Consider the following 68133-nt stretch of genomic DNA (forward strand, 5'->3'; position numbering starts at 1 on the left):
CCATAAAATGCTTCAAATTTCTACATAGACCTAGAATTTTCCTTTTTGAAGAAACTCATATCTGTACCATCCAGTGGAACGTTCTACAATGATGGCAATAGGCTAGGACCATGCTGTCCCATGCAGACAGTCCCCAGCCACATGTGACCACCGAGCAATCGACATGCAGCCAGTGCATCTGAGGAACTGAATTTTTAATTTTATTTCATTTTAATTCTTTTTAAGCAGCGAGAGGTACCCAGCAGAAAGCAGATGAGACAAGCCAGGTTCGAATGAGCTGGTATCCCAGCTGAAAGTCTACATCCACGGGAGGAGGAGAGCCAGGCGCACAGAGGGAGTCAATTAGCAGGCTGGACCATAAATAAAATACACTTCAATTAAGGGCCAGTTGAGGGATCACAGGCAAAAACCTATTTTGCGGTTCATATATGGCAGCCCTCACTTTCTCCTTCATAGACTAGCCACAAAAACCCAAGGTATGTATTTACATCAGAACCTCTGGGGGTTACGCATCCCAGGATCTGAACCCTCGATTTCCCTCTAGTAAAAAAGCACAGACCAGGGGCAATGGGAGAGATCTCTGGTCGTATGGATCCCTCCCAGGAGCCTGTGGCCAGTTATACTAATGTATTAGAGTCAGCATTCTATGAATTTTGAACACAGCAGGGCTTAGAGCCATTGAGATTAAAACAAGATTAGCTCCAATTCAAACCACATTTGGAGTAGAATAAAACAAGAAAGAGAGAATAGGTGTCCCACTGAGGTGGTGACCTCTGAGCCAGAGCTGAAGATGAGGGAAAGAGTCAGTGGCTGTCAGGGGGGAGGCTATCCCTGGCAGAGGAAATAGGTAGTGCTAAGGTCCTGGGGTAAGCAGAAACTTGGCCTCTCACTCCAAAACTCTACACTGACCACTTTACAACTTGAGTAGGCATTTCAAACCAAGCTAAAACAGAACTCTCGAATCCCTCAACAGCCCACTACAACCCCCCACCCACTTATCCCTGACATCACCTCAGGCTTAGAATACCCACCTCTCCTACCCACCTTGAACCCCGGGGAAAGTGTACCAGCCTCAAGGCCTTTGCAGTAGCTGCTTTCAGTTCTCAGATCTGCAGTCCCTGGGCTAGGAGGGCGGTTGGGAAAATTCCTGATAAAAATGTGTAGCCCGAGGCTTGGCTTATGGGTTGTGCAGGATAAAAGGGAGCTGTTAAGTTTTCCTCGGAAAGGAGGCTTGAAGCTTGATTTGCATTGCACATTAATATCATGAAAACGTTATTAGCTCATATCTGAGGATTAAAGTGAGAGTGCTAAAGATCCCCCACCCCCCACCCCCAAGTGCCGGCCTCACTCCGCCTCACCGCCCCTTCCCCCTCTCTTGCCAATAGCCACTCCTGGGCATCGCGAAAATTATCAGGCTTCTCACCAAACAGTGCAACTACACGCTGCCCAGTCCCTCTCCAAGTTGTACCCTCTGAACCCAAGCCCCACGTCCTTCTAATCCCTGCCCCAGCCAGCATCCTAACTGCCTGCGGCTGTGCACACTGCTCCTCCCTGCAGTTGGACTGCAAGGGTTAAATCCTGTCCCCGGGTGCGCTGATTGACAGCCAGGACCGCGGCTGGGGCGAAATGACCAATCAACGACAGCAGCCTAGGCCCACGTGGGCAATAGGCCTCGCAATTGGTCAGAGTCTCCGGCGGCCGCCCCCGGAGCCCGAGCCCACGTGCAGCAGCTGCTTGTTCATTGATCCGCTTCGCGGTACAGGTGGAGGAGGGGCGGGGCCGGGGCGGGCAGGGGCAGGACGGGGGCGGACAGGGGCGGGGCCCGACGGGTCAAATGGCCCCCCCGGGTGAGGGTAGGGGCCAGGCGTTTCCTCTTGGCCTGAACTTGGCTGACCCCCGCAGTTTCCTTCTTGTTTATTGTGAGCTTCCATCCTAAGGGAGGTGAGTAGGCCCTGGGATTTTAGGAGGACTCCAAGGTCACTGGGCTGGGGAGCACGCTTAGGGGGGCGTTGAGGGGCAGAAGCGACGTATAGAAGGGACTTGGTGTAACAGAAGTGACTGGGGTAGAGAGGTCTCTCCTCCTACCTAAGAAATTCCTAATTCACCTGGCCAACTCTTACTCAGCCTTCAAAATCTCTTTCCATTGGTGTTCTCCCGAGCTTTAGGAAATTGTCTCAAAACCGAGGTTGAGCTTTGGTGTCCCCTGGGGTCCCCAAGCCCTGACTGCTCTCCCCCCACACCTCATAGGGTGAGGTCCTTGGAGTCCCCGCTGTTAGCACAGCTGCAGGCACCAGCATGTTGGACGAGTGATGAACACAGGCTGTAGGGAATGCAGTGGGGTACTGGAGGTCAGGGATGGGGTTGGGGGGCCATGGCGAGGGGTAGAGGAGGCCTAGGCATGGGGTGGGGCTGGTCTCTCCCCGTCACTGCCCAGCTTTCTGCCCTCAGAACCTGCAATCTTCTCTCGTTACTTTTAGAATCCTCGGGAGTACTGCCCGAAGATGACCTCTGGTGGCTATCTTAACCCCCAGGGGCACACTCCAATGCTGGTGACACCCTCAGGAAGTTTGGTTAGGAGGCTGTGTTGTGGCATTAACTCCTGGGGGTGGGGGGAGAGCCTGGGGTTCATATCCAATTCTCCTGCTTCTGTGGAGGGACTCAGGGTGGCTGGCCAGGCCTTTAAGGTGGGGTCACTAGCCCGTCATACCTGACAGGTGCCAAGGCACTTGCTTTTTTAAATTAAACTTTTTATAATCCAGGTGTGAAACACATGACCGTATCGTGTGTTCTGTTAATATTTTACAAGCGAAATCCTCCCTCCTCCAGATGTTACTTCCCAGAGATGACCACTGCTAAAAGTTTAGGCCAGGGGTGGGCAAATTTCTCCCATAAAGGGCCAGAGAGGGAATACTTCACATTTTTAAGGCAAGATGCAAAATGGAAGGTACTTGGTAGCACTTAAGGAGCAAGAGAGAAGGAAGATTACCTTTCAGGTTTTAGGAGATCCCATCTTACCCGCCCTCAACCTTTCCAGGCTCATCATGAGGCCAGCCCTCCAGCCCCTAACTATCAGGGCGTCCTGGATCAGCTGAAGCAGCAGTTCCCTAGGTGAGGATAATTCGTGGGGCGTCCCAGATCCCACTGAGGGAAAGAGTCCTATCTGGTGTCTTGGTGGCACAGAAGTCCCTTGACCAAAACGACAGGACCAGTAATGGAGCAGCCTGAAGCAAAAAGAAAACCGGGAATACTAACCCTGGCTTTTACTTAAATCTTTGATTTGTTGTTGTTATTCAGCGTGAATTTGCTTGCAGTTAGGTATACGATTTTTTCAGTGCTGCATTAAAATTGTATTCACCTTGACACTGTCTTAAATGTGGCTCCTTGAAGGGCACCCTCATGCCCTCCCAGCCAGGGGGCTCGGGGCTGAGCTTGTTCTGGGGAGAGACCTGCCCCTCCCCCCAGCCCTTTCAGCTGGTCTTTCTTCTCCACAGGTTCCCCCCTCACTTGCCGGCGCAGGTGGAGAGCATTAACTCCTCGGTGAGCCACAAAGCAGGCAGCCCCTCGGGGCCGCCTCTGGAAGGGCTGTCCTGTTTGGCGTCAGGAGCAAGGTTTTGAGACACCCTCTTCTCTATTTATTTTGCTAACTTCGGGCAAGTGAGTTAATCCATTGAGCCCCGGCTTCATGTGAGTTTTTCTTCATAGTAATTTTGCTGTGAAAATGAAAAGTTCCAGGTTTAAAGGAAGTATTTCTTCAGCCCACAGCACGTGACCGGAGTTGCTGCCCTTGAGGGTTGCATGATCTGTATCACAGTGTCCATGATGTCCTTTATCAGCAGTGTCCAACAGGACATGGCAATTGAGTACTTTTAAGGGCCTGAGTTTTTTAACTTGTTTCAATTTAAATAGCCCCACTTGACGAGTGGCCATCTCATGGGACAGGGCACCTCTAAGGGAGGGAGAGGGACAAATACGTGGAGAAACAAGATTCAGAAAATGTAGGCATTAAAAGGAAAATAAGTGAGATAAAAATGAGTGGATTTTGGGCTGAGGTAGTCAGGAAGGGCTTCTCAGAGGAAGCGATGTCCACAAAGGATGAGGGGCCCTTGCCACCCCTCAAGAGAACAAGGAGAGGCGTCCCAGTCAGAGGGCACACTGCGTGTGAAGGCCCCCAGGCAGGACTGTGTATGGGCATGGTGGAACAGTAAGGAGGCCAGTGGGCAAGGGGCTGAGGATGGGGCAGGGAAGGGGGTGGGAAAAGGTCTCTAGGAAACCCCTTGACTTTTCCATCTAGAATGAAATCCAGGGGTCTCCCTAATTAGCTCCCATTCTAAGTGTACGATCCTATTTGATGAGAGTAGGGGCCAGAGAGGAAGAGTGACTTGCCCAGGGTCACACAGCTGGGGGGAAGCATGCACAGCATTGGGATTCCAGACCCTTGCCCACTTCCATTGACTGCCACCCAGTGTGATTTCTGTTGTTCCTTTGTAGCTCCAGAAGGTTCAGCAGGGTCTACAGGATCATCAGAGGCAGGTAAGTGAGTCACCAGGAACTTGGGATACAGCTGCCCCTCCATGAAAGGCAGGGGAGAGGGAGAGAAGACGAGGTCAGGGTGGGAATGGGGGTAGGTTGTTCAGGGCCTCTGGGGCCTTGGGGAGGTCTTGGGCTTTTACCCCAGGGGAGCGGAGGTCCTGAAGTGCTGTGGGCAGAAGAAGGGCAGGACCTGGAACCCACAGGATGTCAGCAGACCCCCAAATCTTGGCAGTGTATCTCTCATCCTCTCTCTGAGCCTCTTCCTGGCCTGCCCCCTGGGTCCCCACGTGGCTCAGATGAGGCCAGGGGCATTTTCAGCACTTGGTAGTCTGTTGCTTCAAGTTTGACAGGCCTGCTGTGTGTGCGCCAGGCACGCCCGGATTACCATCTTCCGTGTGTCTGAGGGTTCTCAAAGGCCCAGCTCCCAGGTGAGCCAGGGACAGGTCTGCACCAGGGGTGCGGGCTCCCTTCATAGGGCGCCTTGCCTGGGCTGAAGCATGACTTCCACCCCGGCCTGTCCTCCTGCCACCTGGCCCCTTTCTCTTGGGTTCTGGCAGGACTTCCTGCCCATGCCAGATGTGACTGGCAGAGGGCCAGGGCCATGTCTGCAATTTAGCAGGGGCTGTGGTGGGAAGCTTAAGGAACAGGAGAGAGGCAGATTGGGGTGGGGGTGGGGCAGGAAGCACCCAGAACAGTTATTCATTCAACAGATATTTATCCATCACCTTGCCAAGTGCTGTTGTAGGCGCCAGGGAAATAGCAAAGACGAACACAGACAAACCCCTGCCCTTGGGGTGAGAGGAGCTGGGTAAACAGAAGTGTCAGATGGTGAGGGTAGGGCAAGGTAGGCGTGGAATTGAGCAGCCCCAAGGGGATGTGGGGCACCAGGATGGGAGAGGGTTGCAATTCAGGGTGGTCAGGAAGGGCTCACTGAGGTGACATTTGACCAGAGAACTGAAGGAGAGGGGAGGGAACCATGAGGGTATCTGAAAAACACGTGCAAAGGACCTGGGGCAGGACCACGCCTGACATGTTGGAGAAGCAGCAGTGAGGCTCCTGCGGCCGAAGCAGAGTGAGAGGGAAGAGGTGAGGGCAGCCTGGGCAGGGGCTGTTAGAGCCGTGGTGAGGACTTGAGTTTTTACTCCAGGGAGGTGGGAACCCTGAAGGGCTGTGAGCAGAGGGACAGCACCTCAGGACCTCACTCAAGTGTTTATGGGCATCCTCTGGCCACCACAGGGAAGGCAGGCTGTAGGGGCCAGGGCAGGAGCTGGGGGACCCGTTAGGACCATCCAGGTGTGGGATGCTTGGCACTTTAGAGCAGTTAGGTGGTGAAAAGTAATCAGACTGTGGACTGTGTTTGGGAGAGGAACCAGACAGAACTTGTTGAGGGTCAAGACCTGGAGGAGGGAGCAAGGCCTCAGGATAGGCTACTTCTGTTGCTGCTCAACCCAGGAGGGCCCCCCACCTCCAGGCGGTGATCCATGATCCGTAGCAGCCTTGACAGCCTTTAGTCCCGAAACAAACCACTTCCTCCTCCCTCTGTCTCCCCCCTCCTTGTTTTCCCAGCTTCCTTGATGTGCATTTAAAATCCCAAGCAGCAGCAGCAGCTGCCCCCCTGCTCCCCACCTTCTGCCTGTGCACAGCTCTCCCCAGGGAAGGCCAGCTAGCAGGCAGGAGGGAGCAGCACTTTTCATGCTGAGTGCATTAAAGTGCCAGTAAATTGCACATTAACGAGCCAGGGCGAATTGGGGAAGGCTCCCCTGGGCCTCATGCTGCTGGGAGGCCCAGCTGGGGAATCCATCACTGATGGCCCCAGGAGGCCACAGCCCTGAGCGTCCCTGAGGGCTCAGAGCAGGGCTGCCACATCCCAGCCCCTCCCACCACCTTGCCATTCGCCCCACTGGCAGGGGCAGGGGAGCCAGCTGTTTGAGGAGGCAGGTAAACACTGCCTAGGCCCCCTGTTTCCTCTGACTCTGGGAAATCGGCTTTGCTTTTCTGGGCCTTAGTTTTCTCATCCATGAAATGGGAATGCCAGCCATGCCTGTTAAACAGCACTGACTACCATCGGTGCTTATGCTGCATTTCTTTTCTTTTTTTTAAAGGTTTATTTATTTGTAGAGAGAAGGGAAGGGAGGGAGAAAGAGAAGGAAGGAAACATCAATGTGTGGTTGCCTCTCCTACTGGGGACCCGGCCTACAACCCAGGCATGTGCCCTGACTGTGAATCGAACCAGCGACCCTTTGGTTCATAGGCCCATGCTCAATCCACTGAGCTACACCAGCCAGGGCATGTATTTCTTTATTAACTATCTTTCTTTGTGAATCAGAGCATTTTCCCAATATTTTGGAGTTTTCCCTGGGCCAGATAGTTCTGGGGAGCTTCTCGGCATCTACCGGGAAGGGAGTGGGCATCTGCTTCCAGAGCCACAGGCCAGCCAAGACAAGAGTGCATGCTATCCTAAACAGTAGCCATGGGACACATGTGGCTGTTTAAGTTGACTTAAACAAGTGGCACCAGTCACATGTCAAATGCTCAGTAGCCACATAAAGCTAGCAGCTACCCCATTAGACAGGCAGCTCTGGAGCAATTCTCTGTCACTATGTTCGGTCCGGTACCAACCTAATATAGCTGCACACACACACAGTTCCACACTTCGAATTCTCGGCAGTGTTGGCTGGGAGGTTCCAGCTGTGTTTGCTCTGGGATCTCAGCTGGGCATCGGGCACACTGGGAATCGCTGCCCTTGGTTCTAGGTGCCTGTGCCACCTGACTGTGAGCAGTCACTGGCCCCATGTGGCTGTTGAACACTTGAAATGTGGCCACTGGAACTGCAGAAATGTCATTTTTAATTGTACTTAACTTCATCTAAATAGCCATCGTGGCTGGTAGCTTCCGTGCAGGGCTGCACCATCCTGGGGAAGGAGAGGTTAGAAACGGCCCCAGTATCTGCTTGAGGGCCATGGAGAAAACAGTAGGATATTGGGAAGGAGGGAGCATATCCTCAGAGCAGAAAGGTGGGTGGCACAGAGGCAGAAAAGGAAACAGACATCGCTTAGTCCCTCTCATGACCGTAGAAGCTTCTAACTGAAGTTGGAATCGGTATGGTCATGCGCCTCAACTTGAAATATAAAATAACACAAGGGACCCTCCCCCCGGGTCTCCCAGTTGTCCTGCTGCCTGTCAGGCCCTCTCCCCAAGAGGCAACAATCAGTTTTAGTATCTTTCCAACGCTGAAGCGAATTCCAATGTCATGCCCACATGGGGACACACGTACACAGTTTTTGCTTCCTGAAGCCATTTTAAAGCCAAAGTATTCAGGGTTTAGTTTTCAGACATTCCCAGAAAACAGCTGGACATAAATCCAGACCTGACTCTGCTTTCTACCATGCTATCACAGCGACCATCCTCTAAGATTAGATTTTATCACCCATGGTCAAGGCTGCCCTTTGGGTATCACGACCTCGATTTATACTAGGTATAGTGCAGAGGGCTCTGTTGTTATCAGGAATCACTCCTAAATGTTCAAGGTCGGTCATGTAGCCCTGTGTCACACACCGGGAACCCGGCTTACAGGAGGAGGCTTGAGCCTGGGGCTGTCTGGTTACAAAGCTTGAACTGGAATGATGTTCCCCACTCCCACCCAGGTAGAAAATTTCCTACAGATCGTGGAGACCTGCAGCCAGCCCCTGGGCCTCCAGGCTGGGGAGGTAGGTTTCTGGATCCTCCAGGAGGGAGGATGCTCAGGGCAATGGGCACATCCTCTTGTCCCTCCAGCGCAGTGCCAGCAGTACCAGGTAAGCCAGGTCTCCTTTGCTGAGCAGGTTGAGCAGGACTCCCAGAGACCAGCCAGCCCCATGATGTCCCAGCACTCAGAGGTCAGTCCCCCACAGCCCTCCAGTCTTCAGGGACAGAACTTTAAAGACATCATGGCCACAAGGTCATCTGATTGTCTCCAGCAGTCCTCTGAAGTGGACAAGCCCCCAGCTCAGCAGACAGACACACAGCTGCCCTGCGACTCTGAGCCCCAGCTTTGGCAGGACGTCCTGACCCAGCAACTTTGGCAGATTTTTGCTGGGACCCACGATAAGGCGGGCCAAGTGAAACGCAGGCGTGAGTCTGCCTGAGGGGGGGAAGGGGGTGGCCTCGAACTGTGTGGAGGACAGCATGAATTGAACCTTGTTCTCCTGCTGTCTCTCTCCATCATTTTCCTCCCCTCTCATTGTCATAGGTACAGAACAGGTGCCAGACCTGGTGAGTAACTGGGCTGGGTGGGTATCCGGGCTGGTCTCCCAGGTGGTGGCATTCAAATCTCTGTGGGGTCAGTCCACCTCCTCCACCCTCAGCCTTTTCACGCCCTCCACAGAGCCAGGACTGCGTTCTGGACTGTCTCCAACTCTTTATGGACAGGAGGACTCGGGCACTTGTGTAGCCCCGTCCTCACTGCCTGGGCCTCCTTAAGGTTTTCTGGTTCTAAGATGACCTTTTGCAGGTCCTCTGGTCTGACCAGGTCTCCGTGTTTCTTATGGGCAGGAAAGCCAGGACCCAGAATCGGGCTACTTTGGAGCAGAACCCTACACCGAAGATGCTTTGGGTAATCCCAGTGGGAGGGGGGCAGTCAGCCTGTTCCGGGGGGGCTGTGCCTGCTGCCGATCCGCTCTTGTCTCTGCCCAGTTCTCAGCCCATCTGCGCTCTTCCGCATCCCCCCTGCAGGTTCCCAAGAAGGGAGCACAGAACCAGACATGGCACCAGGGATGACACTCTCCTGCATGGCCCAGGTGAGACCCAGGCCTCAGTTGGTACCCTCCTTCCTACTCAGAGTCTGGGGGTCTGGGCAGAGAGAGCCAGCCTGGCTTAGCTGTGACCTTGATCCTCCTGCAGGAGCCTTCTGGGAGAGGCTGCTCCTTTCTGAAGCCCATGTAAGTGTTGGAACCACACCTCCTGTCTGTAGCTCTGTCACCAGGAGGTGGAGGGGACCCAAAGCGAAGGCATGTCCTCACCCTTCCCACATTGCTGTCCTCAGAAACTAGAGATGAGGGGTCTGGGTAGGGATGTGCGACTTCATGCCAGCATCACTGCCCCGCCCCCCATAACCAGACTGGGTCCAGGGGATGTGGGGAAGGGACTCACACAGAATGTCAGAGTGGGCGACGTAGGGCTATGTCGGCCTTGTGGTCTGAATCTGGGGGAGCCCAGATGTGGGACGGACAGCCTTCCTAGAGGAAGGGGCACAGTGGCCAGGACTTTGAAGGATGAGCCATCATCATCCGGGGGGGGGCAAAGCATTCAGGCAGAAAGGAGTGGTGTTTGGTTATGGAAGAGGGAGAATACTTGGAGGAGTGTGGGTAGGAAATTGGGGGAGTAGAGTAGAGTTAGGAAAGAAGGCCTGAGGAAAAAAACCCTACATGTGAAAAAGAATGAAGCCCCTCTAGGGCTTGATGGGCGCCTCCCTCTAGGCAGACTGGTAACCCTGCGGTCTCCCCTCCTAAGATGCTGGGACCCCGAGGACTTTGAAGACACGTGGAAGGGGCCAGATGCCTTGCCCTGGCAGTTCAAGAAGGTGGCTGTCCCGTACCGAATGGAGAAGAGGCGGACGCTAAAACATGGGGAGCCCGTGCTGGCCACAGCAGTCAGCAGCTTCACTCGGCACGTGTTCACCTGCGGCAGAGGTGGCGTCAAGGTGTGGAGCCTGGTCCACCAGATGGAGGAGGAGAGGTTCCCTGAAAGCCACCTGTGCGTGCCGGTGAGCGTGGGGCTGGCTGTAGAGGGTGGGGCTTGCGGGAGCAGGAAGAGCTGCCCGCAGGGGAGAGAGCTCACTAGTGCCTCTGCCCATCCCAGGCCCGCAGGGCCTACCTGCGCACCTGCCTGCTGTTCCCCAACAGCACCGCCCTGCTGACGGGTGGCCACAACTTGCCCGGTGTGAGCGTGTGGGACCTGATGGCACCCTCCCTGCACGTGAGAGATGAGCTGCCCTCTGCGAGTCTCACCTGCCAGGCCTTGGCTGCCACCCTGGAGGACAGCCTGGCCTTTGCCAGTTTCACTGATGGCACCGTCAGGATCTGGGACCTGCGGGACCAGAGTGTGGTTAGGTGTGGCCCCAGGGTGGGTGGGGTTGCCCTGAGAACTTCTTCCAACCTTGTCTGCTGAGCAGGGATTCAGCAGTCTCAAGGTTAAAGCCCCTTGCCTGCTTGAACTCAGATTTGAGATGAATACCCGGGTTCAAATCTTGGCTGGGCTGTTTTCTCAAAGTTCAGTCTTGGTACTTTTCTCTCTACGTCAGTTTCCCCGCCTGTCAACTGAAGGTGGTTGGGCAGGTGATGTTCCTTAGGCCCAAAGCTCAGAGTCTCACTTTTCAATCTCCTCCTGATGCCTCTCCTGGCCAGGGACCTGCCAGGCCCCCCGAATGGAGCCAAGAGCATCGCTATCAAAGACCAGAACATCTGGGTTGGGGGGCTGGATGCCTGTCTGCGGTGCTGGGACCTGAGGACTGCCAAGGAGCCCCTGGAGTACCAATTTGAGTCTCAGGTGTGCAGGCTGGGATGTAGACTTCATAGTCAGGTAGCAGCTGGGCCTCAGGCTAGAGAAGGAGATAGATGCTGGGGAGTAGTGGTACCCCAAGTCTCAGTGATGCTGGGGGGAATGGGAATCATTAGAAATATTCTTTCCAGTTGCCCATATAGCATTGGATGCTTTCATAGTCTTTGTGATAATCCCATAAAGTAGAGGGGACCAACCCATTCTATAGATGGGCAAACTGGAGATGTGAAGTTGCTTGTTGGGGCCTTGCAGCCAGGAAATGGGCAGGTGGTCGGCACCTGGGGTTGGTCCCTGTGCCCCTGTCCATCTTCTGGGCCAGGCAGGTCCCTGACCCAGGTTCCTTCCTGCCACCTATCCCCAGATAATAAGTCTGTCCCCCAGTCCCCAGGAGGACTGGGTTCTGGTGGGCACAGCCAATGGCCAGCAGTGGCTACAGCCCACCCTCAGGGGCCAGAAACACATGGTAGGCTGTAAGGACAGCACTATCCTCGGTCTCAAGTTCTCCCCTCTCGGTGAGTGGCCAGGGGTAGTGGAGTACCCTGCGGCCCCCAGCCTCCCACAGAACCCCCCACCTTCTGACCCTTCCGGAGCCCCTTCCTCCCCTCTACCCTTCATCGGTGGAACCTCTCAGTGATGTTCTCCTTGGGGACCTGTGGGAGGTGGGGGCGCCCTCCTTTCTCAGGTACCCAGGCTGTGGCCCTCAGCTGCCAGCTTTGACCTGGTGCCCCTCTGCCTCCTTCCAGGCCAGTGGTGGGTGAGCGTCGGGTTGGACAACCTGGTCAGCATCTACAGCATGCCCACGGGAGCCATGGTGTTCCAGGTACCAGGGTGGGCCGGGCGGGGGCAGGCGGGGCTCAGGGATCCTGGGCACTCAGGGGCTGAGCCCAGGAGGCCTGGTGCAGAGGCCCCGTAGGGACCATATTTGAACTGACAGGCACAGTTAGGGGCAAGGGTGAGTGAGCCCCCCTTGCTTTGCTCCCTGACCCTCCCAGGTACCGGAGACCACCTCTGTCATGTGCTGTGACGTGTCCCTTAACAACCGTCTGCTTGTCACAGGGTCCAGGGACCACGCCTCTGTGTACCAGATCACATACTAAGGGGCTCACTACTGTCATCTCAACTCAGGGTCCTTTTCCTCACCCGTGAGGGGCTGTGCAGGGGCGTGACAGGTGGGTTGGTGGTCTCTGTCATGTGTAATAAAGCAATGGAAAAAGCAGAGCTGGTCTGGTTCTGTGTCCTGCACCCTGGCTGTCTTGTGGAGATTTGGGAGGACTCCCTGCAGCCTGGGTCTCTGAGCCATTGAAGCCACAAACCCCCACTGTGGGGAGTGAACATGGAGCACTTCCTCCTGCTCCCCTGCGCTGACCTCTCATCTCACAGAAACATGTTTTTCTGCCACTTCCCGGACAATCGGAAATGGGGTTCTGTCCTTCCCAAGACATCTGGCTGGCTAGACCCGAGCTTTTCTCCCTCTCCGTAGGGCCCCGAGATCAGCATTGGCTCACCTGACCCAGACTAAGAACCATCCCCAAGTGGTGTCAAACAGGTCTCCTTAACTTAACCACAGAATTCTTTTCCTCTATGGAGTGCCTTCAGAAGTTCTTCCTGAGTGTGGCTTTTGTTTCAAGTGGGCACCCTGCCACCCTGCCATCTCTCTCCAGAAGGTCCCAGCAGCACCCCTGCTTGGACCTCCAGCCCCTTCTAACCCATGTCCTTGTGGCCGCCCAGGTCTGTGTCACCACCCCTGCCAGCCCCGCCCCTCTGGCTCCCACTGCCCTGCTGCCTCTGCCCAAGGCTGATCTGGAACTGTCTCCCCTGTAGTAAAGGAAGACCCACCTGACTCTCGCCCTCCTGGTTTTCACCAGGCTAGGTTCCTTATCTCTTTAAGTCTTTGCACATTTTTAAAAATTTTTTACTTTTAGAGATGGGGAGGGAGAAACACCGTGTGGTTGCCTTTCACATGCCCCCTACTGGGGACCTAGCCTATGCTCTGGGAATCAAACCAGTGACACTTTGGTTCGAACCCCGTGCTCAATCCACTGAGCCACCCCAGCCAGGGCTGCACATTCTATTTCCTCTCTTTGTGACCCTTCCAAGTGGCTGTTTGTCCTCCTTTGGCTCTTGGCCTAGCTGCCACCTCCTCTGGGACTGGGACTTTTGCTGTGATGATGACGGCAGGCCAGGCACCATTTGCCAGGCCCTTAGGAGTTCTCTCTGACTCTCAAAGGAAACATAACTACAATCCCGACAGCCACGTGCTCCACTGTAACCCCCAACCCTCTGTATGCAGGAAGCGTCTTGGGGTGAGTGTCCGAAGTGCTGGCACTAAAAGCCATACCTGAAACTTGAGCTAGGGATTTAAAAGCCACGTACCTTCTGTCTCCATGCTCTGTTGGACCCTGAAGTTATGTATCAAAGCAGTGAGACCCCTACTAGCCTGGAACCCTGAGTGTGTACATGGAGTCGAGCCCCACATGCCACCTTGGCTTGCCTGAGAAATGTGTACAGTGTTCAGCCACTGAGACTGTGGGGGCTGTTTGTTACACAGCAAGCCACACTGCCCAATACAACACCCATTTCTCACAGTAGATCCCCATAGTATTTCAGGCACAAGTGGTCTTGTCCAGATCAGGAAAAAGACTGACCCATGGTCACACAGCTAGAAAGTGACCTTCCTTCAATAGCAGCTGCCCAAGAACAGCAGTGGTGCCCAGTCCCCAGCCCAAGACAGGAGGCAACTGTGATAAATACATTTATTTTCCCAAAGTCCCTCTGCCCACCCAGCCCCATATCCAGCAGGGGAGGACATGAGATTAGGGGGTATTGGGCTCTCTGGTTTGCACACCCTTCCCCCAGGGGTGCAGGAAGGGGGTTCTCAGTAGACCACCTCATACACAGTGGCCTTCTTGTCCCCTGAGCCCGTCACGATGTACTTGTTGTTCCCCGAGATATCGCAGCTCAGCACGGAGGATGACTCCTTGGACTGCAGCAGGGAGGGGAGTGAGAGAGAGAGAAGGCGGAGATGAGGCGTGGCTGACACTGCTGGAGCTGGTGCAGGCTCCTGACCACCTGCATGACTTCAGAGGGAAAGGCAAGGCCTCTGGGGCCCCTACCAGCCTCTGAGGATGAGCCTAGAGTCAAGGTGGGGCCAGGACGGGACTTGGGGCAGAGGAGCCCAGAGTGGGAGCCAGGAGCAAATGGGCAACATGAGCTCCCCAGAGGGTCCTTTCTGCTCCTGGAAAGGGCAGGACCTCTGTTATCTGGGCTCCATGAGAGGCTACGGCAGCACTGCCCTCTCCCAGGACACTGAGAGGATGTGCACCCGGCAGACCATGCGGCCTGCACCACAGGGGGCTAAGCTCAGGGCGAGGGGCCTGCAGCAGCACTCGCTCTGCAAACTTTTCCTGTTAGGGGCACAACAAGCTTTGCGCCTGAAGTCCAAATAGACTATTTTGCTGTGTATGATGCACACTTTTTTGCCCAAATTTTTTAGGGAAAAATAAGAATGTGCATTATATGTGGGTAGTACTAATTCCATATCTATATCAATGTTTTTAACTTTTATTTATGCTTATGTATTAAAAGTATAACTCTAGAAAGCAATAAGGATATCCATATGCAAAATAATACCCTGGAAATATGATCCCCAAAATAATACCCTGGAAATAGGAGGCCCCTGGAGGAGGGGGATAGAGGGTGGGTGCCGGCAGGGTGTGGGAGGGAGCAGAAGGGGCGTTAGTGTTTCATGGGGATGAACTGTCACTGGGAAGGTGAGAAAGTTCTGGAGATGGATGGTGGGGATTGTGGCACAACAGTGTGAATATTTAATGCCACCAAACTGCTTAACGATGGTGAAGCTCGCAGACTGTCATCGTTCACCACAGTAAGGGAAACAGGCTGTGTGCCAGTGTGGCCTGTGCGCTGGCCTTTACCACCCAACTTCAGCAGCCACTGGCAGGTGAGAGGCTTGGAGGACCCCGGGCTTCACTACCAGTGCAGCCACCTTGGGGCCCGAGGCACACAGCACCCTGCCAGGGGCGGGGCTCCAGACAGCCACATACCTGGAAAATGCTGGCTCCGTAGGGCGTCCTCCAGGCATTGAGCAGGTTGTCCTTCCCCGTGCTCACGAACCACCGCCCTGGGGGAAGGAGAGTGGAGGTTGGAGGAGGGAGGGCTGAAGAAAGCCTGGGGCCGTGGGCTGCAGGCCTGGCCCCTCCCTTTAAGGCACCTCTACCCTCATTTGGACATGAGGTCCCTCAGGAAACTGAGGCCTGGTCCTTTAATTTTCCAGAGGCGAAGTCAAGGCCCCAGGGCTTCATCTGGTCTTCAGGAACGGGTGCCCCCAGGAGGGGGCTGGCCAGGTAAAATACACAGTGCCCAGTCACATTTCAATCTCAGTGAACCACAAATGGTCTCTAGTGCCGACGTGTCCCAAGTATTTCATCGTTGTTACTTTCTTAGTAATATGTATGTCCCCTGCAATATTTAAGACATGCTAAAAAAATACAACTTTTTTTTTAGTGTAAGTATATCCCACACAATATTTGGGATGTATCTGTACTAACAAATTGGGGGCTTTTTATTGTAAGTATGCCCTGTACATTTGGGACATGCTATGCTAACAAATTATTTGTTTATCTAAGATTCAGATTTGACTGTTTTTGTGGTTGCTGTGTAGCGCTGTTCCATTTCGGCAGCCCTCCCCCCAGACAGACACACCGCAGGAGGCGAATTTCAGGGACAGCACGCAGCTCTCATGGAGGTGCAGCTGGTACTTCTCCGGCTTGCGGACGTGCAAGATCTCAACGTTACTGCTCTCCATGCCGACGGCCAGCCAGTCCTGGTTGGGGCAGTGGCCCAGGGAAAAAATCTGGGGGTGAAGAGGGAAGAGGTGGGGTTAAAAACCCCTTGGGATGGTGGGAGGTACCCAGAAGGAGGGGGCTAGGAGAGGGGAGGGGAAGGGTCCAACTCTCCCACTGTGGCCCCTACACAGAGAGGCAGCTGGCCCAGGGCCCGGAAGCAGCAGGCAACTGCATGTCAAATCATTAATATTAATCAGCATTACACGGAACCCCGGGGCCTCACATCCATTATCTGCTCTGAACGCACAACAGCTCTGGGAGGGAGGGGAGGAGGGGGTGATGGGTGAAGCCGGGCGAGGACAGTCGCTGCCCTTGAGCAGATGGCGGAAAGGAAAGAGGCCAAGTCTGGCTCAAAGTCAGGCAGCAAGTCCAGCAAGTCTGTGAAGGACCAGGCCTTCTGACTCCCAGCTGGAAACTTTCCCTACGTGCCAACACCTCCTTTTGCTTTGATTGGAAATGACCTGGTAGCCTCCTCATTCTGTGCCTCACCCCACAAGAGGCACACAGGGGAGTAAGGCTCTGTTCCATCTTAAACCTCACGAAATCTTACTGACAAATGAAATGTGTATGGAGAGAACTGTAAATATACAGCAGAGAGAAGACTGGAAGGTTTCACATGTCCCCTCCTGACCATGTAGAAGTGTTCCTACATAGAGACAGGTGCCCAGGCAGGAGGGGGGACACTCACCCCAGGATCCCATACAACCCATCTGAGTTTCGGGGATGGAGGACAGACAACTATGTCCTCCTGCACCCCTGACTTTCCTGCCAAGAAAACATTCAAGCTAAAAAGAAGGTAGAACAGAAAGAGTTGGGGAACAGAAGCATCAGGGGCTTCAAGGAGGGGGGCAAACTGGATGGGTTTTGAAGGATGAGTAGGAGTTTACCAATTTGTGGAAGGAAAGGAAAGTCATGTCAGCCAGAGGAAACAAGTAGAGAGAACTAGAGGTGTCACAGCATGGTGTGTTTGAGACTTGAGAATTTAAGGAGAACTTAAATGACAATCCAGGGCGCTTTTGCCCTGCCCCCAGACCGTGGTACACAGGATCTAGGTCCAGAGAACCTCAAGCCCTGTCTCTGACTTTGCTCACTCCTGAGAAGCCCCCTGTTGCTGTCCAGCTCCCTCACAACATCCTTCAGCTTGATTTCCAGTGGGCCTTCAACAACCCTGGTGCCTAGTTCCTAAGTCAGTCCCTATCTTCCCCTTCAGATCTGCAGCTCTCCCCGCTCATGGTGAGTCCTGGAGCTCACAGCAGGGTCAAAAGAAGGCTGGGTGGAGAAACCAGCTACACAAGAAGAGACAAAGGAATGGGGGAACGGCTTGGTAAGAGCACCTGAGAAGGTGACCTGAGGGTCTTAGCAGCCCCACAGTGTGATACGAATCAGCTCCTTTGTGGTTCCCTGTGTCTTTGGAGAATAAAGGGGAAGGCCTGTGTCTGAAGGACAAGAAAGATGAACACAGATAACAGGTATCTGCCCAGCATCTGGAAGTGGGTGGCTTAGGGGGAGAAGGGAGGCCACGATGCTGGAGCTTCTACCCCCTCCCACTGGACACCGGCAGGCACCTGGGAGCTGAAGTCATGCTGCTGCAGCTGGCGGCCTTCCCGCAGATCCCAGCAGCGCACGGTGTTGTCCAGGCCCCCTGTCCAGAGCCGAGTACCATAGTCAGAAATGTCAATACAGCTGGCACCATCCGTGTGGCCCTGGAACTGCCTGGAGGGAGAAGGGCCCAGGCGTCCATCCTGGAGTCTGTGCTGCTCCAGCATCCTCCAAGGCCACTCTGCCCCCACAGCACAAAAAAGGAGGCAGGGGCTTGCCCAAGGTCCCAGGGCGCATGCCACCTACCTAACCATGGTCTGGTTCTGCAGGTCCCAGACCACGATGTTGCCATCGCTGCAGCAGGAGAAGCAGACCTTGGCATCAGGGCTGACAGCCAGGGCGTAGCAGGCGGGGGCTGAGGAGGTCAGCTCGGCCTTGATGCGGGGGGTGGGCGCTGCCAGGTCCCAAATGGACAAGGTGCTGGCCTCACCGCCCACGATAAGACTCCGACCATCTGGCAGTAGCTTGCAAGAACGAATATAATTGTCCCGGTTCTGGGAGGAGAGAGAAAAAAGGGCATGTGGTTAAACCCCTAACCTTCCCTCTAGGGAAGCTTCAGATTGGCTTGTAAGCTCCACCCATTGGGCTGTAAACTCCACCCCACTGGCCTCTAAGCTCAGCCTCATGGACTTCAAGTCCCACTGGATTCCTCTGTAAGTTCTAGCATTGGCTAATAAGCCCCACCTGGTTAACCTATATAAGTCTTGCCCCACTGACTGACAAGCCCCACTGACCTACAAGCCCCACTGACCTACAAGCCCCACTGACCTACAAGCCGGACCCTGGTTTGCCTATAAGCTCAACCCCACTGACTGATAATCCCTGCCCCTGCCTGACCTATAAATGCCAAATGTTGGTTTTTGACTTGCAAGCCCCGCCCCCATGAGCGTGCCTGCTGTGCCCCACCTCACCAGGCAGTCCAACTGGGCCACTGGTGTCTTGGCGCCAGGCTGGCCAACATCCCACACCTTCACACAGCCCTTGCCTCCCGTGTACACGTGCTGCGTGGAGCCACTGATGGTGACTGCGCAGACCACCTCGCCGTGAGCCAGTGTGTGCAGCTGCCGTGCATGCCGTGGGATGCCTGCACCCACCAGCGCATCCGATGGGAAGGGCACAGGCTGCATCTGCCCGTCCGCAGACACGTGGAAGGAGTAGGCCCTGGACAAGAGGTGGACATGACGTGGGGGGAGGGGCACCCCAGAGGGCATGCGGGGTGTTCCGCACCCTCTTCCTAGAAGGCAGCAATGTGCCTCTGCCTGTCTGGTGCCACCCCCCCTTTTGCCACACATTTAGGGAAGGGAACCACATGATTAAAGGGGATGTGAGGCAGTCAGAGTGGTACAAAAGAGGAAAAGGAATCTATGCAGTGGCCTGGTGCATGGGGAATAAGCACTTAGTACAAGTCTGTCCACAGAGATGCTTTGAGTTCCAGAAAATGCTGTCCAGCAGTGGCCATCAGCCACGTGTGGCAAGTTAAAAATTTCAGTTCCTTGGATGCACTGGCCACATTTCGAACATTCAAAAGCCACATGTAGCTGATGGCAATGAGATTGCAGAGCAGCCAGTGAAGAATGTTCCCATCACGGGTGCTTGGGGCAGGTCATTCCCTGTGGGGGGCCGTCCCAGGCATTGTGGGCTTGGAGCAGCATCCCCGTTCCTCGCCTGCTAGAGGCTGGAGGCACTCAGTCGTGATGACCAAATATATCACCAGATATCATCAACTGTCCCGAAATGGGGGGGACAAAATGTACCCCTATTGAGAACCACGAGTCTAAACTTTGCTGGTTGCCTACCTTTCTCTCCAGAGAGAAGGAAGAAAAAAGGGAGCAAGTAGGCCTAAGGTAGGCAGGAGCCCCTGGTAGCTTACAGAAGAGACTTTCTGGAAAGGCAGCAGGGGACCCCAAGCCCCACTCCACTGTGGAAGTGCCGTAGAGGAAGTGGGGAGCCCAGCCTGGTACTCACGGCTTTCCCCCGGGGATGGTGGGCAGGGAGGAAGAGATGGATGATCCTCGGAGATGTGGATGAGACTCAAATGCCATCTGCGAAAATGCCAAAGGGGGGGTCACAGGGCAGGTGACTCCAACCTGCCCGTGCCCTTTCCCGTGCTCCCCCCCACCCCCCTGCCATCTGCCTCTCTGTTTATCAGAGGACCCCCAGTGTGTTTATCTGCCCCTTCCCCACAGTGCCGCTGAGAGAGCGGAGACTTTCACACGAGGGAAGGCCAAGATCTCTGTCCAGGGAACCTAGAGTCCCCAAGTTGGAAAGATCCTGATGGGTCTTCCAGCCAATGCTTGGAACAGGAGTCTGAAACTGCAGCCCCTGCTTGTTTTTGTGAATGAAGTTGTACGGGCACACGGCCACACTTGTTCATTTATGTGTTGTCTGTGGCGGCTTCTGAGCCATATGAAGGCAGACTGGAGTAGTTGTGGCAGAGACCAAAATATTTACTCTCTGGGCCCTTACAGAAAACATTTGCTGACTCCTCTTCTATGACATCTCTTGCAAGTATGCACCCAGCATTGGGCCTGCCTCTGAAGGCATCTCGATCCACTTGGGGATTGAGATGTGTCAGCCGTCTGTCCCCGTAGTGCCTTCTGGGGCCCGTGCAGGCCCTCCACGTTAGCGCGGGGTCTCATGCCTCATTCCCTCGACTCCTCCTCCTGCAGCATCACCTCCAATTCTCTCCCCAGGCTAGTCCCTTGCAATCTACCAGGGTTGTCACTGTCCCTTAAAAATTAGGGCTAACAACAGACAGCATCTGCCAGGAGGCTGAATGGGAGCCCCATAGCCGGGGCTGTCTGTTCTTAATGCAGCATAACCAGCTGCTCTTTCTACAGGCACAGGCGCTGATTTGTATCACACTGTGGAACTACTGAGACCCTCAGACTGTCTTCCCACATGCACTCGCCAAGCCAGGACGCCCCCAGTTTTCCCAACCCCTTGTTTTTCTTTGTGTGACTGGCTTTTCCTCCCAGCCTCCAGTTCTTGGTCCCTGCTGACACCTCCTGGCGTCTACACTGAGGACTCACCATGGGGGAGCGTCCATATACCACAGAGCCGCTGACCTGGGGGGACAGGTGGAGGCTGACGTAGGAGCTGGGCACAGAGAGGTCCCCATTAAGTGCGCTGTGGGAACCCAGGCTGAAAGACGCGGTGAAGGGACTGGACAGGGTCAGGGGGCTCCTCAGGGCTGCGCGAGAAGAGACGAAGGCAGGTCTTCAGACACCCTGGACACAGACCCTGCCCCCCACGGCCTTGGGTACCAGTGCCTTGGCCTGTCATCCGGGGTCCCATGCTCCGACCCAGCACTCAGCATGCTCTATCAAATCTCTAGACAGTTACGGATGCTGTTTCCTCTGGCTGATGTGCCTTCCCCTTTCCTTCTGCAGTTTCCAAACCCCTAATCATCCCTCAAAATCTAGACCCAATGTCTAACGACGTCTCAGAAACAACCTTGAGCCTCTCCAGTCCATCCTTGGCCTCCAACTTCTATCTTGGCCCCTCCTTCTACCCCAGCTGTGAGCACACAGGACTGGGAGTTTAGGGATCTGGCACTCCTCCCACCATCTGGGAGCTCCTTGAGGGCAGGTTCCAGAGCTGATTTCTTTCTGGGACCCCAAAGCCAGCACAGGATCTGGCCGTAAGACAGAAAAGAAGAACACTGCCATCCTTATATTACTAAGGGGGAATCTGAGGCTCAGAGAGGTTGGGTCCCTTGCCCAAGGTCACACAGCTGACAATTGTCCAAGGCTGGCCTAAATCCAAGCCTGTCTGACTCTAAATCTTGTCTTTCCATTGCACTAGGCTGAAGCCCCTGAATAAGTCACTTCCCCTCTCTGAGCCTCAATTTCCCCACCTGTCAAGCCAGGACACAGAAAACCAAGGGCCAGAGTGAGATGGCATCCAACTCAGAGTCATGAAAAGGACCAAGGCAATGCTAGGGCTGGAATCCAAACCTCCTGCCTCGCCCATCCCCTGTCACTTTCTAGAACTCCCCCAGAGAGGAGACCTGCTCCAGCAGGGACCAGTGGGTACTCACCAATACTGTCTGTGGAAGGCGTTGGCTTGGCAGTGAGCTGGCGGAGGTGACTGACCGAGCTGGGCCCCGGGGTGGATGCATCCTGGGGCGGGGAGGAGTCACAGGACTTGGAGGCAGGAGTGCTAGCGGGAAGATCATTCTGGGGGGGAAAGGCAGGACTGAACACCACCAGGCACCTGGTGCCTTGCAGGCCAAGGGTCTGGTCAGAAATGGATGGGAGAAGGGAGTGGGAGGCCGGGCCTGTGGTAGGTGGCCGCACTGGCAGTGTACCTCTCTGCTTTCAGACACTTTTAGACGTGCACACACCAGGAGAACGGGACCCACAGCTGACCCCCTGGGCACAGGAACACATGACTATCTGCACACATTGGAATGCCAGGCGGGCATGTGGGTGTATACACACATATGCACGGCAAAAAGAACCAACACGCACGTGTATAGTGAGGACTGTGCGTGCATATGATAAGGTGTGCAGTGTGGATGCACTGTCACAAATGCAGGTGTAGACAGAATGGTGCACAGCAGCCCCACAGAAGGGCATGCCCTGCAGGGAATGGAGGACCCCAGAAGGAGGCAACTGATAAAGTTAGAGGCTGTCCGATCACCTGGGTACAAGGGATGGGAAACTCTGGAATGAGCTCATGACACCGGAGTATAGGCAGCATTTTCCCAGATGAAGGAACAGTGAATCTAGTATTTTCCTTCTTCCCACAGGGAGGGGGATGTCCCCCACAGCTATTCCTCCCCGTGGGGACACTGGAGAAGAGGGGAAGCCAGACCTCCACATAGGAGCACACTGTGCTGTCTCGGCTTTATACCATTGCCCACTTTGCCTTTTAAGAGACTTCACATCTTTGTCGTGACAGTTACATCTTAGCTTTCCATCACAAAATGACACATATTGTGACTGCCAGACTCACACCAGGAGAGGGAGTGGGCAGGGACGTGTGGACAGGAGGCTTCTCCAATAGAACAGAGCTGCCCCACTCCTCTGATCTGAGGTGGGATGAGGGCACATGAGAAACAAAGTGAACCCCAACCTTAATGGTTGCCATAGCAACATACTGGGAGGGTAGGCCTAGAAATTGAAGCAATCTCCCAGGTAGGTTCAGGGCAAGGGTCTGGGGAAGACTTGGGGGAGAGGGGACAAATAAAGCTGAATTAAGAATTCCCCCAGGGGCCCTGCCTGGTGTGGCTCAGTGGATTGAGTGCTGGCCTGCAGACCAGAGTTGCTGGTTCGATTCCCAGTGAGGGCACATGCCTGGGTTGCAGGCCAGGTCCCTAGTGGGGGACACATGAGAGGCAACCACACATTGATGTTCTCTTCCTTTCTCCCTTCCCTTCTCTATCTAAAAAAAAAAAAAAAAAAAAAGAGAGATTTCTCCCAGGGGAATACTCTTAAGTGGTCTCTATACCTGGTATTAAACCTGGGAAGAAGTGAGAAGAAAGCTGTTCTGATATTAATCCTGGTTCCTGGTGGGGACAGCATCTCAGGTTGGGACTGGTATGCCTTCAATGCCTCTCAAAGGCAGGACTGCAGTCTGACTTGGGAGTGGCCCATTCTGAGTTTCAATGCTTATTTTCAGGGGACTTATTTATTGAGAGATAAATAAGATAGGAGATACTTGACTTCCCCACAAGATGGTGAGTTGCCTCTTAATATGTATTTACAAAGTTTACTTACAAAATTTCCTTTTAATGTTTATTTAGGTGCAACAGATGGAGTCTATTTAGGAAAAATTACCTGAATAGGATTTTAAGAAGGTGGCCAAATAATCTGGAAGGGCACGCTGGGCCACATCAGCCTGGCCAGTTTCTCATTGCCCATATCTAGTGGCATAGTATCTGTTTCCAGGCCCCCAGGGTGAACAAAGTGAGTCTCAAGACCTCCCCTATTCCTTACCAGGATGAGCTCCTTGGATCTGGGAAGCGGTGAGCTGAGGCTGGAGGCCAAGGAGGCTGGACTTTCCACAAGGTCCCGACGGGCAGGGACGCAGATGGGGGCCTTTCCACACGGGGTGGCAGTTGGGCTGGGGGGCTCTGAGGGTTGGTCCTGGGTTTGAGGAGGTGATGTTGAGTGGGGTAAGTGGATGACAATAGCAGCCCCTCTCTGTAGTCCTCCAGCACCCCACCCCAACCTCTAGATAGGACATCTGCAACCCACCTTGGGAGGATTATGAAACCTCCTGTGCCTCAGTTTACTCATCTGTGAAATGGGTTTAATGAGGGGACCTGCTCTATAAGAACAAGCAGCAATGACTTATAAAGGCTTGGTTTTGTTTCTTCCCATTGGAAAGATGGGGAAGAATAAGCCAGGGAAAGAGGGGCCACTCCCCCAAAGTCACACAGTGAGCCAGGGCTTGAAGCCACTGCTGCGACTCATCTCCAGTGTCCTGGCCCTCCGTTTCGCCACCATGCTGTGGAGGGATGTTGGCCTGAAGTGTCTGGTGACCCCCGCTTCCCCTGGCCCAGCCATCCCAGAGAGAGGGGTCCAGTAACCCCACTCCCTCTGGGCCCGCCACACCCCAAAAAACCCACCACTTGCTCCATGTCCAGTTCTCTGCCTCTGCCTCTGAGTCCTGGACGTCAGAAGTGGTGGAGGCTGGACCTCAACTCACCTCATCTACCACCAGGTTGTAATCACTCTTGTCCTCGTCGCTCTCCTGGGGGAACATGGAGGACAGAGCTTGCCCTGGCCAGGCCCCTGCCTCCACACTCCCTTACATCTATCTACTCAGGAAGGGGAGTGTGCACCAGCAGGTCCTGGGTTGGACGGGAATTCCGAGGCTACAGCAGCCCATTTGCTTGGTTTGGAAGGGAAGGTGCATTTGCTCAGTGCAAGGAAGGGCTTGGGGGTGGGAGGTACGGAGTAGAGGGGTGAAGAGGGTGGGTCACTCCTGGAAAAGGATGAAGGAGATTGTGCTGAGTGCCCACAACTTGCTGTGTGGCCCTGAGTGCCTCCTAGCCCTCCCTGAACCTCAGTTTCCTCCTCTGTGCAGTGGGGGAGGGGGTGGGAGTCATCCATACCTCCTTTTCACCCAAACATGTGCCCACCCACTCCCATCCCCATGGCCCCAGTGCAGATCTTATCCCCTCCTTGGTTTCCTGGCCTGCAGCCTTGCCCCTTCCAGGTAGACCTCCAAGCTCCAGAGAGATGTTCCTAAGACCTATTCCCACATTTGCTCTACACCCTTCTATGGCTTGCCATTGCCCCCCGGGAGAAATACATTCTGGGCTGCCTCCTTGTTTGGCTGGAAACCAAGAGAAGACCAAAGGCTGCAGCCTGGAGGCCACATCCACCCAGTGGGTGGGTTTTCTTTGACTCCCTTATCCCTAGTTTTCTTCTTTTCTTCTTTAAAACAAAACTAGTTGGTGGTATTTATAAAACAAGCTATCATATTTAATTTAAAAAAAGATTAAAGGCTTCTCTGAGAAACAGCAAGACTGGGCTCACTAGACAGCTAGCACCAGGTCGCAGCTGCCCATCTAGATGGGACAAGTGCCCTCCAGCTGGCCAGGGTCCCAAGCCTCACTTTCAGCATGACCCCTGGGGCACTAGAGTTTGAAAGTACAGAAGCAGCAATCCCTCTGACAATGAGAGAGGAGGTCCCAGCTTTCCAGGGAGGGGTCAGGGACAGCTTCCCGCAGGAGAGAGCAATTTTTTGTGTGTGCCTTGATGGAGAAACTGGTTTCTGGGAGACAGGGGGAAAGAGGTTCTAGGGTAAGGGAACAGCTGGAGCAAAAGCCAGGAGGTGGGAAAATAGTGTGGGCCAGACGTAAGTGTCTAAAGAATTAAGCCTGGCTCCATAGGGTCTCTTCTGATTGGCCAGTGCTCCATGAGCAATGGGGAGTTATGGAAGCCTCTGGAGTGAGAGAGTCATGGACACAACTGGCTCCAAGCCACATGTGCCCACCCCAGTCCCTGTCTTGCCCCTACTCACGTAAGGTCCTGACAGATCCTTTTCCTCAGCTTGCTGCTGCTTCCCATTGCCACCTGGGCCACCCGGTTGCTCCTCTTCCACCACACTTTCAGGGGGCGAGGGGGATGCACTCTGCGGAGAGATAGGAGCCAGGCAGGAAGAAGGATCAGGACCTGGGCCCCAGACTGCATCCTGGCCCAGCCAAGCCTGAGTATCCCTGCTGCTGTCATTAGGATCTGTGAATCAAGCAACATGCCTGGAAAATGGGACCTTCTGAATGTCCCCAGACATTGTCCAGTGTCCCTTAGGGGACACTAGTGCAAGTTGAGATGAGCTGTAAGTACAAAATGCACTTGGATCTGAGAGTCCTAGTTCAATAAAAGTAAGGTGAAATATCTTATTTATAACTTTTATGTTGCTATCATGTTGAAACATTTTGGATAAATTGCATTAAGTAAAATATATTATTGGAATTAATGTCACCTTTTTAACTTTTTTCATGTAGCTACTAGGAAATTTACAATTGCGTAGGAGATTGTGGAGCTATGGGTACAAGGCTAAACATGATGAAGTTGCAAAGAACCACACACAAACACACACACAGTGAATGCACATAAAACTGTGAAATTTGAAAAAGCACAGTGGGTTGTACTGATGTAAATTTCCCAGATTTGATGCTGTGTTTTAGTTTTGTAAGTTTTTGTCGTTGGGGGAAGTCAGGTGAGGAGTACCCTGGGCCTCCCTGCACATTTTTCTGGGACCTCCTGTACATCTAATTACTTCAAAATTGTCTTTTAAGAAATTACATATAGGGCTCACATGGTATTTCTATTTGGTAGTACTCTTGTAAATATTATTATTAATTGGATAATGGATAAATTAATAAATAGAAGGATGGAAGAATGCTACCAGAGACATGTATTCATTTATTCAATTGCAAAAATAGCTCAAGATTTAAAACTTAAATAAATAAAACTTAGCCTATGGGCATCTCCTGGCCAAAACAGCTTGAAAGTTGGATGCAGCCCCTATTCAGGGGCTAAGAACAAACTCAAAACAAACGGCTTTAGCCACACAGGAATACAAAGCAGATGTTAGGTAAGAGGGCAAATCCCTGGATGTCCCTCAACTTACCCTGCTTGGGGCTCTCTCCACTGCTGGGTTGGGGGCGAAGGAGTGAGAGAAAAGGAAAAAGAATGAAGGTTTCATGGTCCATGGTGCCAGACGTGGCACATCCCTCTACAGTTTATAAAGCCCTCTTCCCAGCTTGGAATCTCCCTTTTCCTTCCAACACCCTAGCAAGGAGTGGATTATCCCTTCCCCATACCAAACAGATAAATGCTCAGAGAGGGTCAGTAATTTGCCCAAGGACACACAGCTAGTTGGAAGTAAAGGGGCCCTGCAGCCCCCTTTCCATTCCCTCACACTTGTGTGAGTTTGGTGCTCTGAGCAGGGCGGCCTGCCAGTCCTCCACCACCACACCACACCCCTGAGCCAATGCCACCCTGCACTGCCCACTTACCTCTAGACCCCTCGGCCTCCACACCTGCCCGGTCCTCCTTGGCAGCCGCGGCCAGCTGAGCCTGGGCGGCCAGTGCTCCGGACAGGGCCAGCAGCCCCGTGGCACTGCCACCCACCAGCCCAGACGGGCGAGGGGTGAGGGGCACAGGGGGGGCGTGGTGGGACAGCGGCTGGAGTTGCTGCTGCTAGAGAGGAGCAGGGGTGGGCCAGGGGCAGGTGGGGGGGTCGGGTGCCCAGTAGTACCCCTGGCCCAAGAGGCCACTGAGAGTGGGGACAGGGTCCACCCAGGCCGGCTGCCCACACAGCACCCCCAGCTTTGGCACCTACTGCTGCGGGGATCTAGGAGTGGGGTCTCCCCAGGGCAGGGCAGGGGCCAAGAGACTCACCCCAATGAGGCTGTTCAGCTCCCCCACAGTCACCTGCTTGGCACGCTCCATGGCCTGTAGCACCTGCTGTTGATGCTAGGAGGTGGGGGATATGGAAAAGGGGGTGCTCAAGAGACCCCCTTCACTGCTGGGAGCCCCCATCTGCCCAGGCAATGCCCTGTGGGGCCCGCACTCCTCTCCTACCCTCATCCCTGCTCCGGCACTTGGTATTTCACTTCTACCCATCTCTCCCTTTCCTTTCAAAATTAGGAAACAGAAAAAGAAACAAAGCAGATAAGTGCAGTTAAGCCCTGGCTGGTGGGGCTCAGTGGATTGAGTGCTGGCCTGAGAACCGAAGGGTCACCGGTGTCGTTCCCGGTCAGGGCACACGCCTGGGTTGCAGGCCAGGTCCGCAGTAGGAGGCACTCAAGGGGCAACCACACACTGATGTTTCTCCCCTTCTCTCTCTCCCTCCCTTCCCCTCTCTCCAAAAATGAATAAGTAAAATCTTTTTTTTTTAAGTGCAGTTAAAACTAATAATTATAAATTGGGGCTTATAAATTGGGATCTCCCCTCGGCACTGCTGACACCAGGGCTGGACCATACTCTGTGGGCCTGTCCTGGGCACTATGGGGTGTTAAGCAGCATCCTTGGCCCCACCCACTGCATGCCAGGACCACCTCTGGAGTGAGAACCACAGATCTCCCCAGATATTGCCCAGTGTTCCCTGGGGACAGGGTCACCCTCAGTAAAGAACCACTGTATAAATCAGCACCCATACGCCAACCACCCAGGTCAGAAAATACACATTGGCAGTGCCTGGGAGGCCCCGTCCCCAGCTGCCTGCTGCAATGCCCTGCTTCCCTCCCCGCCTCCCTTCCGCACAAGGCTCTCTCGTTTTTCTGTGTGGTGTTCCCACCTACGGCTGCCTTCCCAAACCTGCCTGAATTTGTCCATGTGGAACTATTTTGTCTCAATTCTATGTTCTCTTTTGTGTCTGGCTTTCTTCACTCAACATTACGTTGTGAGCCTCATCCACAATGTGGCTGTGCTATACTCAGCGTTCGGTGCTGGAGAACTTTCTGTGATGTGATGATTAAAATCTCTCTATCTGCTGCTGGATACAGAAACCACCAGACACGTGTGGCTACAGAGCACTTGAAACGTGGCCGGTGCAACTCCCACAACTCCTGCCACTGTACATCTGGCTCCCCTAGGGACCTCCTGTGAGTAGAACCACACAGTGTCTGTCCTTCGATGTCTGCCTTATTTCATGGAGCATAATGTAAGTGCTCACTTTTATGCTGGCTGCTGAGTAAGCACCCAGCATTGTCCTCATCACCTTCTATGTATCAGCTGTTCTGCACTTAACAACAGAGGCACAGAGAGCACAAGCAGCTTGCCCAAGGCCACAGCACACAGCCAGGACTCAGACCCAGGCAGCCTGGCACAGGGCTTGAGCCCCACTCCTCACCCTCAGCCACCGCCCATCTCGGAAGCCCGTGCCCCAGCCAGTGCCCAGGCCCTTCAGCCACTCAGCAGAACCAGTGCCTGCGGCATACAACCCTTCCCACCCCGTTCAGCATTCTTGCGGCTCCCCTCCCACCTGCACCAGGCCCACTCACCTCCTGGGTGAGGAATGGGATAATCTGAGCGCAGATGCCGCTGAGGCGCTTCACAATCTCGGCCTGGCAGGAAGAATGGGGAGGGACCTTGGGTGGGGAGCCTCTGCTGGAGTTCCAGGTCGGAGCCCTGGCTGGGCCCATGTCCTTCTCTGGGTCTCATCTGCAACCTGGGGCTGCAGCCAGTGTAGCACACGCGGGGGGAGGGTGTTGCGATGTGATACAACAAATACATACTTGGTCTTTGTTCCCAGTTCCTGGCGTAGACTCCTGAAACCCTTGGGGTTTCTGGGTGAAGGGGGTATCTTTGATTACTTATAATAAGCCCCTTTCAACCACACTTGAGTTTATTCAAGGACTGCAGCTTTCAGCCCCATCCCCTGACCTCCGAGGAGGAAGAGGGACTGGACCAAGTTAGTCACAGATGGCCAGTGATCTAATCAATCACATCTATGTACTGAAGCCTCTGGGTGGTAGAGACAGAGTAGGTGCTTCCTGGTATCTGCGACCACCACGCCGTCAACCACGACGTCTCCGGCACAGAAGTGCCCCAGAGTTTGCTGTGGAGCTGGCCAAGCTGGGCACTCGGTAGTATGGCGAGGAAAGGTGAGGGCCATGGCCCTCATTGAAGGGGTGGGTGATGACAGTCCTTTTCGAGGTGCTTGCTTGCCTTCTGATGTTGGCTCTCACCTGGTCTCAATACACACCTCAGAGGGTGCTGATCCACTGCCCCAGGCATCAGGGACCCCCAACACCAGCACAGCACAGCGAAGCAATGGTGGCCACCAACAGCATCATCATAGAGGAGGTCCCAGGAGCCAAGGCCCCCAGCCCAAAATACAGAGGCTGCACAACCAGAGCCTGGCATAGGGCTCACGGCAAAGCTGCCACCCCTGGACTCCCCCTGCCCAGGAATCCCTAGAACTGAGGCTGAAATTCCTCAATGATTAAAGCAGGTGGCCAGGGCCTGGCCCCATGACACCACTGGCTCCCTGAAAATGACCTGATTTGCTGGCTGGCAGCAGTAGGCACAACTCACTTACCAAGGGCAGCTACTGGGAGATGGCACCCAGACCCTAACAGTCTTCACCCCCCTTCCTACTGTGTTCCCTACTGCCACATGTCCACATGGGCTGGTCCCCCTAACCCCCTATGCCCACCAGGGTCAGAACCAGGCCCCTTGCCTGGTTGGAAATAGGCAGCCTCTCCTGCTGCTCCTGCTTCTGTGGTACGACCAGACCCAGTACTGGCCCTCCTTCCCTCTGACCGCCACTCTGGGTCTGGCCAGCTTTACCCTGCTGCTCAATGTCCTGGCCTCTGCCATGTTCCACCCGTAGTGCTTCTGAAGGCTCTTGGCAGTGTGGCTAGCCACTCCAGACCTCACTCCCCATGACACCATGGGAGCTGCTGCCTGCCCAGGCTCTCTTCCCTGGCCTGCCTCTTCTCACTATCCCAGAGCCAACCCTGCGTGGAAGAGCACTCCAGGGCCAGGCAGGGGCCCCTCCCTCTGACCTCCATGGCTCTGAGCCACCTTTGAGGGTGGCTGGCCCTCAGCCCCCCCGACAGTCAGCTCCTCCTCGAAGGTCAGGCAGCTGCTGTCACTCTTGGCCCTGGGCACAGCTTAGTGTGCCTGAGGACCCAGCCACCTCTATCTAGTTCCTAGCAGCTCCTTGGGCTGATTTAGGGGCCCAAGGACTGTGGGGGGCTGGGAGGGGTAGAGGGGGTTCTCTGTAACATGTGCAGATTAAATAACTGTGAGATTGAAAAAACCCTAAAAGACGGGGTACAGAGAGCTTCTGGGTGGGTGAGCATGCAGAGGTGCTGGGAGGGTGGAGCCGTGGAGAGGCCGTGGAAGCTCTGAGCCCTTGCCCAGAGCTCGCCCTGCACATCTTTCCTTGTAGCTCTTCCTGAACTACCCCCTTTATAATAAACAGGTAATAGTAAGAGATTTCTTGAGTTCTGTGAGCAATTTTACCAATTATTGGACCCATGGAGGAAGTGGTGGAAACCCCTCAATTTATAGCTAATTGGTCAGAAGTACTGGTGGTCCAGACTTGCAGTTGGCATCTAAAGAGAGGGCTGCCCTGCAGGGCTGAGCCCCAAACCTGTGGGGTCTGCAGACTCTGGGCAGGGAGTGTCAAAGTGGAGCTGGACTGCAGGACACGCCGGTGGTGTCAGAGTTGGAGAATTGGCTGGTGTGCAGAAAACCCACACTTAGTGTCGGAAGTATAGAGTGAAAAGAGAGTGGTTTTACTTGTAGGTTTCATCTGGACAGGGTTTGGGCTGGGGGTACCCTATTAAAGCTGAACAGAGGGGCGGCTGTGTGGGTGGGGAAGGGGGTGGCGGTGGCATGTCCAGGTCTGTACTCGGTCAGCCTGTGCTTTGCCCTTGCCTGGGTTTCAGGGGTGCTGTGTACTGTATGTGTCAGGGGTACGGGTGTTCCCACCAGGAGGGCAGAACCAGCCTCCCAAAACCTGAGCCCTACCCCATGCCCGCCACCCCACACGGAGGTCTGTTTCATACACCCATGGGACTGCATCATGCTCCAGAAAGACACCTTCCCTCCTGCCCAGACCAGAACCCACACACACTTCTGGAAAAGCATGCCAGGACGGCCTCCCACCTGCCCTACACTCCCAGCCCGCCCACCCAGAAGACCTCACACTAGGCTCCACCCATTGACTCTGATACTCTGTTGGAGAGAATCTAAGATTCCATCAACCTCAGAATCTCCATCCTATCAGAGGCCATCAAAGAACCTTGAGGTCAGTCTCAGGACCTCAGAGTCAAGCTTGAACAACTGTTAGTTTCAGAACTCTCGGTTCTAACTCAGAACCTTGAAATCACTTTCAGAAGAGTAAGAGAGTCTCAGACCTTCAGAGCCCTGGAGTCGGCCTCAGACCCCTCACAACACTGACAGAGGCTTGGGGTCACCTCAGACCCTGAGGGTCCACATGTCAGCTTTGCCAGGGTGAAAGGGACCTCCAGCACAGTCCATCTGGCCCACCCCAGGACGGAAGTCACCTCCACAGCCTCCCTGACCCGGCTGCTGGCCTCTGCTCTGAACCTTCCTTGACACGGACACTTGGCCCTGGCTCACTGCCCCCTCTCTGCTGGACAATCACTTTAGCTGTAGGACAAAGTCTCCAGAATTTCAGAATCATTTTTCTATCCCAAGACTAAAATCTGGCTCCCTGGTCGCAGAGATTTCAGGGAAAGACCCCTGTTCCCTGGACCTGCCTAGCCCCAGACTGCCCTGGTGCTGGGTCCCTCTCACAGCCTCCCGACCCCTCCCTCCCTACCAAACACCCAACACAGTTACCTGCTTATGCATTTCAACGTTGAGCCCATAAGACATCTCGTAGTACTGCAAAGGAAAAGCCAGTTGGAACATCCACTGTGCAGCTGGATGTTCAGCCCTGGGCTGGGCGGCTCTGGGTCTTCCAGGAGTCCCCAGGCTGGGGTGATCACAGAAGGACACAGATCACCTCAGCCCCATGGAACCCCCTAGAGGGAAGCAGGGCCCCTCCACTCTCCAGGGAGGTGAGGCAGGTGGTGTCCAGGGAGCCCGACCCCTCAGAGACACCCATAAGGACAGGGGCCATCCTTGTTCTTAAGAGCTGGGAGGATCTGGGAGAAAGCCTGGAATCCCAAGCAGCCCACTCAATGGAGAGGGAGAATGAGGCCCTAGAAGGAGCAAGGATGTACCCCAGAGAGGCACACTCAGTCCGGATTCACACCCAGAGCCTCGCTTCCCACTCCTCCCACGCTCGCATGCCAACCCCCTCACCATGACATAATGTCGCTGCATTTCGGTCTTCTCACTGGCCAACTTCTCACATTCCAGCTTGAGACTGGGAAGGAGACAGGGCATGGGGACCCCACTCTCTGCCTCCCCCAAGGGAGACCCGCGGACACCCATCTGGGTCAGTTTCCAAAGTGATGGGTTTGACTCAGCCCCCCCCCCCCCGCCCGTCCCAGTCCCTCCCCCCTCAAAATGCCCCAGCACCAAGTGTCCCCATCCGCCTCGCCTGGCTTCCACCTGGAAGCCCTCCGCTCAACCCCGGGGGTCCTCCCTTCTCCCCGCACCCAAGATGCCCTCGTCTGGCCTGGCCCCGCCCCTCGCCCCGGGGCCCCGTCCCTCTCCGCAGGCTCCCAGGTGAGCTCGCAGGTGAACTCCGGGTCCCCCGGGCGGGGCGCCCCGCCCCCCTCACCTGTGGTACTGAGCCTGCAGGAACTGGAATTCCTCTTTGATGCGGTCGCATATCTCCAAGATCGAGAACTTGAAGGGCTGGCCCGACTGAAGTGGGGCCTGGGGGGGACGTCAGGGTCTGAGTTCCCGGGCGCCCGGGCCCCCCACCCCCGCAGCCCAGGACCCTACTCACCGGGTGCCTTCCCTGGGGGTACATCCTGCCGATCCGGGAAGCCCACTTCGCGCCGGAACGTGACAATGTGCGGGTTGTGGGGGAGAGAGGCTGGGGGTGGGGGGCAGCCCGGAGAAAGAAGCCAGGAGCCGAGGCGGCGCAGGGCGGGGGACCCCGGAGTCCCCCGCGTCCCCCGAGCTAGCGCGAAAGGTCGCGGGGACTAAGAGGGGAGCCGAGGCCCACTCCCCTGGGCAGGGGCGCGGGGCGGCGGTCGCAGAAGGTCGGCGAGCCGCGGCCGGGTGTCTGAGGCGCGGGCGGCGGGCCCGGCTCCGAGCCGCCTCCCTCCAGCGGGGCTCGGCCGGGAGCCGCGGGCAGAGCCGCCTTAAGGTGGCGCCGCCGCCCCCGGGGCCCGCCCACACAGCCCACTAGCCGCCCACCCAGCGCCCTCCCAACCACCGGCCTTGGTCCCCGGAACCCACCCCCTTCCATTGACCAGTGCCGGGTAGGAAACTGAGCCTCGCGTCCAATCCCACACACATCGACCTCCCTCTCCCTCCCAGAGAGCATGAGAGAGGAGAAGCAGGGAAACAAATACCTGGTGGCCCAAGGTGGGGAGAGGAGCTGTTTGTGGTCAGAAATGGCCTTTCTGAGGACGTGAGCTAAGACTTAAGGATCAGGTGGAAGCGGCCTTGCCAAGTGCTGGCAGGGAAGCCTTCCCCTGGGGGAAAGAGAATAATAACCCATGCAAAGGCCCAGAGGAGGGAAGGAGGTGCTGGGCAGATCCAGGTTCACCCCCACTCTGGGCTTCAGTATTCTCTGAAAATGGCAGGGTCAGGGGCTATTTTTAAATGAGATGGTACATGCACTGCCCTCAGCCTGGCATGGCACACAGTAAGCTCCCAGAGGTGGAAGTTGGTGTTCTGACTTCACCACCAGCAGACTGGTCTGTCTACCCTCTCAGGCTGTGGGGTCCTAGAATTCCAAGTCCCAGTGAGAATGAAACTGAATCTCTGCCATCAGATTGAGGTACCTAAGGGCAAGCGCTCCACTCGCCACCACAGACCTGAGACATCCAGTGAGTGTCCTTCACATTCACTTGGGAGGTGGGTGGGCGATTCTTACTCCCATCTTTTGTATGAGAAGCCTTGAGGTCATTCATTAAGTCAATCAACAAACATGTAGAGTGCCTACTGTGGACCAGACACTGCTCGAGGCTCTGGGGCTCAGGAGGGAACAAAACAGAGAAAAACTCTTGCCCCTTGTTACTGTCTACACCTATGTTAGTAGGTGAATAAGTGAAAGCATACAAAAGTCTTTATCGAACTTGTATCACTTTCCAGCCAACAAATTTATTGAGCACCTACTATATGCCAGACATCCTTTAGGCATGAGGAATATAGGGATGGATGAAAGGGAACAGAAAAGATCACAGCTTGGTAATTATGGAATTATTTGTGTACACAAAGGAAGGATTTAGGGAGCAGTGGCAGAAGTAGACAAGAGGGAACCTATTTATCAGGGGTGTCTGGGAGAGGCCTCTCTAAGAAGGTTAACATTGGAGAGGAGACCTGAAGGATAAAGACAGAAATCCATGGGAGGGGAAGGAGGAGAGATCTGGTGAGTGCACATGTGTCTAAGCAGGTATTCCGTGGCTCCCTACTGCTATCAAAGTACTCCCCCCTCCTCCAACAAAGCCCTGCACAAACTCTTCCTGGTCTTCCCCTCCCTGATTCCTTCACTTTCACCCTCATTCACTTTGCTTGAGCCACACTGACCCCCTCTCCTTACTGTTCCTACAATTCACCAGGCACAGTCCTGCCTCAGGACCTTTGAACTGACTTCCCTCTCCCTGGAACACTGTTCCCTTGCTTCTCTGTCATTCAAATCTCACCTCAAATGTCACCTCCTCAGAAAGGCCCCCACTGGCCACCCATTTAAGCAGCGGTCACCTTGTCATTTTCAAATACTGCGTCCTATTCGCTCTCTTTCCAGGCCCTAACAGGGTTTGTTTTGTTTTTGACATGATCGTGTTTCTTCCTGGATTGTTCTAGTCGCTATTTGTCTCCTCCTAGTACTAAGCTGTGTGTGGACAAAGTCTGTCTTGGTCCCTGCAGAGCTGGCACACAGTAAATGCTCAATAAATAAACAAGCATAAGGATGAGAAGAAACAGCTGATGTAGCTAAAGGCAGCAATCCACACCGTCCACACTGCTGCTGGGAAATACTAAGAAAAAGGGAGTTCCACGATCCCACAGTGCTTCTGGCTCAGGGTGGGCGGGAGGCGGGTGGGGGGGTGAGGTCTGTGAAGACCCCATTTAAAAACCTTTCCAGGCAGCCTTTCCTCCCCCTGCCTCCACGCCCTCTTGACTACTTTCATGAGGATGGCGCTAAGCTCTGGCTCTATCCCTGCTCCCTACTCTGAGACCCAGCCACCAACTGGGCATCTCCCCTGGATGCCCCCCAAGTCTCTAAAAAGAGCATCTTCCCAGACCCGTTAGGCCCCACAGTCCACCCTGATCCCCCAAGACAGTATCAGCCCAGCCTCTTCCGCCATCACCTGCCATGCAACCTGCTCCCCGTCCCACAGCCGTCTGCCTGCACCAGCCCTTCATCGTCTCCCAGTGGACCTCAGGCCAGCTCCCTGCTCTGAGCAGCCTTCCTCTTGTCACCTTCCATGTGAGTCTGGCCCTCCTTCACTTAAGGCCCTCTCGTGGCTTCCTGTTGACCTTGGGACAAGTTTCCAGCTCTTCAGGTTAGCACGGATGCCCTTCACCTCCTGGCCTGGCACAACTTCTCCCTCCACCACTTCAAACACTCCCTCTGCTCCAGCTGCACCAGCCAGATCGCCTAATCTTGTGTTCTTTCCCACTCTGGGCCTTTGCTTATCTCTTCCTCAAATTCCCTCAGAACTTTTTCTGCTTGGACAAAATCCATTCCTTCAAGGCCTGGCCCAAAAGACACCCCCTTCCAGACATCTCCACCAAAAGGCATCTTCCCCTCCACACACACATTAAACAGACTGTTTAAAGTTGATGGATAAGTGGGTAATTATCCTAGAACCACCTCCTCATGATAGAAGATTCTGGGGCCCTAGAAGAGACCTAGCCCCAGGCTTTGTCAGGAAGGCTCCCAAGTGGGTTAGGGAGGAGACCAAGCTTAGGACGCACTCCCGTGTCTGTGGAGTTGATGCCAATACGGAGGGGCAGACCCAGGGCCTAAGGAACCCAGAGCCAGAACGAGTCTTTGCCTGGTGGATTCAAGGGGGCTTCCTGGAGGAGGGGACCTTTACCCACAAGTCTTTAGATCTCTCAGCCAGGCACACTCCACAGGAGAGTGTAAATACAGACTTGTGGATTGCCTGAGAAGCCACAAGACCACACACAAGGAGGAGACTTTTTTTTTTTTTTCTTTCTCTAAGCAGTAGCATCCTCAGCTTGGGAACAGTTTTGAAAATTTGGGGAGGCTCAGACGAGAGCAGTCTGTGAGATGGGGGAGGGGGATTAAGGGGTCTCTAGGCTGCCTGTTACCCTGTAACTCTCTGGAATCCAACATTAAGCTAGAGCGGGAGGCAGGGAAAAGCCTCACCAGGTGTGAGTTACAGCCTGGGCAGCATAGCACAACCTTCTCATTTGTGGAGCTAACTCGTCTGCCCTATGGCTTCAAGCTCCACCTCTCTGGGCCTCAGTTTCCCCATCAGCAAAATTCAGGAAGAAGTTACGAAATAGGGGGAGGGGCTTAACTTCTGATCTCTTCCGTCTCACTGTACAGAAAGTCTCAGCTCCAGTTCCTGCTTGGGTTTTTTTATGAGGTGGATGTGCGTGAGTGTGTGTGTGCGTGTGTGTGTGAAAGGAAAAAACCGAGAAGGAGCGCAGGGACCCCATTTTGCTCAGACCACCTTAAATCAGCCTCACAGCCCAGGCTACTGTGGAAATTCCTTTCTCTGCGGTGGTTGGCTGGGCGCGCCAGCCAATCCATCCACAGTGATCCCACATGGGTCCGTGACGTCACCATGGGCTCTGGCGAATGGAAATTGGGGAACTGGCAACCAATGGCAGGAGGAACTAAGATGGGTTGGGCCAATCGGGAGGCGGCGAGGCAAAAGCGGGGTGTGAAGAGTGTGGCTCCCTCCGCCCTCAGAGAAGCTGGGACCCTCGTGGATGTCCAAGCCCAGCCCGGTAGGAGGGGGATTCGGCTCCATTAGTATCTTAAAAGGGAAAAGCGAGCTACCCCCTGAACCTGATGGGTCTCCTTTTAAAAATAAGAGCCCTTCATCCCGGCCACCTGAGAGGGCCGACTGGGCCCTTTTCGCCCTATTTCACCGGTAGGTAAACTGAGGTAGAGAGACATTAAACCACGCTAGACCTCTCAGGAAAGAGCTGAGACTATCACCGAAGCCTACAGGCTTCTAGCACCGCTCAGTTTTTGTCTCCAAGTCAGATGGGGGAGGGATGGGCCGACATATAGGCCGGGGTGGGGGTCTTGCGCGTCCCCGTGCCTCAGTTTACCCGAACACAATCGGAAGGGGAGAAGTGAGCCGGGCTTCTTGGAAAGACTACGTTCCCCAGAAGCTCCTGCGCGGCGCCCTCCAGGGCTGTCAATCAAAGTAACGTGGGTACCTCTCCGCCTGCGCTCTCCCTCCAGCTTCCCAGCTCCTGCCAGCTCCCGCTCCCTCCCCGCCAGCTCCGGGCCCGGTGCGGTATAATTACAGCCCATTGATCCGACCCGGGCCGGGAAAGCGGCTCCCTCGGGGAGGCCAAGCCTTTGGCTTCCAACATCGCCAACCTCTGCCTACCGCCCTCCCAGAAGAGCTGCTGGGCCACCAGCCAGGCCTGTCCCCTCCCGCAGGCTAGGGCTCTTGGGTGACCTCAGAGCCTCGATTCCCTGCCACTGTTGGCAGTGAGCCCCACACCCCCTGGAAAAGTCACACACACGTTTCCTTCCATCCAGGAATATGGGGAGCTCTACGCCTTGTTCTAGCGCCCACTGCCTCAGTAACCTTGAGATTCTTAAGACCTCGTTCTGGGCCTCAGTTTACTCACCTTTATAATGAGGTCATTGGACCAGACTCGTTAATGAAGCCAGTGGGGTTCTTTTGTTGTTGTTTTTTTTTTGCTGTCCCACCGGTGAGCAGCCAGGTTCAGGCTATGCTGGAGACTTGAAGGTTCCCAACTTTGGGGAAGTGGTAGGAGGCCCACCAGAACCCTCTGAGGTCCCAATGGTCAGGGCTGGGGTAAAGGGAGGGATGGGGGTGGGGGGCTCAACCAGAACTGAGGTCCCTCCTTGGGAAGTTGGGAAGGCTTCCTAGATGTCAGGTGAGGGTGTTTAAATGGGTTCTGCAGAATGCATAGTATTTGTCTCTTTTAAGTAGTGCATTTGTATCACCCTAACCTAGCGATTTTCAACCCATGTGCCACAAGACTGTTTAAAACATGCAACAATACCTGACTATTTAGTCAGGGGGCACTGTCCTCTTTTCTCTTACATTGTCAAATTTTTTAAAAAAAAGTGACAACAGCCAACACAACAATAGCTGTCTGGTGTGAAGGAATCAAAATTATAACTACTTTTTTGTTGTTGTTGTTGTTAGATCAGCAAAACTATACATTTTTTTGGTGTGCCCCAGAATGTCAGTAATTAATTCTTTTACATGCGTGGCAGGATGAAAAGGTTGGCAACTGCCGCCCTGGCAGAGTGGACAAAGGAAAAATGAGGCAACCTTAAGTCCCTCTTGGGATAGAGGAGCCATGAACTCTTGACTCCTGGCCTTGCTGGGTCCACCTCTGAACATTCACCTGGCTGTGAAATGGGGGGCAGTGGGTGCACCCACGGACTGCAGGCCCCTCTGCCTACGCTCACCAGGGTTTGTCAAGTTGCCATAGGCTCAGTGGCAAGAAGCACTCCAACCTCTCCAGCTCAGGGAAGAAAAGAAAGGCAAGGAGCTCAGCATGGACCTTGGCTGGAGGAAATGAGGTTGATAATAGAATCTTCAAAATCAGTCAAGGCCTATAAAGTACTCAGCATAATTCACAGTAAATGCTCAGTAAAGGGCAGCCATGTGTACGCCCAGTAGGCCCCGAAGGGCCCTTTTCTCCCGCCCTGACCTCACACCCCACAGTTGGGGTAGAGACATTCTACATTCCTCCCACATCTTTGATCAGCCATTAAAATGCAAATCGGATACCATCCTACCCTCTGCTTAAGAACCTTCCATAGCTCCTCATCACTCAGAATAAAATGCAAACTCCCCACTTTTGTCTAGGTGATCTGACCCTGTCCCCTCCCTACTCTTACCTCCTCCCCCTCTCTCCTTCACTCACTCACCCCTAGCCATCTGGACCTCCTCCCTGATGTTAAAGGTACACCAGGTCCTACCTCAGGGCCTTTGCATATGCTGTTGTTGCCTTTGCCAGGTCCTTTGCCTCAGGGCCTTTGCATATGCTGTTGTTTCCTTTTCCTTCTTCCCTGCAGTCTTGGATCAAATACCACATCCTAAAAGTGGGGCGGGGGACTGGAATGGAAAGAGACTGCTTTGGGAGATGGGTGCACTATGTCATGTGCAGGTAATGATTTGTTGAGTTGTACACTTGAAACCTGTATGGTTTTGTAAACCAATGTCAAATAAAAAACACCACCTCCGAGCAAGGCCTGGCCTAACCTGCCTGGCTAAAGTAGCCCCTACCTCTCAGCCTGGTCAGCCTCTCATTTCATTTCCTTCAGCAGCCATGTGACTCTCTGAATACTTACTATGCATTTGCTTGTGTGTTTACGGTCTTCCCAGCGCAGTCAGTGCTTGCCCCCTGTGTTTGTGGGGAGAATAAAAGGCAAACCTACAGAGGGACAGAACCTCACCTAGGCCACCCAACATGAACAGGGCCCAGGGCCCCTGAAAACCTGCCTAGCACCAACCCAGCCCTACAGGCATCCTCTGCAATTTGAGGTCACACTATCCTGATGGCCTGGGCTCCAATCCCACTTTGGCTGCTGTGTCACTGTGATTCTGTAAAATGGAGGTCATGATCAAAACTTCATCCTGTTGTTATAGGGTCAAATAGCTCAGTAGATGGAACAGGTTTAGCTATTATTGTGAATGGGTGGGGGGGGGGCACAGGGCTGGAGCTGGTACCAAAAGGCACTCATGTTTTTAAAGCCCTGGAGGCATCCTGGTCACTGCCACTACCCCACACTACCCCTGACCCCTCCATCCAGAGATTGAGCCTCACCCTCTGCACCCTTTGTCCCAGCATCCTCCTGGCCTGTGCCCAGGCTGGCCCAGCCCCCTGTTGGAAGAAACCATGGGCCCCAGTATGAATCTTACTCCTCCAGCTTCTGGTCTGTGCTCAGACCTTGCACCCTCTCTGGGCCTCACTTTGTTCATTTGGAAAAACGGGCTAGACCTTGATAATGGTACCTGCTGCTGTTATTCTTGAGCTAGCTACTTTGTTCATTGACCTTGTGTGTGATCACTTGGCCTTGCAAAGTAGGGGCTGAGGCTCTGGAACAGAAGACTCAGTCCTGCCTCCAAGCTTTGCTGCAGTGGTTCCCTCTGCACCACACACCCTCCCACTCCTCAGCCATCTCCCTTTGCAAGGCAGGCTCCTCATGTCATCCAAGTCTCAGCTCAAATATCACCTCCTCAGAGGGGCTTCCCATCTCTTGTCATTCTCTCTGGCCCTGCTGGATTATTCTTCCTGGCACTTGACTGTTCTCTGAAATTATCTTATTTACTAGCTTGTTGTCTGTGTTCCTCACCACCCCATGGGTTCACGAAGGTGGAGAGGGCCTAAGTCAGGATGTCTGGGCACCCAACTCAGCGTCTCACCCACAGCAGGCAGGCGTCCAACACATTCCAATTGCTGGTTGGTCTGGCTTGGTGTGCAGGGTAAAGGCCCGGGGATGCCTAGGGACCTGTTCAAGTCACACAGCCCCACCCTCTGGTGGGCTCTCTGCAGCTGCAATTCAGGGGCCTCAGGGCCACCTCTCCCCATGTCCCATGCATGTCCAGCCGGGCAAAGTGCCAGATCATCTGCCCCCTCCTCCCCAGAAGCCGCTGCTGCCCAGGGAACCCGCCATTACCCACGTAGTCCGAACCAGTGCATAACCCAACCGGCCGGGTCAGGTTCAGCAGGCAGCCAGGAGCCTGGCCCCGGTCCTGGGATCCCAGAGGTGGGGGGTGGGTACAGGGAGAGTGGGGAGAGAGGAGGAGGAAATGGAGTGGACAAAACTCAAGGAGGCCGAGTGGAGAGCGGAGGGTCAAGGGCGGGGGAGGGGCAAGCTTCCAGGCCTGGCAGGCGCCCAGCAACCAGGCCCATAGGCCCTGGTGGCTGGGAGAGGCTGGTAGTGGGAGGCGGTGGGGGTGGGGGGACCTGCTTGGTCAGATGAGAGGCAGGGAAGGTGGGGAGGCAGGCAGGCGGGCACAGAGCGGAGACGCACCGGGAGAGTAGAAAGGGAAAGATCTAGAAAGACCTTGAAGGACAGAGGGAGAAATAGATCAGAGAGAGCCAACACACGCACACCAGAGAGGCAGAGACTCAGACTCCCAGAAGCAGGAGGGTGGAGAGAGAGGGAGAGCAAGGCGGGGAGCTGGGAGAGACCCTCAGATGGCGTCCTTGTCAGTGAGCAGGGTTTGGGGTGCTGCACGCAGTTCCAAATGTCAGCAAACATCTAAATACCCCTAGGGCCTCTTCCTGAGCCCCTACATCTGTCTCCACTCCAGCTTGGCTCCAGTCCCCAGAAGATCTTGCTCATCGCACCTTCGGGTGTGCCCCCCACCCCTGTTCAAACACCTCGGTGGCTCACGGAAGCCCTCGCCCCCCCTCCTTCCCATCCAGGCAGACAGGGTCCTGCAGGGCAGGCCCAGACCCACTCCTGGCACTGGCTCCACTGCCATTCCTTCACTTTCTCCCTCAGTCTTCACTGAACACCTGCTGCGTGCCCTGGAGGATTCTAAGCTAAGCCCTGGAAATTCAGGAGTGACCAAAAGGGACAATCTAGTCACATGAGGAATTTATATCAGAGCGGGGGAATTGGAGAACAAGGGAATCTTTGTTGACTTAAGTTGTCCATAGCAGTCAGTGCTGTGAAAATAAAACAAGCAAGGGGGGGGGGGTGATGGTAGAGAGTGTGGCGGCTCCGGGACCAGTGTGTTCCTGGCAGAGGGAAAGGCTCTGAGGAGGTGGGGAGCACACCACTCTGCCCACCTGCCCTGGGTCCAGAAGCTTCTTTTTCTCTTAAACAAAAGGGCTAAGATCCTGGACCCCACAGCTTGGACCAGAAAACAGATTCCACAGCTGTGTGCCCTTGGGTGAGTCACTTTGAGTTTGAAGCCTCAGTTTCCTCATCTGTGACACAGTCCTTCCTTCGTGGGTATTTCCAAGAGTCCGTTGAGAGAAGCAGTGAGGCCCTCAGCCGAGGCAGGGGCACAGCAGGTGTTTGGTGGGTCACGGCTGTTTATTGTTTTGTTGTCCTGATGACTTGCTTTCGCTTCCTGATTATTTTTGCTTGCTCGGAATGGGACCCAGAGCTCTGCCAGTCAAGGGCAGGGGACGAGGCTGTGGCCTGCCTCGTTTTGTGACTTGGACAATTTCCTGCCCTTCCTGGGGCCTCAGTGTCCCCCTCTGCACAATGGGGAGAGAGTGACTCTGGTTTCACGGCAGCACTGCTTCTTTCTGTTTCTTCTCCAAGCCACACCCAGGTGACTTGGGAAGGAGGAAAGCCATGTAAATTCTTGAGGCGGCAGATGTACCTGGTTGGCCTGGAATGTGAATCTTTAATGTGTCACATCCTAGTTACAGTTCGAATTCTGAGGGTGCTTTTCTCTCAGGCTGGGGCATTGAGCCATTCTCCCAACCCCCGCTGAGCTCTGAAGCCACACCGGGAGGGGTGAGTCTGGCTCTGGGGGCCGGCGCGTTCACAGTTCCCTCCCCAAGTGCAGGAGGGGTGTGTGGGAACAGGGGCTGGGTCAGTGTCAGGTCACTGGTACCTGCGGGCTTCTCCAACGCTGAGGACGTTAGAACCATTGTATGGCCGGGGAAATCGGGGCAGAGAGAGCTGGGGACTCCCACACCCTGGATGTACTCAGGTTCCCTGCTGGAAACACCCTTGGAAAGGGGGAGCAGGCTGGGAGAGAGGAGGGGTCGATGAGGCGAGAGGCCTTCCAGAGGGGTTCACGGAGTGGGCAGGGTCCGAGAGAGGGGCGCTGGGTAGGCAGAGAGGGGCGAGTTCACCCTAGTCGCCGTTGCTCCCCTCCCCTCAAGTCCAGGGCCCAGGAAGCTGGGAGCATCTCTGGCTCTCTTCCCTGCTCCCTGAGCTCCCGCCCAGTGTCACCGCCCCTCCTCCTCCCTTCTTTGCTTCTTCCTCCTCCCCACCCCCTCCATCTCCTCTCTTCTTTCCTCCCCACTTCTCTACCCCCTTTTTACCTCAACCCCCCTCCTTCCCTCCATTCCCTTCCCCTCCCCCTCCTCTCCCTCTTCTCCTTTCCTCCCCCTTCCCTGCTTAACCCCCCTCCATTCTCTCCCCTCCCCCTCCCCCCTCCTTCGGCTCTTAACCCCCCTCCTTTCTTCCTACCGCCCCCTCCTCCCCTTTCTCCCGCCTCATTAGGCGCGGCCGCGGCGCTGGGCCCATTAGCGGATCAATTAGCCGAGGTCGCCGGCGGCGCGTCGTTAAGCGCGGGAGACCGCGGCTCTGAGGAAGCTCCGGTGATGGCACCTCCGCCCGCTCCGCTTCCCGGCCACGATCCCGCGCCCATCACCTCCAGCAGCCGCGATCTCCGGGTGCCTTTCTAAACCCCCAAGGGACCCGCGCCGCCGGTGGAATGGCGGCGATGGAGGGCCGGGAGGCCCAGAGGGAGACCCTTGGTCACATCTGTCTTTGGCTGCGCAAGATCCCCACACCTCCCTTAGAAAAGACCCTTGGGTGGGGGCAGTCAGGTTTGTGGCCCCCGCCCCCCCCACCCCGTGCCCTTCATCAGCCAGCAACATCAGTGGTGATAATAATATCAACTGACAGCTAGTGAACCTTTGCAAGCTTTCTGTTAATTCTCCCAACCGTTTCCCAGAAACTGCGATCAGACAAGTGACTTCATGCCTCAAATCACTGCTTAGGGTAGGAGTCGGGTACAAACCCAGGTCTGCCCTCAATGCATTTGAGCAACATGTATTGAGTTGCTTCTCTGTAAATTTCAAAAATGAAAAAAAAAATGCAACTGACAACCCCCATCCATTTTCTGCTTTGTTCTCTATCAACAAGCCTCCTGATACATTTTGTATTTCCCTTATTTGTTTATTCCGCCCGGGAGGGCAGGGATTCATGTGTTTTGTTTCCTGCTGCGTCTCTGGAGCTCATAGTTAGGTCTCTGAATGAATGAGTTGACTGTGCCAGGCTCTGCTCTAAGCACTTTCCAAGCTGGGGTGGGGGCTGTCGCTCCCCTACTTTGGGGGAGGGACAGGGGGAGGCCTTCAGAAAAGTAACTTCTGGAGTCTTGGAGGATTAGAAAGCTGGGGAGGGGAAACAAAGAGAACCTTTTTCCAGGCAGAGGGAACAGCATGTGCAGAGGCCTCCGACAAAGGAACAGCAAGATGTTCTAGCTGGGCTGCAGCCTGCTGAGGAGGCCCCGCTGCAGGGTCTGGTGGGCCTCCCTGAAGAACTTAGAATGTATTTTTAGGGCTATGGAGGACAAAGATAAAGTATTTTTTTTAAAAAACCTTTTTAAACTTGTGAAATATATCACACAAAAGAGCACATACATTGTAAGCAAACAACTTGATATATTATCTCAAAGTGAACACACTCAGTATCAGCCCCCAAGGCAGGAAACAAATAATGGCCAGCCCCTTAGAAACCCCCTTCACTCTTACCCCCTGCCAAGGGTGACCAAATGAGGTCACTTGGGCCTGGTTTTGTTCTTTATCTAGAAGGAATTACACAGTATTTACTTAGTACTCAGCTCCTTTTGTTCAGCATGAAGTGTGAGAGCTGCATGGCATTGAATGCAGTAGCGGCAGCTACTTTTTCATGAAAAAGGTAGCAGGAGCACCCTTTTCATGGCTGTGTAATATTCCACAACACAATTGTGTCACCACTTACGTATCCTGTGCCTACTGGACAGCCAGTAGTTTCCAGTTTGGGGCAATGATGATTAACTATAGGGCTCTGAATACTCGTCTTTGGGGACAGATTCAAGTGGCACAGCTGCTGGGAGTTGGATCCAGAGACAGCATTCCTGGGTGTGCCAAAGAGCCTTCCAACGCAGATGTAACAATTCATACTCCCCAAGTGGGGTGAGTTCAGATTTTCAACAAAAGGTTAAATAGTAAGCAGTAAGTTACCCCATCACGCTGGCATTTTTAGGGGTGCTTTGGCTGCAGTGGAGAGATAGGGGACCCAGCAGGAGGCTGGTGTGATCACCCAGTGGTTGTCCTCTCTTCTCTTGGTATCCTCTTTCTGTCCTTGGGGACCAGAGACATTTACCGAGGACAGTGGGCCATCACCCCCCCCCACACACACACACACACTCCCAAGGGAACCCACTGAATTAGGGAGGCAGATGAGAATTTCCTGCACTTTAAAAAAAAAGTCCCTTGGGTGGCTTTTAATCCAGCTCCCTGAGGGTGGGTTTCCGTGCTGTGCATCCCTTGCAAAGTTGGGCTGGCTGCCCACCCTACCCCCAATCCCAGGCCGGTATCAGGAAATCTCCTCTCATTTTAGTTTTTCTGCAGGGTTGAGGTCCAGTGGAGGTTCTGCACTCTGACCTGGAAAAAAGGTCCGTGTGTGTACATGGTGGGGGTAGATTTCTCAGTCTTGAAGGGTTTCACTTAGGGGCCCTCTGGCCTGCCACTCAGAAACCAGCTCTCCTAACCCTCCAGACACCTGGGCTGGCTGTGTGACCTATAGCTTCCAGCTGACCCTCTCTGGTCTGTGCATCAAGTCCAGGATACGGACTACACTTACAAGATAGACTTACCCAGGACTCTCAATATTTGGTCCTGTAACAGAGGAGGGAGCCCAGACATGAAAGAAGTCCCCTCCTCCCAGGGAAGGGGGAACCACAGGCAGCCGCAACACAGAGGCAAGAACACAGCAACCAACCTTCTCACATCTTTATTTGAAAGGCACAGCTAAGCCCACCCTCGATACGGCATTTTCACTTCTCTGCAGAGTTCAAACGACTGAACACAACAAAAGCTGACAGTCTAAAAGGCTATATACAGACACAGGTGTGGGTGTTGCTTTTTTTTTAAACATTTTTCTGTCTTTTTTTTTTTTTAACTCCCCTTAAAAGACAAGCTAGTATACTGGAAGAAAAAAAAATAAAAAACAAGACAACTTGAGTACCCTCATCTTTATTTGGGAAAGGGAGAAGGGGAATCTTGGGTTGCCCACCCCACCCTGCTCATCCTAGCTGGGCAAGTAGAGAGGACCAGGTGGGCACGAGCGTCTGGAACTAGCAGAGGTGAATGAATGGGAGGTGGAGGGAGAGAAAGGGATGCCCAGGGCAGGAAGGGGCAACTAGCATTGTGTTTGCATGCAGTGCCAGGGTGGGAAGCTGGGGTGTGCCCTGAGGGCCCAGCGGGCAGACTGTCAGTCACACATGTGCGAAATGGGGAAGTGCAGGGGGTGTTAGATTTCTTGAGGTTTTGCTCCCTTCTGACCTGGCCTCCCATTTTCGTCTCCAGGCCTCAGCTGGCCTTATCTGTGGTGCAAGCAGGTGTTCACCCATTCAGGCTGCAGGGGGGAGGAGGAAGGAGATGGGGAGCCAGAGCAAAGCTAGGGGCTGGCACACAAGCAGGGCCAAGGCCCCAGCAGCTACCATAAATACTACCAGGAGTTTAGCCAATCCAGAGCTGCACTGTCTTGCGGTGAACATTCCTCTCTGTGTGTGTGTTTTGTTTCCTCTTTGTCCCCCCACCCTCCCCATCCTGGCCACACGCTAATCTGACTTCTCGCCGTCATCCTCCTGGTGGGTGTCACCGTCGTGCCCATTCTTGTCTTCCTTGGAGAGGTGGGCCTGGGAGCCCAGCGCAGACAGTGAAAGGAGGCCGGTGCCCGCGCTGACCGCTGGCAGGGAAGGCGGCTGCAGCCCCACGGGGAGTGGGGTCAGGGGCAGGGCCAGAGCCTGCAGCTGGGACAGCTGGTGGGCTTGGAGCTGCTGCTGCAGGGCAGAGGCAGGGGGATGTTAGCTACTTCCAGTCCACTTGCCACCTGCCACTCTTCTGACCCACTACCCTCCTACGGGCCAGGCCCCAGACTTACTCGAATGATGGAGTTCAGCTCTGGAGCGGTGACCTGCTTAGCTCTCTCGATGGCTCCCAAGACTTGCTGCTGGTGCTGGAAGGAGAGGCCAGAGGGGGCTTGTGTCAGAATCCAGGAGAAGCCCCACTCTCATGTGGCCTTAGTGCTATGCCCCACCCCCACAGGTCTCCATCCTACCAGAAAAGTCCCCTCTCCAGCCACTTCCTTCCACCAAGTCTTTTTATCTGGGAAACGGGGACAAAGGGAGATGCAGAGAAGACCCAAAGGGGTTGGGGACAGATACTTAGCAAAAGGCCTTCGGGGGAGTCGGAGAGAAACCTTGGATCACGTACTATCTGACACCGTGTGCCCACTGCACAGGGAAGTCCTGTTCTTCCAACAGCTGGGGACAGCCAGTGAATTCTGGCAGGGCTGGGGTATGACTCTAGGTTCAGGGACTATCTCCCACCCTTTCCCACCCCCTCCCAGAAAACCAGTGTCTCCTTTTCACCATACTCCTTTGTGCTTTGGCTGCTGGGAAGCCCCCAGGGCCTCCAGAACCCTTTTCTGTTGGGCTTATGGTACCCTTCTGGAATGGCCCCTAGGCATGTACTTCTCTCAAAGGACCCTGATGTATGGGTACAGATAAAAGGGGAAATGAATTATCGACAGGAGACCTGGCAGAGGGCAGGGAGCTTGACCTTACAGCCTGGCGGGGCGCAGGTCCGTGGGGTCTGTGTGGAGTGGGCCTTACGCAGAAAATTTGAGAACCCCAAAAAGCTGAAGAGGAAGGGCTGGGTACCTGGCTCCCCAGGGAAGTGCATGTGAGCCTCTGCCAAGTGCACACCTGTGTGTGTGTGTGTGTGTTTACGTCTCCTGTGTAACTGTGCCACGTCCGAATTTTTATCTGGGCATGTGTGCATATCTCTGTGTGTTTGCACAGGTGTGTACATGTACAACCATGTATGTGTGGGCACCGTATGTATCTCTGTTGCACCTATGTTTAGCCACATGTTTGACTTTTTATGTGTATAGGGTGCCCTGCCCACACATGCCCCTTGTCCCTGGGCCCAAAGCAGCCCACAGGGCCTCTCAGGTGAATCTCAGGAGAGTGGAAGGTGGAAGCAAAACAAGGAAAAAAAATTCTTGGTACAGCCTTTAGCATAGCTGACATTTTTACAGTGAAATGACTCACTCAGGCTAGGAATTCCACAGCAGGGTGAGGCCCCTCCTTCCACTACCCTGCACCCCTGGGGGCTCTCCAGCCTGGGGATTTTTTGCACAGGATGTCCAGTAGCTGGGAGGTCCAGAAAGGGGAGGCGTGTGCCCTGGGGGAGTCTAGCTCACTGCTGCCCTAGGTGACTTCAGTGGGCACCGCCTGAGCAAGTTCATGATCAGTCCACCTCCTTCTCCTCTCTGAAGCCCCAGGGGCACCACTCACCTCTTGGGAAAGGTAGGGGAGGACCTGGGCACAGATCCCATTCAGCCTCTTGACAATTTCGGCCTAGAACAAACACACAGACTCTTCAGTCCCCAGTCCTCTCGTGTGGGCACGGGCACAGACTGGCCCAAGAGGACCAGGGTTCTGCCTAAGAGGGATGAGTTCAGGTAGGGTGGCATCGACACACGGGGTCCACCAGCATCCAATCAGTGGCAAAGGTGGGGTCTGAGGCTGGTGCTCTGCCCTGCAGCTAACAGTGTAGGCACAAGCTGCAATCCAGACTGGGCCACTCCAGGTCTGCGTGGCCCTAAGCAGATGACCCCCAGTGCCTGGTAGATAGTGAGCACTCCGTGGGAGAGAGGGAAGGAGAGGGTAGGGCAGTGGCATCATTATTCTGTGACATCCCTGATGGTGACCTCCTCAGAGCAAAGTTGGCTAAAGCAAGGCTGGAGGGCGAGGGGTGATCTGAGGTCACAGGGAGAGTAAGTAGTTCTACCTATCACCTTCCTGCCACTGTCACAAAGGAGAGACAACAGGGTGATGGTGGCATTTTGAAGGAAGGCCTCTGCCCCTCCTCCTCAGGCAGCACAACCTCCCAGGGAGGCCTAAGAAAGAAGCGGGGTGTTTGGGATGGAACAGGATCACAAGGGCAGAACTTGGTGTTCAGCCAAGGGGCGGGCTCCTACCTGCCTGGGGGTGCCATGGAGAGAGCGAGAGGGCGTACCTGCTTGTGCATCTCAATGTTCAAGCCATAGGACATCTCGTAGTACTGCGTGAGGGGAGAGAGAAAAAGAAATGGGGGGGTGAAGGACGGGTGGGCTCAAGAGACAAAGAGATGAGAGTGACGGAAAGAGACAAAGGGGGAGGCAGAGAAGAGGAAAAAGCAAGACAGAGACGTGGAGCAGGAAGTGATGGAGAGAGGGAGGCAGGCAGGAGACACGAGGGGACAGGAGGGGACAGGAGGGGACAGGAGGGGGAAGACACCCACACCGGGAACAGCCCAGGTGCCTGGTGGGGCTGCTTACAGAGCAGGGAGCTCGAGGGCCTCGGCCCCAGCTTGGCTCCCAGGTTTCTGGGTAAGTATCCAGCCCCACCTCCCCCCAACACGCACACATTCCAGGGCTCCTAATCTTTTATCTTTATGTGTCTTGTCTGCGGGTGGCCCCAGACTGCAGGGAAGTTTGCCTTCCTGGGTATAAATAATGGAAGATAAACAAAGCCTGCTGGGTTTGGCTCTGGAGCCAGCAGCCCCCCTCCCCAAGGCTCGGATCTAACCCTGCCCCCGCCCCTGTTCTAAACCTTCTCATGGCTTCCCATTACCCACCACCCCTAGACAGCCAAGTTGCCCCTTGGTCATTTTCTCTCTCCACCTCTGTCCCTGTCCCCCCACCATGCTCCTACTCATTCTTCAAGACCCCAGGGGCAGTGCCCAGTTCTCAGAGCAGCCTTTCTCAGGCTCCCCTCTGGAATCCCCCAGTCCCTCCTTCCTGGGTCCTTCTCTGCCCAGCCCCTTTACTCCGGGACTGGGAGCTTCGGTCTGGTTCTGCCCCGTCCCCCCCCCCCCCCAGCCTGGGAGAGTGGGGCTAGGGACTGGGCCAAAGCAAAAATTTTTCATGCAGAAACTGACACCTGGTGGGTATGGAACAGCAAGTGATTCTGGTAGTGTGGATGGGCAGGGTCTCAAATGTCAGTCCAAAGAACACCTTGTTACGCCTCCCTCCCACCAACCTCAAAGGTGTCAGCCCCCTGGAAGGTGGTGTGTGTGTGTATGTGTGTGTAAAAGTCTAGGAGTCCTCTTTTCAAAGCTTGGGAGAGGAGGGGTTAAGCACTGGGATGCCTGGATCTTGGGGGCGGGGATCCGGCTGCTCCCCCACGTCAGTTCCTGGCTTCCACAGCCACTGCCTCTTCTGCTGGCTGCCAAGGACAACCAGGGGACCTGGCAGGCCCGGACTGCAACCCGGTGGTTTGGCACCTCCACCACTGCCTGGGCCAGCAGCCAGGCCAGCAAGGTGGACCCTGAATCCTCACACTTCCCAGAGGAGGTGGCTAGGGTTTGGGCGGGAGCTGCTGGTGGTGGAGGAGTCTGGGGCCCCCACATTCCCACCCACTCGCCTCCGCGTGCTCACCATCACATAATGACGCTGCATCTCCGACTTCTCGCTGGCCAGTTTGTCACATTCGAGCTTCAGGCTGAAGAAGAACATGGGGAGAGGGGGTGGGGGCTTGGCTGAGCCCCAAACTTTGACAGGGGACAAACACTCTGTGAGGATGGGGTTGGGGGAGCCTCAAGTACCCTAACTGTAAAATGGGAATTAGGAAATCAACCTTACAGATCTGGTGGTGGAAAAAACAATGATAATTAAAAAAAAAATAACAAGTCAGAACAAACGTTCTGATTCTAGGTCAGCCAGAGAGTCAAACAACCCTTTACCCATCCCCAAACCCGATGAGATCAGTATCGTGAACATCACTCACTGTACAGATAACGCAGTAGGTGCTCAGAGAGGCTGAGTAATTGGTTCAAGGTCACACAGCCTGGAAGTTGGCGTCAGAGCCATACTCTCAACCACTGGGCAACACCCTCCAACAAGAGGGAGGGACAAACAGAAACTGCGAAGGAGGCCAGGAGAGGGCCAGGGGCTGGCTGGCAGTGTTCTGGGTTGAACTCATCAAGAAATCTCCAACGGGGCCCAACCACTCTTAAGGGCCTTGACTTTACTAGGGGTTAAAGTTCTACTGTTGGTTAATAAGAGATGGTGACCCCCCTGGCCTCTCTCAGGCTTCCCAGGAAGGAGGAGCTGTGGACATTTCTCTAGTAGGGCATTAGGTAGAGAGAGTGAATGATGTACAAACTCAATCTAGCTAGACTGCGTTCAAAGTTCAGCCCTACAACTTGGATGCTGTGTGACTCTGGGTGAACCCTTCTACCTCTCTGGGCCTCAGTCTCTGCACCTCTTTAAGTATCACTCTCCCTGGGTGGGGTGATGAGGATGAAATGGGTCAAGACTAGAAATGTCCTCGGAACAATGGCTGGCACCGAGTAAGCACCCTTGAATGCCTGTTGATCTCCGCCGCCCCAGGTACCTGGCGCGTCAGTCTGCCAGACTGACCATAACTGTCTACCCCAGTTCAGAGACCGGCCACAGCGAGGGTTGTTGTGGCCCTTTTGAGTTTGTTTTCTCTAATTTTTAGAAAGTGATCATTTGTTGCCAACATTAAAAAAAAAAAAAAAAAAAGGCAATTTCATCCTAAATTCTGGATTTCTGGCCCTTCTTGAGGGCCTGGCAGGTCCTGAGTGCCAACACGGCAGGATCCCTCATAAATAGTGTGAAGCCCAGGCCTAGGGAATGGAGTCCCCAAAGTTCAGGGAGGGGTCGGCTTACGGAAGGACACACAGCACTGTGGCAGCACTGCGACCCTGGGTCTCAGAGACTGGCAGTCCTGGTGCCCACTCTGAGATGGTCGAGGACCAGAGGGGCGGGGGGAGGACTCCCTTCAGTGGCTCAGAAAGGCCAGACCTGCCAGGCAAAGACCCCGAAACTTCTGTGTCATGGGACCAAGACAAAGTTCCTGGGCGTGTGTGCCCTCTGCCCTTTGACCCGCAATGCCCTGGTTTCCACATCTTTGAAATCGGCACAGTAATAGAACAAGGAAGATGAAACAAAAGGATGTGTATTCAGTAGTTAACACTTAGGGACCATGGGGAGTGCCCCAAGAGGTTGGATGTTTAAAAAGAAAGTATATACCACTTCTCCCCCTTTCTTTTCAGAGAAAACCCAGGATCCTTTCATGTGGGGAAATCGAAGTCCAGAGGGGGCCCAAGACCTCCTTGAAATCAGTGGCTGGGGACCCCCTTCTGGTTCCTAGACAAATCTCTCCTCTGTCACACAGAGATGGAGAATTTGCATTCTTTGAACCAGAAACTGGGTGCAAATGTCAGTTCTGCCACTTCCTGGCTGTGCTTCCCCTAGAAACCCTAAGCTTTCCATGCCTGGTCTCAGTGTAAGGTGCAAACAGTAATAGCTCCTTCCCCTTAGATCCTAGCGCATGGCAAATGTTAGAGATTAAATTCTGGAAGGAGAATAAAAATCTCTTGGAGGCCAGGAACACTTCCCCCAAACCAGGCAGAGAGATAGCAGGTTGCAGAATTTTTTTCTTTTAGGGAATTTTTTTCATCACCTTTTTCTTTTGGGAGGTGGGGGTCCACCCCAACTCCAGTTGTTGGGAGGTTTTTAGTTCAGTGGAAATTGGGGTCGGGGTGGGAGAAGGGCTCTGAAGCCATACAGCTGATTATGAGCAAACGGTTTAATTTTGTGCCTCCGTTTTCTCATCTGTGAAATGGGCTACTCCGAAGACTAAATGAGTTTAATACTGGCCAAGTGCCCAGGACAGCGTCTGCCATACAGTAAGACACTCTACACTTATATTTTTTCAAGTATTTGTATGTAGCAGGGCCCACCATCTCCGCTTCAGGCCTCCTTCTTGCCATCTGCATTCGGGGCTCCACCTGTTCCCCGGTAGGGACCTGAGCCCCGGCTCACCTGTGGTACTGCGCCTGCAGCAGCTGAAACTCGTCTTTGATGCGGTCACAAGAGTCGGAGGTGGTGAATTTGAGTTGCTGGGGGAGGTGCGACGAGCCCTGTGGGTAGGGGACGGCCCGAGTCAGGGCCAGGCGAGTAGGGCGGCCGCTCACTTCCCTCCCGGGAGCCCCGAGGCAGCCGCCAGCGCAGCTGCAGCGCCGCCCCGCCGCCCCCAGCTCTGCCCCACTTCCCCCGCCTGTGTTTACTGCCCCTGGCGCGGTCCCCGCCTTCGCTTCCTGCCCCCGCCTCTCCGGGGGAAGCCGACGGGGTGGGTGCGCCTGGAGCCTCTCCTTCCCTCGCTACCCCCGGGCTGTGGAGGTGCTCTTCAACGCCCGCCCTTGGTGGGGGGCAGGGTGCACCCTCTACTGCTGCTCCAAAAGCGCCGGGAGGGGGGTGCACATCCGAGAGCCCCAACTGCCTCCGGAAGGGAGGGGAGGGAGAACGCGTCGTAGGGAATTCCCCCTCCCCAAGAGGGGGAGCGAAGCCTCTTCGCAAAGTCCCATTCAGGGAGGGGCCTCTCTCAGCACCCGAAATTCAACTGGGCCCCCCCACCAGATTCCCTGCACCCTTCCTCCAGGCCGCACTCTTCCGGGAGGGGTGCGTCTCGAATCTCCTCCCGCTCCCAGGCCCCGAATGCAGGCCCAGCGTTAGAGGTGCCGAGTGGGGCTACGGGTGCGCCAGAGGCCAAGGCCGCCCAGGCCCTGCTTGGCTCAGCGGGGGGCGGGCCGCAGGGCTTAGGGATTGGGGTGGGGTCCGGGAGGAGAGCTGGAGAGGACCCTGCCTGGGAGCTGGGGGAACTCCGGGCCGGGAAGATGGGAGGGGGGATAAGGAACTACAGTGGGGGGAAAGTCTGGGGAGCTGGGGGTGGGGTAAAGTATCGCTGGGCCCGGACCGAGAGGGGACCCGGCCATGGAGTTGGGGGGAGTCGCCGAGCAGGGAGCTGGGGGAGGGAAGGCGTAGGGCTCGGATCTGGAGGGGGATGGTACGGGGGGGGGAACTGGGGGTCGCAGGGCCGGGACCTGGAGGGGGTGTGCCAGGCAAGGACCTGGGGGGCCCACAGGGCCCGGAGGGGGGGGGATGGACCGGCCGGGAGCTGGGGGGTGCGCAGGGCCCGAACCTAGGGGGAGGACGCCAGGCCGCGGGCATCGCTTACCGAATGCCTGCTTTGTGGAAACATCATGTCAGTCGCTGCGGGGGGGCGCGGGCTGCGCCCCGGTTGTGCGCCCCGGCTCCGGCGCCTCGGGGCGCCGGGCGGCCGCGCCTTTGTCCCGGCGCCGATCAGTAGCTCCCGGGGCCGCCGCCGCAGCCTCCTGTGCCCGGCCTCAACCGCTTCCTGCGCCCCCTCCCCGTGCGCCCGGCCCCGGCGCGCCCCGGGCCCCGCTTCCTGCGCGCCCGGCGCCCCTCCCGCCGCCCGCCTCCTCGCACGCCGGGCCGCGGCTCCTATTGTCTAATGGCGGCGACGTCGGCAGTGGCCGCGGCCTCGGCTGCGCGGAGGCTCCGACTCCACCTGCTGCTGCCGCCCGGGCCCCGTGCGCGCCGCCGAGGGGGGGGCGCGCGCCCGGGGAGGCCTGTGGATCCCCACCCAGCCCGCCTCTCTCGGGCCGCCAGTGCGGTGACCTTGGGCCTGGCTCAGCCTCGGCCCCCAGCCCCCGGCGCTGCGCTGTCGCCCCTCTGGGCTAGGTGGCCCTGGCAGCCGCCTGGGCCTCGGTTTCCCTGTCAAAAAAAGAGGCCCAGCGGCCCCCATCGAAACCACCGCGTTGTCGGGGAGACCTGGACGCGTGCCAGAGACTTGCTCGGTAACCTTGGCTTCCTGGCCTTTCTCTCTGAACCTCATTTTCCTCTGTTGTAGAAAGGCAGAGGTCATATCTGCAACGCACATGTATTGAGCACCTACTGTGTGCCAAGCCCTGATCCAGGATGTGGGATGGGGGTGCGGGGCATGTAAAGTCCCAATCCTGGGGGAGATGACAGACAAGAGACAAATAGTTGAGCCCAAACCCTGGCAGGTCAGATGGTGGTAACAGCTATGGAGAAAATACACCAGAGGTGAGAGCCAAGAAGGTGCAATTTGAAACATGGGCAAGTCAGTGACGGCCTTCTTTCCTGAAAAAAAAGGACCTGAAGGTGACAGAAGGCAGGAATCCCCAGTAGGGGTGTGGGGTGTGGTGGCTTATTCAAGGAGACAGTAACAGCACGTGCAAAGGCCCAAAGACAGCCCTGTTGTTGGTGCAGGGGAGCCTGGGAGGAAATGAGAGCAGGAAGGCAGGGCTAGCAGCTTCCAGCATTGGAACAAGGGGCCTTCTCCCAGAATGGCCTGCACTTGAGTTCGTGATTTGCTGTTCCGGTCTGGAAATTCCTAATTATTTTGAAGAAGGGACTTTGAAGTTTCGTTTTGTATTGACTCTGCAAATTCTGTAGCTGGTGACACATTATTGATTCAGAGCCTTCTGGGCCACAGGAAGGACTTGAGATTTTCCTGTGAGGGAAGTGGGATCCACAGAAGGCTGTGGGCAGAGGAGCGGTGTGACCTGACTTGGATTTTGATAAATGTCTCCCTGACCTGTGGACATCGGGCATCAAAGAAGCAGTTGAAGTAATGCATGTTACAGCCCTAGCAAGTGTTAAATACAGCCTCTTAATTTTCGTATCATCTCCAGCCATGCAGCTAGCCCTCTACAAATGAATAACTGTTTTGATCCTTGGGTTTTCTCATCTGTAAAGTGGAAAGTTAGGACCTCATCACTTTCCCTGGGCAGATGAGGGGCTAAGATGAGAGTGAAATGAATAAGCAAAATTGAAAGCCCACCCCACCCTCACCAAAAATGTCCTTCAAGATAAATAATACTTTAATGCCATACTTTAAAAAATAAAAATTGATGCCGAAAAAAATTACAGTGATAGAATCTAGACTTCAGGTGGTGAGCACACAATGGAATATACAAAGGTTGGATTATAATGTATGACCTGAAATGTATATAATATTAACCAATATTACTCCAATAAATGTAATAAAAGTAAAAATGCATGATGAGCAAAATGTCAGCCTATTTAAAAAAGACAGGATCCAGCCCTGGCTGGTGTGGCTCAGTAGAGTGAGTGCTGGCCTGTGAACCAAAGTATTGCTGGTTTGATTCCCAGTCAGGGCACATTCCTGGGTTGAGGGCCAGGTCCCCAGAAAGGGGTGCACAAGAGGCAACACACATTGATGTTTCTTGTCCTTCTTCCTTTCCCCTCTGTCTAAAAATAAATGAATAAATAAAATCTTAAAAAAACACACACAAAAGACAGGGTCCAGCCCTGGCCAGTGTGGCTCAGTTAGTTAGCGCATCCTCCTGTAACCAAAAGGTTGCAGGTTCAATTTCCAGTTTGGGCATGCGTGGGAAGCAGCCAGTTGATGTTTCCCTCTCTCCTTTCCTCTTTCTCTAAAGCAAACTTTTGGAAAGTTCTTCAGTGTTCCCCTCGGGTTCTAGAATGCATAGACCCCACAAATCAGATGAGAGTCCCTGACTGGGACAAGCTACAGAATTTTGGGGGCCCAGGGAAAAATGAAGATATATGGCCTTTTGTTCAAAGTGATGAGGAGTTTGTAGATGCAGGGTCCTTCGTCAGAGAGGACAGTCCTGTCTGAGTGCGTGAGCTGCCTGCCCACAAAGCTGGTCCTGCCCCCAACGTGCATTCCCACACACACCATGGGGACCAGATGCCCATTCTCCTGGGAGGCCACCTGCACCTGACCTTCACCTGGGCAAGCCCTTCCCAGTGCAATGATGCTCTGCAACCAGACACTCCCATTTTAACAGGCTTGAGAGCCGGTCACAGACACTCCCTGCCCAGTGGGGTCAGGACTGGGCCACAGGAAGGGACTCAGGGCTTTGAAGGAGAGTAATTATAAAAAAGTGATTTTCAGAAAAAAGGGCCTTTAGGCACATAGCAAAGCTCAGAAATGTGACCCAAACCATGAACAATAATAAACTAAGCCACCTGCACGTGTTTTTACTACCACACCAGTTGCTTCCTTAAGCACGTTAAGTCTACGTACTACTGCCATTAATGACTTTTGGAAGAAGGGGAAGTGAAGGCTCTGAGGAGTTAAGTGATGGCCTAAATCACACGGCCAGTAGGTGGCCGAGCCAGGATGTGAACCCAGGTACTTAGCCTCTTGACTCTGGGTTATTGCCCTTCCGGATGGGGCATGACACAGGGCATGGTGGGATACTGGCTGGGGAGGGCTGGGGCCAGAGCTGCGCAGACCTGCCTTCTGCACTGAGGAGTGGGGATTTGACCTGGAGGGCACTGCAGAGCCATGGGGGGTGTTCAGAGCAGGGGTTCTGTCTTCAGTGTTGGCATTCTGGCCTTGATTGTTCTCTGTGGGGAACTCTGGGCACAGCGGGGTGTTGAGCATCATCCCTGGCCTTACCACTCTCCCAGGAGCACCTTCCTGTCCAGGAGCAGACAGGTATGTAGGCACTGCCCATGGGGGTGGCAGTGCGGGGCAAAATCATCCCCAGCTAAGAAGCCCTGGCCTAGAGCAACGGAGAGAAACTGCCAGTGCTGAGGAATGGAAGGTTTTGCGGGTAGTGGGAATGGGGGAAGGCAAGGAAAGGAGCCACGAAACTGGGGGGTGCCCAAACCAAGGTTCAGGAGAGGGGCAGGCTGGGCTGGAGCTCTCTGGAGGTAAAAAGAACAGCACACGGGAGGGGAAGAAAAGGCAGGGTGGGACGCTGCAACCAAGAGGGGACGGTTTTGATAATGCAGTTAATTTGGGGAGAATCAGGGCTTTCGAAGATCCTACTGTCTGGGCAGCTACCATTCCACACCCCTCAGTTCCTATTCAGCCCCTGCCCCTTGGGTCCGAAGCCTGGTCTTTTCTCTCCCTGGGGTTCTCAGGACCACATCTGGGACCAAATTGGAGCGGGGATCTGTCTCACGTCACCAACCATCTGAGACGAGCCTGGCTGCCTGCTTACAAATGAGTGCTGGGCCCCATGGCCTCCCGGGCAGAGCCAGGCGCTAGCTGGCAAGTGATGGATGGGGCTGCATGGCCATTAATCACAGGCAGGGGAAGGAACAGGTGGCCACCATTAGGGCACGGGGACTCCCTCTGCTAGGTCTGGCGGAGCTGGGGCCTCAGCTGTCCAGCTCTGGGCTCAGGCCTTGGCCTGCCGTAACCTGGCTGGGTGAACTGGGGCCATGTGATTTTACTGCACTTGGTCTCCCCCACACCCAAAGGAGCTATTATTCATCTGTTCTCGCAGCAAACATTTATTGTACCTACTGTGTGCCAGGCAGGATTCTAAGTGGAGGCTGACAGCAGTGACCAGGGCAAACCAAAATCCCTCCCCTTGCAGAGCTGACAGGCTTTCAAAACGTGACTGAGATCCCATCCCTCCTCTGCCCACAGCCCTCCAGGTTCCACTCCCCTTGTGGGACCTGGAAAAGCCCAGGTCTTCCCCTTGGCCCAAATGGCCCACACAACCTACCCCTCACCCTGCCCCCTCCTGGCCCTCACTTCCTCTCTTTCTCCCCCTTGTCACTCTGCTCCAGCCTCACAGGCCTCCTCTCTGTTCACCCAGCATGCCAGGCCTTATCCTGCCTCAGGACCTTTGCATGGGCTGTGCTCTTTGCTTTGCAGGATCTTCCTCTAGATATCACCTCACTTCCTCCAGGTTTCAGCTCAGATATCAATTCCTCAGACAGGACATTGTACACCTCCCTAAAATTTCCTGACACCATTCACTAGCCCTTCTATATTCTTTAAAAGGTTTTATTTATTTTTAGAGAGAGAGGGAGAAAGAGAGGGAGAGAAACATACAACATGTGAGAGATACATCCTCTCATATGCGGCCAACTGGGGACCTGCCTGCAACCCAGGCATGTGCCCTGACTGGGAATTGAACCAGCAACCTTTAGGTTCATGGGCTGGCACTCAATCCATTGAGCCACACCAGCCAGGGCCCTTCTATATTTTTCTTAATAATAGCTCTGCCTTTATATTTTTGTTTATATGCTTATTGCCCCCACTAGAGTGTCAGCAAGGCTCAGATTTAGTCTTTTGCATTCCCTACACGGCACTCACCACCCAGTAGGTGCTCAATGAATCTCGGCTGATAGGAGACTTATCTCTGTCAGGATTAGGCTGCCCAGTCAGAGCACAATGCAGCTGAGTGAGTTTAGGCTGCCGTAATCAAACACCACAGACCTGGTGGCTTCTAAACAATAAACATTTATTTCCCACAGTTCTGGAGGCTGGGAAGTCCAAGATCAAGGGGCTAACTGATTCTCTTTCTGGTGAGAACGCTCTTCCTGGCTTGCAGACGGCCCCCTTCTTGCTGCCCTCCCACGGCCTTTCTTTGATGAGCACTGTGGAGAGATCTCTCTCTTCCTCTTTTTACAGAAACACCAGTGCTGTCTGCTCAAGGCCCCATCCCGACGCCCTCCTTTAACCTTACCTCCTGAAAGCCCCGTCTCCGGATACAATCACATTAGAGGTTGGGGCTTCAACACAGAGGTTGGGGGGGGGGTGGTACAAAATTCAGTCCCTAGCACGGCTCCACGGGAGATGTGCTCTTCTAGACGCACGCAGCCCTGTCCCTGGGACTGACTAGTGCCATCCATTCTGCCTGGAGCCTGTACCTTGAAGCCTCGGGAAGGGATGAGAAGGACGGGCTCCCACTCCACCTGGTGCAAGCGTAGCTGGGGAGGCAGGCACTTATCTGGTTGCCACTCTAATGAGGTTTCCCAGCCAGGGGTGGTTCTGCCCCCAGGAGACATTTCACCGTATCTGGGAACATCTGTGATTGTCACACTGAGGCAGTCCTCCTAACATCCAGTGGGTGGGGGCCAGTGATGCTGCTTAACACCCTGCAGTGCCCAGGACGGTGCACCACGGTGAGCGACCTGGCCCCGATGTCACCATTGCAAAGAGGGAAGGACCTTGGTGCTGTAATAAGAGCCAAGTGACAAATTAGAAGAGGGTGGGGAGTTCCTTCTTAGGAGAGTTTATGACAATGAACCTGACCTTTGCTGGAGGTCTGAGGTTTGTCCTGTGTAAGGGTTCCCCTAAAATGAATGGTGTGGGGGTTACCTAGTTGACAACTGACTTGGTTGGAGAAGCCTGCATGTGCCAAAGCACAGAGGAAGGGACCCAGCTGCTGAGACTGGGGATCATGAGGGAAGCTGGAGGGGAGTGGGCAGGGGGAGAGAAGAGAGGAGATGGGGAGCACGAGGGGCGGACCCTCAGGGCCTCGGACTCTGCATTCATTCAGAGGGTGCTGGGGAGCCACAGAAGGTTTGTCAGTACCAGAAGAGGGCAACGTGATCTTATTTGGCTTTCGAAACCTCCCTCTGGCTGCTTCTAGGAGAGCAAGAGGCAGGGCGGCCTTATGATTTCCATGGGTCCCTTCCTCTATAAAAAATAATACGATATTTGACCATAGTGTGGGTACACAGACAGGTATTATCTAGGCTGGGTGTATGATGATATACTCATGACTATTATCGTCATTGTTATCTCCTGATTTTAAAGGAAACTAAAACATGTTACAAGCCCCTAAAAGTACGATGGGGCCTGGGCAGTGTGCCCAGTGGGTACCTTAGTCCTGGGAGGAAAAACCTCAGGGAGCAGAGAGGAAATGGGGCAGGTGGAGATGGGATGGAGGCCGGACAGGGGTGGGGGTGGGGCAGGGAGGGGCTGGATGCAAGCCAGACTCAGCTGGGTGGCAGTTAGCACTGACTGGCTGGCCAAACGGAGGGGTGGTGAGGATGGCGGGTAGAGTTATCGCGAGAGGGACCTGGCCTGAGAGACCGTGTCCGGGTGGTTTGCTAGTTCCGTTTTGGACAAACTGAGTTTGAAAACGTTGTGAAAGGCCCACAAAAATATCAAGGAGGGAGAAAGGAGATACACTGGACTTCATAGAAATTAAGAGCACGAGTGAAGGACATCATGAGAATGAAACTACAGCTCCAAATGGAAACAGACAATTGCAAATCTTGTATCTGAGCAGGGTCCATTATCTGGAATATGTAAAGATGTCTACACCTTGCCCCGGCTGATGTGGCTCAGTGGATAGAGTGCGGGCCTGCAAACCAAAGGGTCACTGGTTCAATTCCCAGTCAGGGCACATGCCTGAGCTGTGGGCCTGGTCTCTCGTTGGCGAGAGGCAACCACACATTGATGTTTCTCTCCCTCTCTCCCTCCCTTCCCCTCTGTCTAAAAATAAATAAATAAAATCTTTAAAAAATGAATTTAAAAAAAGGCTCCTAACCCTAACAACAACAAAATAAACCACCCAAGACAAGAATGGGCAAAGGACCTGAACAGACAGTTTTCCAAAAATGCACACGTACGGCCAAGAAGCCCATGACAAAATTCTCAGCCTCGGTAATTACTAGGGAGGTGCAAATCAAAGCCACAATGAGACACGACCTCACATGCATGAAGATGGTTGTTATTAGAAAGTGGAAAATACCATTTTTTGTGGAGAAACTGGAGCCCTCGTGCACGCTGGTGGGGCTGGAGAGTGAGGCTGTGCTGCAGGGAACGGAGCGGCCGCTCTCCAAGGAGTCGAGCACAGCATTGCCATACGACCCAGCGATTCCACCCCTAGGTGTGTACCATAAAGAATTAAAAGTAGGAATTCAAACATATCTGTGTGCCAATGTTGGTGGTGGCGTTATTCACAACAGCCGAAGGTGGGAACGAGTGTGCATCGACGGGTGGCAGCTAAACAGAATTTACCATCTTGACCATTTCTCGGTGCACAGCTCAGGGGCACTCGGCACATTCACGTCGTTGTGCAGCCACTATCACCATCCATGTCCAGAACTTTCTCACCTTCCCAGACTGAAACTGTCCCTGTGAAACACTAACTCCCCCTCCCCCAGCCCTGGCTCCCACCCTCTACTTCCTGTCTCCCTGGATTTAACTCTTCCAGGGACCTCCTGTGAGTGGAGTGACACAGTGTCTGTGACCGGCTTATTTCATTCATTCAGCACTCCAAAGAAGAAGCCCCATCCCCATCCCTTTCCCCAGCTCCCGGCAATCATAAATCCACACTCTGCGCGGATGTGCCTGTCCTGGACGTGTCACATAGATGGAATCACACACTGTGTGGCCTTTTGTGTTTGGCTTCTCTCCCTGAGCATCGTATGTCCAAAGTTCATTCATGTTGCAGTGAGTGCCAGTGTTTCCCTCCTTTTCATGGCTGCATAGTATTCCATTATAGATATTTATCCATATCACATTTTATTTATCCTTAAGCTGATGGATATTTGGATGTTTCCACCTTTTGCCTATTATGAATGAAGCTGCTATGAATACTTATGTACAAGTTTTCCTGTGAACATAGGTTTTCATTTCTCTTGGGTGGATGCCTAGGAGTGAAATGGCTGGGTCAGATGAAAACTTAATGTTTCACCCTTTAAGGAACCTCCAGACTGTTTTCTGCAGCGGCTGCACCATTTTTCACTCCCCCCAGCAGTGCCTGCGGGTTCCAATCTCTCCACATCCTCGCTGGCACTAGTTATTAGCCCCCTTAAACATGGAGCCCCAGATAAGTAACTCTCTCGTCTCCCCCAAGTCCAGCCCTGCAGTGGAGACAGCAGCTCCCTTGTTCCCACAGCCCTCATATGTTCTTTCTACAGCTCGTGAAATCCAGGAAAGATAAATGAACAAACAGCAATAACGACGAGGCTGATGGCCTAGGCCTCCTATGTGCTGGGAGCTGTTCTTCATGTATTCTCTCATTTACTAGTAATCCATTTTGCAGATAAGCTCAATAGAGGCTCAGAGAGAATGTGACCTGGCTGGAGGCCCCCTAGTCTGGAGGGGGCTGCGCACCCAAATCTTTGTCCCTTCCACCCAGGGTCAAGTTCAACAATGAACGTGGTTTGTTTTTGTATTTCTTCTCCTGGAAGCTTCTGGCTGCACCCTTGGGAACCTGGCATTGGCAGGGCCAGAAACCGCTGTTGGAGTGTTTAAAGGCCATTAAGAGGTGTTCCCAGCATTTCCCTGGCACTGTGCAATAATTAGGCATAGTGATTAGGGGACCACCTCCAGCAGGCATGTCACTGGGGACTCCTGGGGACATGTGAGGACTGTAGGGATCAGGGAGGTGCGGCTGCCTACCTGGCTTGCCCTCCAGAGGCCCTTGCTGCCTCCTGAGACATCCAAGTGCCAAGTGCCTGCAGCAGCTTTGCAGCTGGTGGGCTGTGCAGCTCTGCACACGTGTCTGTAGGTCTCTGGGCCTCTGCTGAGTGGGCTTAGTGCCCTTGTAAGGAGAGAAAGAGATGAGAGCTCTCTCTCTACTATGTGAGGGCACGACGAGAAGGCAGCCATCTGCAGGCCAAGAAAACAGCCCTCACCGGGCACTGACCCTGATGGCACCTTTGTCTTAGGCTTTCAGTCTCCAGAACTGGGAGAAAATAAATTTCAGTTGTTTAAGCCACCCAGTTTATGGCATTTAGTTATGGCAGCTTGAGCAGACTAAAACAAGGAATTATGTAATTGCATCCCCTGAATGGCCCCAGTAGGAAGTTGCTATCGCCAAGGAGACCCAGGGGCCCAGAGAGGGCAAAACACTTCCCTAAGATCACACAGCCAGGAATTGACAGACATGAGATTCAGACTCAGGTCTGGCTAGTTCCCAGTCCTGCACATATCTCCCCAATCTTCCCCAGCCCCTCACTCCTGCAAAAGACTCCAGGGAGGCAGTTTGGGTTCACGGTTAGTGGAGAGATGTAAGTTTGAATTCTTGCTCTGGCATTCTACTCGTTGAGTGATGGCGACCAAGGTGCATTTTCTGTTTCAGCCCATTTCCTAACCTGCAAACAGGAATCCTAACAGTTCCAGAAAGTTGTGAGGGTAAGAAGTCAGGCATGATGGTCATTTAGCTGGGGTATATTTTTATTTTTTTGATTTTGAGAATATGTTTATTAAAGCCAAAGACAGTGAAACAAGGGAGGGCTTAGGACAGAAGCAGCAACAGGAGAGCCCAGTCAGGGCTGCTGGAAAGTCAGAGAAAAACGGGCTGTGGAGACAGGCTGAGGGATCAGCCCTGGACGAGCTGCCACTGCCCATTGCTCCCCTAGTTGCAAGTCTCACGGGGACCCTTGTGTTTAGGACATGCACATCCATGGGGGAAGGAGAGGAAGAAGGGAAAGGCGTGTGGGCGTGCCCCTTAGCTGGGGTTTAGCATGGAGTAAGAAAACTTGGGCAGCTGTCGTCTCTGACCTCAGTTTTTTCTTCTATAATGTGAGTATAGCCCTGGCTAGTGTGGCTCAATGGATTGCGTGCCAGCCTGCAAAGCAAGGGGTTGAGGGTTGGATTCCCAGTGGGGGCACATGACTGGGTTTTGAGAAATGTCTCCAGTAGGGAGTGTGTAAGAGGCAACTACGCAATGATGTTTCTCTCCCTCTTTCTCCTTCCCTTCCCCTTTCTAAAAGACAAAATAAATATCTTTTAAAAGATAAAATGGATATAAATTTGGTATCTACTTGTGTAAAGTGCTTGAGTCAAATACTTGAGTGGATGGGAGCAAAGAGCTCAGAACAGGGTCTGAAGTTAGCAAGCACTTGATATATATATTATTTTTTAAATGTTCATAAAAACAAACGTGCCCACAAACCCAGAGACACACACCAGGCCCCCAACCCCCAGTTTTTTCTACAAACTGGGCTATCCAGCCTGGTCACAGAGGGAGGGGCACACCTGGCTATTTGCATTTAAATGTAAACTAATTGAAATGAAAAAAATTTCTTCGTTGCTCTGCTACACACAGCGCAAGGGCTCAGTGACCACAAGCGGCCGACATGTTTACAGCCCCAAGCTACAACAGTGTGGTCTTCGTAGAAAGCGCTGGCGGGCAGCGCTGTGTGGAGACTCTCCCCTAGGTCAGGCGGTGCAGGCAGCATTGTCCCCGGCCCATGGGCGCGGTTCCACAACTGTCCACACGAGGGCAGCATGTCCCAGGATCCTGCAACTTGGCCACAAGCTGAGCTAAGGGTACTGCATCCCTCAGCTTGCACGTCCTTGGGAGGCACCCACCGTGGGCCAGGCTCTGTGCTGGATACCCCGCAGCATCCCAGACAATCTAATCCAGGGTCCCCCGCACCCCCATCTGCACTTGGACATTGGGGTAGGGTCACTTTCTGTGGGGCCACATCCTGGGTACTGTGGGGTGTTGAGCAGCATCCCTGGCCCCCACCGACTCGATTCCAAGAGCACTCCAAGTATGACAATCAGAAATGTCACCAACATTACTGTTTTTTGGTAGGGCATAATCAGCCTCAGGTGAGAATCATCGTTCACAGCTGCCTCACTGGAAAAATAAACTATACTAATAATTATTATTATTATAAGAAAAAACCAACACTCATAAACTGTTTACTGTGCACTAAACTTTGTTTTAAGCATTTGTCATGAATTAAAACCTCTGAGGTAGGTAACTGTGGCATGGTATCTGTTTTACAAAAATGTAAATGGAGAAAGGTTGAATCACTGCTTCAAGGTCACAGGTCAATGTCATGGAGTTGGGACTTGAACCCAGAAATTATGGGGTCAGAGTCTGGGTTATTACCTACCAGACCACGTATCACCATTCCCTCAGTGTTCACCGTGGTCCAGCCCCCATCATCTACTGTGTAGACCAGCACTGTTGGTCCCCTTGGCCCTGGTCTTTGCACTGGAATCCTCTCCCCCTACCCCAGCCTGTCCTCCCAGCAACAACCATCAGGGGGCGCTTAGGAGCCTCAAAGTCAGGTCCCTCTGCCTACTGCACTTCCGCCAGGGTCCCATCTTCCTCAAGGTAAAAGCTCAACAACGCCCTGCACCACCTGCTTCCCCTTTCCCCAGCCCCCTTCTTGTTCCCTCCCTGCCCTCGCCTCCTCCATCTCTCCCCCTCAGTCACTCTGCTCCGGCCATACATATTCCTCCAATATGCCAGGCCCTGTCCTGCCCCATGACCTTTGCATGGGAGGTATCCTCTGCTTGGATTGCTCTTCTTGCAGATACACTGATGCCTTGCTCAGAGAGGGACAGCCGTTTCCTGAAAGTCACACAGCTTGAGGGAGGGGCAAGTGTGTATGGGATAAGAAAAGAACCAGAGAGTCTATCAGCTGCTCAAAATGAGACTGTGCTGAGCATCTGTGTGCAAATCATTGTATGGCTGTGTGTTTCCACTTCTCTTGGGTAAATACCTAGGAATGAAATGGCTGGGTCCAATGAGGTATGTGCTTAACCTTTTGAAAACCTGCCACACAATTTTGCTTTCCCATCAGCTGGGGATAAGGGTTGTAGTTGCCCCTGTATTTTAAAAAGGATTTTTATTTCTTTATTTTAGAGAGAGGAGAAGGGAAGAAGAAAGAGAGGGAGAGAAACGCCAGTGCGTGGTTGCCTCTCACATGCCCACTACTTGGGCTCGCAACCCAGGCATGTGTCCTGACCAAGAATTGAACCAGCAACCCTTTGGTTTGCAGGCTGGCACTCAGTCCACTGAGCTACACCAGCCAGGGCTAATTGCCTCTATTTTTACCAACACTTAGAATGGTCAAACTATTTTATATTAGTCATTCTCGTCTAACCGTAACTTACTGTATTTTTAAATTGCTTTTTCCTAAGTGCATTTTGGCCATCTGTACGTCATGTTTTGGTAAAAAGCAAGAGCTAATATAATGGAGCTGTGCCAAAAACATTCCTGAGCACCTACTTGTAGTTCAGGCCCAGAGTTGGGTGCTAAGAGCAAAACCATGACTCCCTAAGTCTTCTTGGCTCATACCATCTTTGAGAAACTAAAAATAAACAGAAACAGCCCTGGCTGGTGTGGCTCAGGGGATTGAGTGCTGGCCTGCGAAGGAAAGGGTCATTGGTTCAATTCCCGATAAGGGCACATGCCTGGGTTGTGGGCCAGGTCCCCAGTAGGGGATGCTTGACAGGCAACCACACATTGATGTTTCTCCTCCTCTCTTTCTTCTTCCTTTCCCCTTTCTCTAAGATAAATAAAATCTTTTAAAAAAGATTTTATGTATTTATCTTTAGAGGGGAAGGGAAGGAGACAGGGAGAGAAATATCAATGTATGGTTGCCTCTTGTGTGTCCCCTGCTGGGAACTGGCCTGCAACCCAGGCATGTGCCCAGACTGGGAACTGAATTGCGATCCCTTAGTTCGCAGGCCCTTGTGCAATCCACTGAGCTACACCAGCCAGGGCAGATAAATAAAATCTTTTAAAAAGTAAAAGGAAACAAACAAATATCTTCTCTGACTGCAGTTTGGGGACAGTGCTGGGTGGGGGCATAAGGTAGGGTCTGGGTGTGAGCCACTTTTCCAGGTCTTCCGATGCTGTGTCCACGAGCTATTGCCAATTTTCTTTATGGGGAAAGGCAGTGGGCGCTGTTTTCAACCATGAGGCCTGTAGAAGGGCAAGGACTTGAGTGCTGTGGAATCTGCCACCTGACTCCAGAGTTGGCGTTTTGACCCTAGATGCCCCTCTGCCCCGCCTGCCTCCAGCCCTGGGCCCCGCTCACCTTTGCTCTC

General features: G+C 54.2%; 3 protein-coding genes and 1 pseudogene across 15 annotated transcripts; 2 read left to right on the top strand and 2 right to left on the bottom strand.

Annotated features, from left to right (window-relative positions):
• The first annotated feature begins 1829 nt into the window (after positions 1-1829).
• Positions 1830-12280, top strand: TLE6 (TLE family member 6, subcortical maternal complex member). 6 transcript variants are annotated; one of them, XM_053658744.1, is made up of 18 exons: positions 1830-1941; positions 2478-2570; positions 3035-3108; positions 3492-3537; positions 4489-4530; positions 8175-8237; positions 8352-8405; positions 8487-8640; positions 8759-8781; positions 9061-9121; positions 9241-9305; positions 9409-9446; positions 10018-10270; positions 10366-10616; positions 10911-11052; positions 11426-11576; positions 11808-11884; positions 12057-12280. In XM_053658744.1, the coding sequence occupies exons 2-18, from the start codon at positions 2502-2504 to the stop codon at positions 12159-12161; spliced, it is 1668 nt and encodes a 555-aa protein (XP_053514719.1). In that variant the 5' UTR covers positions 1830-1941; positions 2478-2501; the 3' UTR covers positions 12162-12280. The 6 variants fall into 6 exon arrangements, with proteins under 6 accessions (XP_053514719.1, XP_053514720.1, XP_037021244.2 ...); XM_053658745.1 differs by having other exon boundaries at positions 8490-8640; XM_037165349.2 differs by having other exon boundaries at positions 8352-8640.
• A 1523-nt stretch (positions 12281-13803) lies between these two features.
• On the bottom strand, positions 13804-33722 carry TLE2 (TLE family member 2, transcriptional corepressor). 8 transcript variants are annotated; one of them, XM_037165338.2, is made up of 21 exons: positions 33381-33722; positions 33210-33307; positions 32786-32849; positions 32318-32362; positions 28999-29061; positions 27395-27469; positions 27010-27190; positions 26622-26644; positions 25509-25619; positions 24186-24230; positions 23732-23773; positions 23471-23620; positions 21568-21706; positions 20558-20718; positions 19491-19567; positions 18437-18686; positions 17772-18019; positions 17492-17639; positions 15784-15934; positions 15126-15202; positions 13804-14047 (listed from the first exon to the last, which is right to left on the bottom strand). In XM_037165338.2, exons 1-21 carry the CDS (start codon positions 33402-33404, stop codon positions 13940-13942), a joined length of 2280 nt encoding a protein of 759 aa, XP_037021233.2. In that variant the 5' UTR covers positions 33405-33722; the 3' UTR covers positions 13804-13939. The 8 variants fall into 8 exon arrangements, with proteins under 8 accessions (XP_037021233.2, XP_037021234.2, XP_037021235.2 ...); XM_037165339.2 differs by having other exon boundaries at positions 26622-26641; positions 27010-27193; XM_037165340.2 differs by having other exon boundaries at positions 20594-20718; positions 27010-27193.
• On the top strand, positions 29544-30332 carry LOC119063803 (transmembrane and ubiquitin-like domain-containing protein 1; annotated as a pseudogene).
• Positions 33723-46438: 12716 nt separating the features above from the next.
• Positions 46439-55242, bottom strand: TLE5 (TLE family member 5, transcriptional modulator). The gene is made up of 7 exons (XM_037165355.2): positions 54760-55242; positions 53568-53665; positions 51153-51216; positions 49751-49795; positions 49027-49089; positions 47607-47681; positions 46439-47505 (listed from the first exon to the last, which is right to left on the bottom strand). Exons 1-7 carry the CDS (start codon positions 54784-54786, stop codon positions 47284-47286), a joined length of 594 nt encoding a protein of 197 aa, XP_037021250.1. The 5' UTR covers positions 54787-55242; the 3' UTR covers positions 46439-47283.
• Between the last annotated feature and the right edge of the window lie 12891 nt (positions 55243-68133).

The sequence above is a fragment of the Artibeus jamaicensis genome, unplaced genomic scaffold, assembly GCF_021234435.1.
Source record: "Artibeus jamaicensis isolate MK-2021 breed Jamaican fruit bat unplaced genomic scaffold, CSHL_Jam_final scaffold_537, whole genome shotgun sequence".
Lineage (NCBI taxonomy): Eukaryota > Metazoa > Chordata > Mammalia > Chiroptera > Phyllostomidae > Artibeus > Artibeus jamaicensis.

Bases quoted from the DNA above. Each gene is read 5' to 3' on its own strand.
- TLE2 (XM_037165337.2), bottom strand. From the start codon at position 33,404: ATGTACCCCCAGGGAAGGCACCCG. The intron at 25,620-26,621 runs GTAAGTTGAGGG...ATCTCTCCGCAG, and splicing joins TGGAGAGAGCCCCAAGCAGG to AGTGCATCCCCCTCGCCCCC. The intron at 14,048-15,125 runs GTATGTGGCTGT...TCCCTGCTGCAG, and splicing joins ACGGAGCCAGCATTTTCCAG to TCCAAGGAGTCATCCTCCGT.
- TLE5 (XM_037165355.2), bottom strand. From the start codon at position 54,786: ATGATGTTTCCACAAAGCAGGCATTCG. The intron at 51,217-53,567 runs GTGAGCCGGGGC...GTTCTTCTTCAG, and splicing joins CTGCAGGCGCAGTACCACAG to CCTGAAGCTCGAATGTGACA. The intron at 49,796-51,152 runs GTGAGCACGCGG...CCCCTCACGCAG, and splicing joins TGCAGCGTCATTATGTGATG to TACTACGAGATGTCCTATGG.
- TLE6 (XM_037165349.2), top strand. From the start codon at position 2,502: ATGACCTCTGGTGGCTATCTTAACCCCCAGGGGCACACTCCAATGCTG. The intron at 8,641-8,758 runs GTGAGTCTGCCT...TCATTGTCATAG, and splicing joins GGGCCAAGTGAAACGCAGGC to GTACAGAACAGGTGCCAGAC. The intron at 11,885-12,056 runs GTACCAGGGTGG...TGACCCTCCCAG, and splicing joins CGGGAGCCATGGTGTTCCAG to GTACCGGAGACCACCTCTGT.